The 65,179-nt window shown below is 34.5% G+C and overlaps 3 protein-coding genes across 3 annotated transcripts in view; all 3 read right to left on the bottom strand.

Annotated features, from left to right (window-relative positions):
- Nucleotides 1–6,390: 6,390 nt before the first annotated feature.
- On the bottom strand, nucleotides 6,391–16,856 carry ppp1r8a (protein phosphatase 1, regulatory subunit 8a). Its single transcript, XM_056479885.1, has 7 exons — nucleotides 16,804–16,856; nucleotides 16,429–16,489; nucleotides 14,761–14,914; nucleotides 14,464–14,681; nucleotides 12,591–12,735; nucleotides 10,230–10,294; nucleotides 6,391–7,436 (listed from the first exon to the last, which is right to left on the bottom strand). Exons 1-7 carry the CDS (start codon nucleotides 16,851–16,853, stop codon nucleotides 7,074–7,076), a joined length of 1,056 nt encoding a protein of 351 aa, XP_056335860.1. The 5' UTR covers nucleotides 16,854–16,856; the 3' UTR covers nucleotides 6,391–7,073.
- Nucleotides 16,857–26,264: 9,408 nt separating this feature from the next.
- Nucleotides 26,265–46,946, bottom strand: pdik1l (PDLIM1 interacting kinase 1 like). Its single transcript, XM_056480311.1, has 3 exons — nucleotides 46,782–46,946; nucleotides 37,720–38,019; nucleotides 26,265–28,678 (listed from the first exon to the last, which is right to left on the bottom strand). Exons 2-3 carry the CDS (start codon nucleotides 38,002–38,004, stop codon nucleotides 27,938–27,940), a joined length of 1,026 nt encoding a protein of 341 aa, XP_056336286.1. The 5' UTR covers nucleotides 38,005–38,019; nucleotides 46,782–46,946; the 3' UTR covers nucleotides 26,265–27,937.
- Nucleotides 46,947–58,205: 11,259 nt separating this feature from the next.
- lin28ab (lin-28 homolog Ab) overlaps nucleotides 58,206–65,179 on the bottom strand; it is a 40,029-nt gene continuing 33,055 nt past the window's right edge. The window contains exon 4 of the mRNA XM_056479116.1: nucleotides 58,206–58,470. Coding sequence (XP_056335091.1) covers nucleotides 58,251–58,470 — 220 coding nt within the window. The 3' untranslated portion in view covers nucleotides 58,206–58,250. The remainder of the gene's footprint in view (nucleotides 58,471–65,179) is intronic.

Raw genomic sequence — 65,179 nt, 5'->3', positions numbered from 1 at the left:
TTATGTTGTGACCAACTGCTGCGCATTTCTTAAGTTGTTTGTGTTGTGACCAATTGCTGCGCGTTTCTGAAATTGTTTGTGTTGTGACCGATTACTGCGCGTTTCTTAAGTTGTTTGTGTTGTGACCAATTGCTGCGCGTTTCTGAAATTGTTTGTGTTGTGACCGATTGCTGCACGTTTCTTCAGTTGTGTTATGACCAACTGCTGCGTGTTTCTTCAGTTGTTTGTGTTGTGACCAACTGCTGCTCGTTTCTTCAGTTGTGTTATGACCAACTGCTGCGTGTTTCTTCAGTTGTGTTATGACCAACTGCTGCGCGTTTCTTCAGTTGTTTGTGTTGTGACCAATTGCTGCGCGTTTCTTTAGTTGTTCGTCTTGTGACCAATTCCTGCGTATTTCTTAAGTTGTTTGTCTTGTGACCAATTGCTGTTTCTTCAGTTGTTTGTGCTGTGACCAATTGCTGCAAGTTTCTTCAGTTGTTTGTCTTGTGACCAATTGCTGCACGTTTCTTCAGTTGTTTGTGTTGTGACCAATTGCTGCACGTTTCTTCAGTTGTTTGTGTTGTGACCAATTGCTGCACGTTTCTTCAGTTGTTTGTGTTGTGACCAATTGCTGCACGTTTCTTCAGTTGTTTGTGTTGTGACCAATTGCTGCGTGTTTCTTAAGTTGTTCGTCTTGTGACCAATTGCTGCCCGTTTCTTCAGTTGTTTGTGTTGTGACCAATTGCTGCACGTTTCTTCAGTTGTTTGTGTTGTGACCAATTGCTGCACGTTTCTTCAGTTGTTTGTGCTGTGACCAATTGCTGCCCGTTTCTTCAGTTGTTTGTGCTGTGACCAATTGCTGCGCGTTACTTCAGTTGTTTGTGTTGTGAGAATTTGGAATACGTGTCCATCAAATTGATGAAGATCATTATTTTTATTTTTTATTTTTTATTTTATTTATTATATTGCAGCGCGTTAAGCTCTCTCGGGCCACTGTACATATATTATACGGTTAGGCATACAGAATCAGTTTATAATCGAAAGCTGTTAAATACATTGTGGCGCATGGGTTAATTTTACAAATTGAAAGGCTCAAAAAGGGCCATCATTACCCAATGCTGTTATATGAGAGCCAAGAATAAGAAAAGCTACTCCGACTGTGTTCGTGTTCTGAAAGAAGAAAGGCATACATAGCGAACAGCTTGATTGTGCAATTAAAAATTTCTGGGCAAACTATTCCTTTAAGTACTTTCAAACTTAAGCTAAAACCTATTTTGTAATCAATAGTTGTGTAGGCTTATTAAAATTATACGAATCCTGTCAGAAACATAATATGTCATTTATCAGTGCAGATGTACATTTAATCGTTTCAGCTGCTTTTGCCACCTGTTGTCGAAGGTAGCCTATAACAGAAAGTCTGAGGGCTGAAAGTGGACTCAACTTTGACACCAGTGTTAGTGCCAATCTGTTCCTGTTTTATTCTCATAAAATGGTGGTCACGGGTTAACAGCGAGAATGGAAAGGGGAAAAATAAAGAGAGAGAGGAAGAAGGAGGAAAAAAAACAGCCCGAATTATAGAGAGGGAAGAAACAGAGGGGAGTTCATAGGGTCGTATATCATTAAGCAATTGAGAAAGTTAATTAGGCAGCTCTGATAATTATTGCCATGGCAACCTGAGCGCACTCATGCACATTTGATTAATGAGGTGCCATTTATCCGCGCCAGTGAGACAGTACAGTCATAGAGGAGCGTGCGAGACCCCTAGTGGGACACAAAGACTCTCTGCTGAAACAATGACAGGCCAGTTGAAACCTGGAGTTCATGCAGAAACTGAGAGCCAAACAGTGTGCGAATTTAGCAATGATAGAATTACGATATAGGGTATATGAATAAATATCGCTTTTCTTTAGACCTAAGCATTTACTGAAATCTCTTTAAAGTGAACATTTTTTTTACATTAAAGGGAAATTGGATAAAAAAATAAAAAATAAAAAAAAAGATTATTATCATCTACCTGGTCAAACAATCTCGAAATGATCTTTCCCATATGCATTTCTTAATCTTGGCAAATGCCCATAGCATTGCATTAGTGTGTTGCAGATTAAAAAGCCTACTGACAGCTTTGTCACACACTACCATCTAGTGGACAAACTTCATTACTTTACCCTTTCTCTACCTTGATTTAAAAGGTTTTGAGGAAAACTGTTCATAAATGTCATCATAAGGATTGAATCATTCAAAATGACTCAGTAATTGCTTTAAAATTATATGTACAATTATGCCCTTCAGAGTCTGTTATTACATTTTCTAAGGTATCATTTTTTTTGTCCAGGTGGAAAAAATACCACGATTTACATAAAAGGAAGTTCCACAGCTATCTAAAACCAAAAATAATGGGAAAAAACAGGGAGCAATTTTTAGTGCTAAATAGATTTAAATTAGGCTATTTAAATATTTTACTCAATACATTAATCAGCTGCAGTGAGCAACTGTTTTTAACCAAATTTTAATGAAACAGCAAAGGATAGATAGACATATTTACACAGAAAACTTTCATTACACTTTTGATTGGATGACCCGTTCCCTCAGGTTCCCCTATCCTTGAACTTTGGCCAGTTATCATATATTGTTGATGCTTTAAGTTATTATTATTATTATTATCAATGTTCAATTCATAAAAGTTTTCATATACACACTGTAAAACCCATAAAGTTAAGGTAACTCAAACCATTTGAGGAAACCAATTGCAACAAACCATTTAATTAAAAAAACTAATCCTAATGAGTTCTGTGAACTTAATCCATTTGAGTAAACGAAGCATTTTGAGCACAGTAAAACCCAATAAATGAAGAGAACTCAAACCAATTGAGTACTGTAAAACCCAATATGTTAAGGCAACTCAAACCATTTGAGTTAAAAAAAAAAACTAATCTATACAAGTACTGTGAACTTACACCATTTGAGTTGAAATAATGAGGTATTTAATTAACTCATTACCTTCAACACTGAGTTCAAAACTCTTTTCAAATGAGTAGAATTAACTTTCAGTAAATTTTGAACTTCAATTATTTCATTTGATAAAAGTTGACTGTTTGGTTTTACAGTGCAGTATAAAGTTTATCATTCCATTGCTTTATTCAAAGAGGCTATTTTTTAAGAATTTAAATTTATAAATCTTTTTTTTTTTTTTGGACAAAACAAAACTTGTTTATAAAAGCTTGTAGGTATTTATGAAAAAACCCAAAACATTTTAACGAGAAACTTAAAATGAACAAATACTTAGCAGGGCTCAATGAGAACTGCCCAATGGCCCAGGGCCAGCGCGTGAGATGCTCACGCCAGTAGACAGGATTGTTACTGACCCAATCGAATCAATGTTGTGAGATTTTTTTCTGTAACCTGCTGAAAAAAACAGTCCAGAGATGGCAACATCAAATTGGCTAAATGAAAATGCCTGTTTCTAACGTATTGGATTTACTTTGGTACAACACGATGAAAAAAAATGATGAAAAAAGTAATGTTTTGCAGTTTGCCATAAGTTAGGCAAGTCAACCATCTTTTGTTAAATAATTTAGAACTGCAATAAAATACCTGCACATTTTCCATACTGCCATTTTTTGGTTACACACGATTTGAATTTTATACATTTTAAAAATATTTTAATTCTAGATTCACAGATGTTATTTATAACATTATTTAAAATATTTGGCTAAGAAATTGCTCTTAACATTTTCTTTTGGTGGGGCCAGTGACAATTTTGGCAGGGCAAGTAAAAATCTGAATCAGATCGGGCCAGTAGAAATAAATCCTTAGCATTGAACTCTGACTTAGGTTTAGGATGAAGCCAAACTATTATACTGTTAATGTAAAATAATAATAAAACATATTAAAAGAGTGAAATTCAATGAACTCATCTGATCTAGATCTTGCTCAAAAAATCTTCCTAACACATTATAAATATCAAATAGGAAACAAATTTTGATATCTGATTAAATACTTAAAGGAAAACTGCTTGCACAATAAAAATCTTTTACAGGTAAATCTCTACTCTAACAAAAACTCTATAGGCATTCATGTTGCAGAGCCTTGTAAAGCAAAAATAAAATGTTGTTTACAAAACATAATCCATCATCGATGCACACTGTGTTAAGGGCAAGGAATACTGTTTATTAGACAAATAATCCAACAATAACAGGAATTCCTTTCATCTTTTCACATTTAGTCTTCTTTCATGTGCTTTACACACAAATATAAAAAATATATATGTATAAAAACGTTAACAAAACATTTCACATTACAACTCAACCCCCTGCGTTCAGATGACACAAATCATTCTGCTCTTTTCATCAGTGTTTGATGTTCAGATTTAACTTCTCTCTATAAACATTGTATTCACAGCCACAGTATTTTGAAACACTTCATTTAAAAAAAGTCCTATATGTAATACAGTCTGTTTATGACAGAGTTAAACATGTTGCTCAAACAGATTTCCTACGCCATGATGTTTAGCATCGTAACATTGGGTTAGTACTTCAAATACTTTGGTTAGTACTTCAAATACATAATTTCAAAATGTCTTTAAAAAAAAAAAAAAAAAGAAAAAAAAGCCCAACATGAAAGTACAGCTGAAAATGCAGTTTCTCCTATGGTGTGCAAAGCTCTTAGGCTTTCAGAAAGTCTACTTATTGAACAAATGTTACTTTTAAAACGCAGTGGTTTCTGCACACTGTTATTGAAACAGCTTGAATGTAGTGCAAGATTCTTTAGTGTAAGAACACATACGCAAATCACCTATTCGTACCTACTGAATAGTCTTTGCATTGGCTGTTGTTCATTACAGAACGCCTGAAATAATCAATACATAAAACGAGTGCTAGAAATAATACACTACCTGTCAAAACGGAATAAATGCAATTTTTGATTACATGTTTTTGAATGAAGATGCTAATGCTCACCAAGGCCACGTTCATGTGATTAAAAATATCATCACCTTGGTATTATACGGTTTTATCTGCGTTCTGAATGATTTTGAGATATTGAGCTTCAAAGTTTTTGCATTCCATATAGCAAACAGTGTATGTTTAACATTTGTTTTTTAAATAAAAGGTATTTATATATATATATATATATATATATATATATATATATATATATATATATATATATATATATATATATATATATATATATATATATATATATATATAAAATCAAATTAAATATTTATTAAATTAAATAAACAGCTTTTAAAAAACATCCCATAATGTGAATAAGTTGTCATTTAATAAGAATATGTCAATAACTAAGTTGACAAAAATGTCAGATAGAACCTTATAATTCTAAGGTGACGATATGACATAAATAAATCTATAATAATAATAATAATATTACAATTTTGACAGCCTGCTATTAAATAAATTCTAATGTAATTTATTCCTGTAAAAGCTACATTTTTATAAGTCAAAACTCAGCATAAGAGATCCTTCAGAAATTATTAATATTGATAAGAATTATCATCAGTGATGAAAGATAAGTTATCAACACTTTGTTGCTGTTTAAAAAGTTTTTTTTTTCCTTTTGTTCTTCGGTGGCTTCTTCAATTTAACGTGCATCCATGTTATTAAATGCATATTTTCTGTACTAAAATAAATAAATAAATATATAAATACATAAATACATCCATACATAAATTGCACTTACCCCATGCATTTGAAAGTTAATTTATGATTTGCAATAAACTATGAAGCAGCAACTTTTTACATTATTAAGAAATATTTTTTGAGCAGCAAAACAGCATATAATTGAATGAATTTTCAAGGATCATGTGACAGAAGTTTGAAGTAACAAGGCTGAAAATTCAGCTTTAATTCACAGGAATAAACCACACACACAGTATCTATACTGTATTTTTGATTAGTCTTAGTGAGTTTAAGAAACTTATTACAAAAGCATTAAAAATCTTATTACAAACTTAACAGTAGTTCTTTTAAATGACCTTATTTTTATATTTCAATAAGCCTATGTTAAAAATCGGGTTATGATCTTTAGCATTAAGAAAAATAAAAAATAAAACCTATAAGGATTTTTTTTGCATTAGCGTTTCCTAAATTAAACATTTTCTCTCCAAATTCTCTAATGCAGAGCTTTTACACATTGTTTTTTGTAGCGCTTTTACTTTCCAATTTGACCAACTACACTGAAAAAAAATATTCAAAGATGATTCCTTGGATTTATTAATTTTTTTTTACGTTAAGTGGTTGTAAACAATTTATTTAGGCTGAATTTAAACAAACAAATTAAGTTGAACATTATTAAAATGAATTTGTTTGTTTAAATTCAACACAAATAAATAGTTTGCAACAATTTTGCATGCAACACTTTTTTCAGTGTACACAAAAAAAATGTGTTTGATGCTTGTTCAAACTACTTTGAGCTAAAACAACACAGTTCTTTAGTTTTTTTAGGCATAACTTAATTGTTTTATGTTCAATCAACATTAAAATATTAAAGTTAACTTAATTGATTTGCCTTTATATGAGATGAAGGGATTGTGTGGAACCCAGCATTTTTTGTGTATAAGCAGTTAAATAGATCCAGACAGGATGACTTTAGTTATATTATTATGTATTTGTATAATTAGCACTTCTTGTGTGTATTGCCTCTTGTTAAATCGTTGAATGCCTCCTCAATTGTAAGTCGATTTGGACAAAATTGTCTGACAAAATGTAATATATTTGTGGAGACGGATGCATTTAAAAAAAAATCAAAATGCAAAAAATAATAAATAATTAAAATTAAATTAAAACCATCAGCTTCATTTTATAACGCAACATATAATTAGTATTTTCCTATTTGATTTTGGTGTGAAACCAGATATTTCTATTTATTAACTCTCCCCAGCAGTTACAGCCAGTTTTTAGTGTCAAATTCCTCTGAGTATCACCAATGGCAAATCCTCAAGCAATAAAAAGCAGCGTTACATATTTGTAGTATGTCTCAGAAATGCTGGAATTACGACATCTGGAACCAACCACCTGAACGATGTGATCTTCATGTGCCAAACATAGTCTCTGTCCATCCTTCCGAGTTCCATGTTAAATCAGCAGTGAAGGAGTGGGCTTTTTGCCAGGCCAGGCCTCTTTGGCGTATTTCTTCTTGCGAGGCTCATTGAGGGGCTCTGCTGAATAGGGTCCGGGAGCAGGAGTGGGGTTTAGCATGGCTGGAGGCTGCACAGTGGTGGGTGAGACATCTACCTCTGGCGCGGGGTTGGGGAAGGGTAGAGGCATACCACCCGTGATGGCAGAACCACCACCCTGACCTCCACCACCTTGCCCTCCTGCTTCATGGCTGGTGGGTGGCAGGTCGCCATAAAGCCCTCCACTGAGGGGAAAGTTCTGTAACCGACGTGCTACGTTTTCGTCAAGTCCCAACGTACTGTGACCTTCCAGTTTCTTTTTCTGTAGTGTAGAAATTCACAGAATGTAAATAAATATTTTTAAAATCATATTTAAATGTCCCATGAAGAATGTTAGATGTTAGTATCAGTATTTTTTTTTTTTCATTTTTAGGACATCTACACATTAGTGCACACCAAAACAATGACAAAACTTCTGTTTAGAAAACATGAAATTATTATTAACATGTAAAGCTTGAAGTTTGTCACTTTGGCAGTGGATCAATGGTTTTATTCACGTCACCTCGTTCTTCAGTTCAGTCAAATCTTGACCCATCAAATCCTCTCTAGTATCTGACATGCCCCACACCCTTCAATATGCTTCACATTTGATGCACATGTGAAGCTCAACCACTGACTGGCAGAGTGGTGATAAAACAAAACGCCTCTGGCTTATTTTTCTGTGAAGGATCTACACTCTGCCCCACCCTCTCAAAAATGCACATTTCAAAAGCACTTCACGGGACCTTTAAAGGGATAGTACATCTAAAAAGAAAAGCAAAACTGTCATTTGTTCATCCTCCATATGTTTCAAAACTGTTTGAGCTTCTTTCTTCTTTTGAAAAGAAAGGAAAATATACTGAAAAGTGTTGAGGGGGGAAGATCAGTTCTCCAACATGCTTCAGAATATCTAATTTTGTGTTCAACAAGAAAGAAATTCATTAAAGTGATAATGGCTACCAGTACCCAACAGTCTTCAAAGTATCTTCTTTTGTGTTCAACAGAAAAAGAAACTCAAAGATTCTGAAGCCTTTAAGGTTGAAATGGCGAGTTTTTTTCTTTTTTTTTTTTTATTAATAGAAGTCTGTAACCATTTTGAGGTAGTACAAAGTTGAGCGCCGGTGTTCACAGCCTCAATCGAATGGAGTAAACCTGGAGTACTGAAGAACACTGAAGTATACTTTGGGCTTTAAATGACCATAAAACAATTTTAAAAATAACATAACTTTACATTTCAAATATAATATTTTAACATTTCAGCCTTTAAACCATTTAAAAAAAACATTAATCAAAAAGATAAAGTATTAGATTTATGTTCTTTTAAAATATATAATTATGTGACATATCGTGCTACTGTTGGACAGAATGTTCTTTTTATAATCTTAATAAATCATTGCTCTTGGTCACCCTTTATGTCTGTCTATGTGGATTTTGCAATAACTTTGACCTAGATTTTTAAAGATAACATAATAGTCATTAAATTATATTATATACTTAAACCACACAATATATAATTATATAATTATTTTAAGAATGCAGTTATTATATATATATATATATATATATATATATATATATATATATATATATATATATATATATATATATATATATATATATAGATATTTATTCATTTATTTATTTATTAGGAGTGTAACGGATCACAACCCATGGTTCGGAATGCACGTGACCCGCGCATAAATAACTTTTTTTAACTTGTATTTTGGCTCCCCTGTAAAATATAATGATAACAGGAAAAGTTGTGGTGGGAAAAAAATGCTTTCTTAGGGTTTTAATAAAAGGTGTTTTCTGTCACTCTTTGCTTAGCCTGCATTGATGCATTCAGTGTAAAGCTGCACAATTAAACATTAAACGATTGTGATCTCAACTCAAACCCGAGCAACATGAATGACAAATGATAAGGATTTGCATATGTTTATTAATCCTAAGCGCTGAATTCAAATCTGCATTTGATCGAGAAAGATTCAGTTTTCACACTTTTTCAGTTCTTTACAAACAATTAAATAACACAGAAGTACTGGGAGAACCATTCATAGTTCAGATATAAACACTGATGTTTATGGTAAAGATTAAAATCACTGTTTAAATGTGTGATGCTGGTGAAAACAATCACATTGTGCATCCAATAGGTGGTGACAAACAAACATCAAACTTATATCGCTGAATAGGTTTAAAAAAAAAAAAAAAAAGATCAATTGAAAATAAATATGATATGCTGCACAAGCTGTTAGATTTCTATATTTAGCATTTTCAGCAACAGTAGCAAAGATCATATTGCGTATTCAATATTTTCCTTTTTTTGAGCTGGTTCTTTCATGATTTTTATTTTTATTAAAATTACAGATTCTAATTATGTTTGTTAAAACCAATGTTAAAAAATGTTTTTTGCAGTAATATTTTTGTATAAATCGAAAGCAAATGACATTTGTCTCCCTTTTTTGCTGATCCAAAAAATGGTCCGATCTGTGACTCAAAAACCATAGTGTGATCTGAACAATGAGAATTGTGATCCGTATATATATATATATATATATATATATATATATATATATATATATATATATATATATAACTTTGTCAAACAACCTGAAATAAAATAATTTTACCAAATAACTTTTCCAGCCCTTGAAATGTTTTTGTAGCCTTCTCCTCTATCTTTATCACAAGGGACTGTTGAAATCAGGGTGTAATGTGAGTAAAGGTATTGATTTTCACTGGATATGATTATTTTCTATAGGCACTGTGTATATAAGAATGTTGTATAGTTTTAAAGTATGTCTGAAAAGCAAACCCATTTCAAAGTAACACAAAGGCCTAAAGACAGATTGCTGTAGACATTCAAGGTCAGAGCATCTTTACATTTAGGAGACAGACTAAAGGAAGCCTTTTAGAAGCCATTACTCCTGCATTATACACAATTTCCTGTTTGCGAGCCTTGTAACAAACAACTTAAATTGTATTGCGAGTACGGCTGTTCTCAAATCCATTAAAATCAATGATGACGTGCTAAAACAACAACGCAGACCAGCAGACGAGAGCAGGCCTATTATCCTACCTTAATAGGAACCACGGCCGTCTGCACCATGTTTCTGAAGCGTCCTACAGAAGGGTCCACGTCCTCTGTGAAAGAAAGATTAACAATGAGCTATTAACACAAGTCACAACACGAACAAGGACTGAGAGAAGACCGAGCCATTCACACACGAGGAGTGTTTAAAAGGGAATATTAGTGCTTAGAATACCTCACAGTAAGTACTGTAATAACATTTCCAACTATTAGAATGTTCTGCCCTGTATAAAAAATATCTGTTCATTAACAGTTTCTGTGTTTTGTGATTCACAAGTGCTTTCTGTACATTTTCAGTAGTGAATTGCATTATGGGATGTTAATCTCTCCTCTAGCGACTTTTAATGTCGAAAACTCTACAGTTTAACAAAGAGACTTTTATTGACATATTAGTAGTTGGAAATAATATAATGTATAAGAAATAATATATGGAGAAAAATAAGTCTGTAAAATAACAAAAAATGGGTGTCACAGTGGCGCAATGGGTAGCACAATCGCCTCACAGCAAGAACGTCGCTTTTTCGAGCCAGGGCTGGGTCAGTTGGCATTTCTGTGTGGAGTTTGCATGTTCTCCCCGTGTTCGCGTGGGTTTTCTCTGAGTGCTCTGGTGTCCCCCACAGTCCAAAGAGATAAGCTACAGGCCAATTGAATAAGCTAAATTGGCCATAGTATATGTGTGTGTGTAAATGCAAGAGTGTATGGGTGTTTCCCAGTATTGGGTTGGGGCTGGAAGGGCATCCGCTGTGTAAAACATATGCTGGATAAGGGACTAAGTCGAAAAGAAAATGAATGAATGAATAGTGTAATATACAACACCAAGCCAGACAATAGATCACTCTATACGGTAAAACTTTATTCTGATGATCCATTTGAGTATTAGTAGATAGTCTTCTTAATATCTGTTGATATTGCTCCTTCAACAGACATTTAACTCACTATAAGAAACTTTGCAAGTACTTGTCATCTTACACTAACCCTAACCAAACAGTCTACTTATAATCTAATGAGAATTAGTTGGCATGTAGATGCAATGTAAATTAATCCAACAAACGGACCATCAAAATAAAATGTGACCCTTTATACTATTAAAAATGTTAATAAAAGTCCCTTTTTCTAACCTTTAAAGGTTAAAAGCTGGAAGATCAAGTTGCCATAATTAAAATTCAAATGCATAATAAACATTAAATAAACATGAATCACAAAATACTGAAAACTGCAGTGTGAGTTTGCAATCGTTTGGTCTCTTCGATCTTTCTTTTTTGTGCTCACCAATATGTTTTTTCTTTTGATTTACTTTGTTTTTACTTTATTAAATGTCTCTTAAACCATATTTTGTGCATATTACCACAAATTAACAACTGTTTTCTTTCTAAACTAATATTCAAACTGCATTTTTGCCCCTATTAATGTTGAGTTGGGCTGGGCGATTAATCAAAATCAACATCCATAATCTATAATGGATCAAAATTTTCAAGGTAAATTTTTTCAATTACTTTCCCTACCTTGTGTGGAGTCTTGTGACCCCGCTCTGTTAAGGCTAATTTCTACTTATTATATTATGATTTATACTTATTATATTATTCTAATATTATACTTCTGCCAAGCACACGTGTACGGTCCAGCACAGCCTTCGCATACCCGTGCACCTCTCAAAAATATGTAACTACACAACTCAAAGATGCATAGCGTAGAGGTGGTCGGTTTGGTGTTGATGACAAGGGTGAGCGGTGCAGAGAGCCACGTTTTAGGCAATGTGCATTTTAATTTCAGTTGTTCGGAGTTCATGTTCAATAAATAATAAAAAATAATAGATGATGTGTGTTTACTTCAATTATTTCAAAATCAAGTGATCCACCCCTCATTCAAAAATCTCTCACTTGTAATATGCGAGCATATTTACTGTACAAAACTTGTCAGTGAACTATAAGGGCAAAAACATAAAATAAATAAATAAATAAAATACTTGTTCATTAAATGTAATCAAGTTAAAATGTTCAATTAATCGACATTTTGATTTTAGGCGAAACCGCCCAGCCCTATGTTGAAGCCAAATTTTCCGCAATCATTTCTACCATCTACAGAGTCACACGCTGCTTTAGAAATCATTCTAAAATGCTGATTTCCTAATAATTATCATCAATGCTTTCATGGAAACACCACAAAAACACAAACTAAATATTTTCCACATTCTTTGATGAATAGCACTTATTTGAAACAGAAATCTTCTGAAAAGTCTTTAAACAAATAAATAGCAAATGCCTTTACTGTTATTTCTGATCAAAAGAGATGTGTCCTTCAAACAGCACTTTACATATTACATTTAAACCCTGTGTGTTTGCGTTGATGTACCTGGGTTTATGATCTCCTCATCTTCGCTGAAGGACACCCGTGAGCTTTTCCTCTTCCTCTTGGGTCTCTGGATCTCTAGGTTTCCCTCTTCAATGGTAAGTGTAGAAATGCGCTTGTTATGAGCGGTGTTAAACTCTGTCAGGTTCTGAAGAGAATAGAAAACACTTAAAATTACATTTTGGATTAAATAAAGCACATTTTAGTGTGAAATGAATTGATATTTTTTATTGACAGACTGTTTGACTTTCTTTTGCATTCAGAGTGTACAAAGTACTAGGAACAGCTGTATACAAATTTGATGTGCTAAAATACATTTCTTTGAATTTATAATGAGTATAAATAAAAATATTTTTTTTTTTATTTACAGTAGGTTTCCATGCATTCGTTCTCACTTCTCCAGTCATTTGTGATTAGGATAGATGTTTTATATAGATTCAGCATATACAGCATATCTGGAATATGAAACATTCACTGACTTTTAAAAATTTAATTATGGAAACATGGAAAACACCTTTTAACAGTTACTGAAACCCTAAAATGTTCAGTGAATGGGGAAACGTGACTAGAACAAGTAACATTCCGACTACAGTTTCCCTGATTACACTGAAAAACAGCAATCATGTGACAGAGCCATGCATACAGACACAAACTAGAGCTACAACAAACCATTTTTTTGATAATTGATTAGACTAATGTTAATTACAATCATTAACCTGACTACTCATCATTCACTGGTTTGTAAGTAGGCTTTGATCGATTATTCAGCTTTCGCAATTAAACATACAGAATAGACCCTTTTCACATTTCCGGGTATCTCAGCAGCAGAAGACGTTATAGCCGGGTAAACTTAGAGGGCTGTAAATATGAGAGTACAACAAATAATTTTTTACAACCCTATTTGCTAAAATATTAAAAGAAAGACTTCACGATGGTGTTACCATGAAATCACTTTTAAAAAAGGAGAGACTGATGACGGCAGCCAGAGGAGAGAATAGCGACAAATTCACTTTTAGCCCCATGGACGCAGCATTACAAATGCCTCGCACAAGCGGTAATTCGTTTTTAGTAATTTTACGCAAAGATGTTATAATACATTCATAAATGCATATAAATGTTCATATGCTTTTTTTTAAAAGATCAAAATATTCAAAACCTTCAAGAATTTAAGATTATGATGTCCTTTAAATGGGTCATGACAGTCTTGTGAAAAGGGTTTATAACCTATAATGAATCTCTTAAACCAAGCTAACTACTTCAATTTTTTTAACAGGTCAAATGTCTATTTTAAGTTAACAAAACAAATAAAAACAGAAACACGACACTCAAAATTAGATAAAAGCAGATTCAAGACTCATGCATCATGCCTAAAATCTCTTTTTATAAGTAAATTGGACATAGAAGTAAATAATATATATATGTTTATATATGCGTTTGTCAGCTTCTGACAGGATCTGGTTTCAAAAGCACGTCAATAATTAAACCAATAGCATTCAGCTGCGTGTCTAGCTCCGCCTTTTGGTACCCTTTCTCGTGTTTGCTAATCTTTCGAAAGGGTGCTGAAAAAGTGGTATGGTACGGTTTGGTTCGGTACGCCTTTTGACAATGGAAACGGCCATAAAAGCGTACCAAACCAAACCGTACCATACCACTCAGTGGAAACGGGCCATTAATGTACCCGCAATTCTGGAATGATGCATATGTTTAAACTTTTCTTAAGTTATTTTATATTCCATATTTTATATTTTTATATTTTATATTCTATTATATTATGAGAGATTTTCAACGCATTTAGAAAAAAAATCTGAATTGACACAGAATAATTGAGTGACACAATTTATCACTGTCTATAATGTTGAATTCTTTTTTTAGACACCTCTAACTCCGTTTCTTCCTCTGGCAGTCCCAGCAAGCCCTTGAGCTCCTCATCCTCCACTCCTTTACTGTCTCCTGTGGTGGAGCTGCTCTGCGTCTGCGGTTTCTCTCTCAGTGTGTAAACTCGTGTTGATGCACCAAACGACATGGTCGAGTCGATCGGAACTTGCTGAGGTTTGTGGGGCTCAAGGCGAATTCTGCCCAGAAACGTGCCATGCGCTGAATAAAGAGAAATAAAGAAAGCAAACCATTTAAGTTGAAAGCTAAATTAATTTAATGTGGCGTCTTCTGCACTCACTGCTGTTGAGGTCGATAAGAAACACCCTCTTGAGGTGTCTGTGGTAAACCAGCGCTGCATGGACACGCGAACATGACTGGTGGTCTATTGTGAAGTCACAGTGGTCCGGGTTCCTCCCAAAGAGATAGAACTTCTTCTCATCTATAATCAACTTCTGCAAGTGAAAAGAAAAAATGCATAATGAATAAGAGATTAAGAAACCTAGAATATCTGTCACAAAATTACTCTCATTATTACATCTAATTCCAAAGTCAGTTCATCCAAAAAAAATATGGTTTGTCATATATGAGTTTATTAATTAAATGAATAAATTATTAGTCCCTTTTTGCTTATATCTGGGACATTCTACCAGAAACGTACATTTTCACTAATAAAAAATGTGACAGGGCCTGACTTAAGCTTGTCATCCTCAAAAATATCATATAAAAACAAGCATAAAATCATACAATTTAGTGCTAGAACGCATTCTTGATCACCGTCAGCTTTTTCTCCGTCAAATGATGTCACTACAGAGTCCTCCTTAAAAATGTATTGTGTGCATTTTATGCTAAATTTAATGCAAATGTGACAGGACTGACAAAAACATGGGGACAATTGTAAATTTATGTGTATTATAAAATTGTATTATTTACTTGCAGAATTTATTTATAATTTCATGTTTTTAAATCAATTGATGGGAATGATAACACGTTAAATTAGCTTTTTCTCAAGTATTTGTTTGTAAATAACAGTTTAGCATTACAGAACTATTAAAGCTGTAGGTTCAATTGGGCTGAGGACAAGGAAAATGACAGGGTTTGTATATTTGTAAAGTGTTTTTAATAAAGAAAATAAATCTGAGAACCAAATGAATGACATATTTCTTTACAGAACAACTCACAGAAATCAAACATAAGTCCATTTTAGAAATTTGTGGGATAAAATACTCTTTATTCACTGTATTTATGTTTTTATTTCTGGGACAGATAATGTAACAGTAGAATGTCCCATCTAGAAATTTTCAGACCTGAGAAATCATCGGGGTAAAGTTCATCGGGGTTTATATTCATGTATTAGGACTTTCTCCTTGATAATATAATTTCAGAAAAGTATTATTCGCAAATTCTAAATAGGGAAATAATATTAGCAATACAACATTGTATTGAGGTAAAGTTGGATTATATTCGCACATTCATTTAGTGACAACGTGCTTCCTATATTGTTTGCCATGGTACTTTAAAAATTCAGCTTGAAATTATGACTTTAAAACAACATTAGCACGATTTAATTGACGGTGAACAATGTTGTACTTTGATAGTCATCGGCAGCTAACTTGTTTTCACTATTTAGAATTTGCAAAGAATACTTTTCACAAATTATATTAAGGTTCGAAAGTGTGAATATATAAGCAACTATACCTCAATCAACATTGCTCACAGTCAATCAAATGTTGTTTTGAAGTCATAGTCTACTTGCATGTGATAAGCGAATATTCAAAGTACCATGGTAAAAAATATAAGGAGAGTCTGAATGAATGTGCAAAATTAAAACCATTAACTTCACAATTGAGAAATAGCTTTGATTTAGCACACTGCTGGATTATTGGAATTTTTAAAAACATTTTTATACATTAAGATAAAGGGGAAACAACTATATTCATACGGTTTATTTAACAGTCTTAACTGTTACCTCTATTAATTTGTCTCCTTTAACCACATCCAGGTGAAGTCCAGGTGGAGGTTTTCCTGCCCTGAGATTAAATTTTATTAAATTAAGTTAGTCAACACTAAATTCAAGAATCGGCAAAGCAACACGAGATAGCAGATCCATATACATGGCATAAATTAACCACATGAAAAATTGAATAAAAGTCCATTCATTAAGGCAATTATGCTCATTCGATATTCTAGTGTATTGACTTTCTGTCTGCGACTCTTATTTACAGGGGTAAGTTGCATTGTTTGTATTTATGCATCAATGATCTACTCGGTAGCTCCACACACATGCACGCAGGACTTTCACTTATATTGCAAAAAAAATGAAGTAATTGGTTTCTTATCTCACCATGTCGGGCAGTCAAAGCCTGTTGTGTTTGTGCTTGCAATGGCCGCCATTTTGCACAATCGCGGTGAACGCTGGGTAATTACAGGGTGTTAATGAGATTTGTGGGATTTGTAGTTCGTTTGTCACATCATAGGCTGGCTTGCTCAGGTTACACTACTATACACAGTAAATAAATAAAAACCTTTAGTATAATGTAAATATTATTTTCATTCCTACTGGACCCTTAAATAAAGTTAGCTTTTCTTTTCCACTTGTGAATAATTAGCCTATGCTAGCATGTGCTCTCATGCAGGCCTATGACAACAACAAACGTTGTATCCTAATTATAATTCATATGTAGCCTGTCATATTTTTATGTGTAAGAGAAAAAATAATACAGATAAAAATAATTTCAGTTGATACGCACCAATTTACCCCCAAGATTTTCTAATTTGTTTTTAGTATATCAAGGGATTTAGACCTCAACTAGGTCTCTTTAAATGGCAGGGCAAATGTTTTCAAACAACTCTATATAGCTGTAAAAAAGTCAAATTAGCAGTTTTCCGTATTTTGTTATTCATGTTTTTTATGCTTCGAAATTGCATTATGGGACCTTTTGATGTTGAAAAAAATGAAAAGGTGACTTTTATCAAGATTTTTAATTGATATTTTCTGGATTTAAATTACAAAAGTGCTTTTTTTCTGTTGCATATATAAGTGTTGTCTAAAATTTTCTTCGTCTTTTTTACTTCTTCATTTTATAAACTGAGCATTTTTCCCATTTCGTGTTTATGGCAATTAGTTTCTTTTCATTCCCTTCAAAGTGAAATAAATGAACCTAAATAAATTAGGCTGAGAAAGATGCTAATTTTCAGGCCTGTAGCCAGCTTGCTGAAAGAGATTCTTTTTTTTCTCAAAAAGTGGACTATTTTGCAGTTATTTGTCTCTTTTTCTGTTTAATTATGAGGTTTAAATACTGCATTTTTGTGACATTTTAATCTATGTTTTGATTAGCTTGTCAGATCGTCATCATTACGTTTTTTGATGAACCAAAACATTTCCTAAAGATTTAGAAAAAAGAAGTATTAAAACAATACTTATTTTGAAAATGCAATTTTATAACATTATATGTCATTTTGTTAACCTCTTAAACTGTACAGTATAAAGCCTATTTACATTTATTAGATAAATAACTAACTGAGCAGCAACTTTTCTCAGTCGATTTTGGCCCGGTGTGACTTCAGAATAGGACCGACAGCCAAATCAAGGGACTTAAAGCCTTTTTCCGTGGGTTATTTTAACAATTTGGTGTGGGATAGCAGTCAAAATAGGACAAATAATCTCATTTATGGGACAAATTCTGGACCTTTGTCAGTGAGGGGTTTCGAACCACCCAAACCCCATCTACCCCATTTAGTTACATTTTCTCTTTTTATTCAGATGTGATCTAAATATTTGTGGACTAATCATGTAACTAAAATGTTTTGCAGTAACTTTAAAATAATTTGTAGTGGACCAAACCAGATTGAAATATCAATTCCCAAAGTTATCACTTACTTTGAAATGTTCATAATATCAATGTAAATTAATTTTAAATCTGGCCAAAATGACATTTATTCAGTTCTTTAGATGTAAACATCTTCAATCCATTAATCAGTTGCAAAACAAACCTGTTTTGATAGTCGTTTTCTCTGTTCTGTCCGTGTAGTTCACAGTACTTCCACAAGTGAACATCTAGCTAAACACTGAAAAGCTGCTTAATAGCAGAGCATTATGTAGCATTCTAATCAAAAGCAACACAATTAATATTTAAACTGCGTATAATGCAATGAACAAAAAGTGATATGGCTAACTTAAACATTATCAATACAAAAATAACGTTTCCTCACCAGTCTCCACCAATGTATTATTTTTACATACATTGTTTGTTTTTTATTTTTTTTCTTGGCTACTGAGAGGAAAACGCAGAACACCCCATATTAACATATTTATCTAAATACAATCCATTTCTCAGCGTTGGATGTTCACCGAGTTACAATAAAAATCTGTCCAGGTAATAATAACATTGTTAACATGTTAATAATAAACATTTAATTAAACAACTTGGAAATGAAAGCCATCAGCATTTAGATATTTTTGCGACCCCTGTGGTGAGTATGTTATATTAAAGGCACAGCAATAGCATCAGATGCAGCACATTGATTTTATAGCATCAGGTTATACTTTGACACCTTTACAGCACTCACATACATTAAAAATAAAAACAGGCCAAAACCAAACTGGAAGGAGGGTGTTCGAGTGGCATTCTTCAAAATTAAATGATGAATAGACATCTTTTGGCATGTGTGCATTTTTGTGTACAAGGTTTATATATTTATAACCACCTCAGAGAATATTGGGGGTCGCGAGTCACTGGAATTGTTATTTTGAGGGGTCTGTGGCTGAAAAGTTTGGGAACCCTTGTCTTAAAGGGATAATTCTGCCAAAAATAAAAATATAGTCACTATTTACACATCCTCAAGGTTACAAGATGACTACCTGTATCACATTGACACCCAACATATAATATTGCCTTTTATCCTCTTTTTTTTCTGTGGTGTAACGTTGTCATATGTAAACATTTTTGCCAAATATGTTCCTTAAAAACAAAGAATGAATAATAATAATTGTGAACATTATTCACTGAATTATTATTAAAAAAAAAAAAAAAAGTCAAGTGCCAAAATCTAATGGCTGACCTTTCTAAACACTAGACAGATCATTAAAGTATCATCTTGGCCACCACAGAGACTCAATAAATGAATGCTTCAATAAAACATGATTCAAGTAAAAGTTTTATTAATAAAGCCAACCCCAACAATAAATTACACATTCACTTAGAAGATCATCCTCTCATCAAATTGTTTATCTCAAAATACTTTACAACAACACAAAGTGTCTGTAAATAAAAAATAAAAAAAAGTGAAATAAAAGCACTTTTGAAGTCACAGTGCATCACCACAAAGTTCCCAGTATAGTTGATGGTAAATCAGGTCAGGCTGTCAGAGGCTCGGGAGGGAATCTGTGAGCAGGGCGCTGTGGGAAACATTTCATATAGTGCTCTGAAACGAGATTTTCTTTGTTACAAATTTAAATACAGTTGTGCTCCCAGTTTTAACACGCATAAGACGTTCACCCTTTATTTATCTGATCATATCAGTAGACACACTGAAACTGCACAGAAAAACACAAAAAGGGCATGTGATCACACACACTATTAAAACAGCCCAGTCCACAACACAAACTCACCAGTCATTCAAACAGCACATGAAACCACCAAGAAGTCATTTCTGTGCATTTCAGGCGAAGACGTTCATGTACTGTACAGTATGTACAGAAAAGCAAAGATCCTTGCTGAGAGAAATTCATTATTGTGAATCTCTTTTGTTTATTAGTCAGGAAGAAAAAAGTAAATGGTGTGAAAACACACAAAGCAAAAACACAAAATTTTGGGTGCTTGTTTTTCAGCTTTCACACTGCAAGATAAAGTGCACAATGTCTGCTTAAAGGGATTCACCCAAATATACAATTCTGTTTTTATTTACCCATTCTTGCATTGTTCCAACCCAGTTTGTGTCTTTTTGCTTTGTTGAGCACAAAAGAAGATATTTTGAAGAATGCTGCACTGTAAAAAAAAAATCCTAATCGCCTTATTTTTTTTAGTTGAATTAAATTAACCTTATGAGTCCATTGAATTTATGTTAAACTGACTTAAAACAGTTTGCACAACTTTTAAATTTAAGTTAGAACTTGACGAATTCAGTTTAATCAGTTACAATTAAGTAAAATCACATGCTGTAATGAATAATTGATCATATAATTTTTACAGAGTGAAAACCTGTAACCACAGACATCTATAGTTGGAAAAATAAATTCTATGGAAGTCAATGGTTACAGCATTCTTTGAAATATCTTCTTTTTTTGTTCAACAGAAAAAAAACTAATGTTTTGAAACAATTGAAGGGTGAGTAATAAGTGACTATTTTCATTATGGGGTGAACTATCCCTTGAAATCAGGTTTCTGTTGTATTGTAAAAAAAAAAAAAAAAAACATTGTGGAGCATACTAGATAATGTTAACTGTCGTCTTTGCTCACCAAAAATAGTTGCAGTTTGATTTGTTAAAAACTAAGAATTACAACTAAGATTACTCTAATAAATGGTTTCCGAAGCACATTATTAGATAGATAGCAATACCTCACTTATGAACAAAAAGAAAATAGGGGGAGGGTTGTATTATTTAATTTATTTGAGGTAAATAACAAAAAGGTCAATCAAAGAAACCCATGCTTTTAGACCTATAATACTTGATAATTCAATTATATACAAACAAACAGTGCATCCGGAAAGTTTTCATAGCGCTTCACTTTTTCATGTCACAGCCTTATTCCAAAATGGATGAAATTAATGTATTTCCTCAAAATTCTACACACAACACCCCATAATGACAATGTGATATTGTTTTTAATTGTTGCAAATTTATTAAAATAACAAAGTATTCACAGCCTTTGCCGTGAAGCTCTAAATTAAGCTCAAGTAATTTCTGTTTCCATTGATCATTCTTGAGATGTTTCAGCAGCTTAATTGGGGTTCACCTGTCGTAAATTCAGTTGATTAGACATGATTTGACCTGCCATACACCTGTTTATATAAGGTCCCAGGGTTGATGGTGCATGTCAAAGCACAAACCAAGCATGAAGACAAAAGAATAGACCTCTGAGACAGGATTGTTGAGGCACAAGGCTGAGGAAGGTTACAGAAACATTTTTTTCTGCTCTGAAAGTTCCAATGAGGAGTGTCCTCCATCATCTGTATGTGGAAGATGTTTGGAAGCACCAGGACTCTTCCTAGAGCTGGCCGGCCATCTAAGCTGAGTGATTGGGGGGAAAAGGGCCTTAGTCAAGGAGGTGATCAATAACCTGATGGTCACCCTGTCTGAACTCCAGCGTTCTTCTGTGGAGAGAGGAGAACCTTACAGAAGGACAACCATCTGTGCAGCAATCTACCAATCAGGCCTGTATGGTAGAATGACCAGAAGGAAGCCACTTCCCATCTGGAATTTGCCAAAAGGCATCTGAAGGACTCTCAGACCATAAGAAACAAAATTCTCTGGTCTGATGAGACTAAAACTGAACTCTTTGGAGTGAAAACCAGGCACCGCTCATCACCAGGCTAATACCATCCCTACAGTGAAGCATGGTGGTGGCAGCATCATACTGTGGGGATGTTTTTCAGCAGCAGGAACTGGAAGACTAGTCAGGATAGAGGGAAAGATGAAGGCAGCAATGTACAGAGACATCCTGAATGAAAACCTGCTTCAGAGTACTCTTGACCTCAGACTGGGGCAACGGTTCATCTTCCAGCAGGACAATCACCCAAAGCACACCACCAAAATATCAATGAAGTAGCTTCACAACAATTCTGTGAATGTCCTTAAGTGGCCCAGCCAGAGTCCAGACCTAAATCCTGGAGAGATCTGGAAATGGCTGCACACAGTCACTTCCCATCCAACCTGATAGAGCTTTAGAGGTACTGCAAAAAGGAAGCCATGCTTGTGGCATCATATTCAAAAAGATTTGAAGCAGTAATTGCTGCCAAAGGTGCATCAACAAAGTATTGAGCAAAGGCTGTGAATACTTATGTAAATGTGATTTTTCAGGTTTTTTGTTTTTAATAAATTTGCAACAATTTAAAAAACGTTTTTTTTTCACATTGTCATTATGGGGTACAGTGTGTAGAATTTTGAGGAAATACATTAATTTAATACAAAAAAATGTGGAAAAAGTGAAGTGCTATGAATACTTTCAGAATGCATGGTATGTGATCAAAAAGTAATGACAACATGTGTAGGTTTCAGCTGCAAGTTACAGGTTTCAACTTAATTTTTTTAGTTAGACAAATGTCAACTTAACATTTTACATTAATTTAATGGTTGCATATTGAATTAAGTTAACGGTTTATTTAATTTAAAACAATGATGCAATCCACATTTTTAGTGTACTGCCACTTTATGAAAGAAAAAAAAAGATTAAATTGATATGAAATTTTGAAGACATGTTATCAGTAGTTTTAGATTTTTATCCATGTTTCATATCTGTACTTTACATAGCCTTGTATAAAATATGATACGATTATCCGTCCATAAAGGTGACATTTAAGAAATAATTAATCTGTGGGATTTGTGAAATCAATGAGATTATCCGTTTAGACACATTGGCCACTTGTATCTCCAGCGTGAATGTCACGTAAACAGCACCACACCTGTAATTTTGCTCTTTTCCCACAAATTATTCCAATGACATTCATCTGCATGTCGGCTTCACGGCTGAACAGTTCAGCGCTTGATTAAGTGGACAATTTCTAACTCCAAGAGGACACATTGGCCTGATCAAATTAATACTGGCAAACAGCAACACTCATCCAACCAAGTGCGTGTCAGGTAAATGGAGCTCTGTCCTTTGAGAGAACTCCAGGAAACACAACCCAATCAAGTGCTCATAAGGGCAATAGGATTTCAAAATAAGGCATAAATTACGGTAATCTATAAAGAAAGGGAAGATTAAACAATATTTGGATGATTAGGAAGTAGTGGCTCTGTGAAAATAATCCCTTTATACGATAATGTGGATTATAGCATAATACCACAGTTGGAAGAGAAGCTTCCACAAAAGGGGGATGATTTAAGCCATTGCACAGAATTAGATTTTTGCTGGTTCTGGCATTTACAGCACACCCCACTTGACAAGGTGAAAAAATAGAATAAAGTATGCCTACACACAACATTAAATATTAATCCCTCTGCTTGTCACTTAGGAACCAGACGTGTCCTGTGTTTAAAGGGACAGAGCTACTACTGCCACGAGGGCTCATGTCTGAATGCCTGTAAAATCGTACAAAACGTTGACCTGAATGGCAGTTTCTGTCCCAGAGAATGCTTTCTTCGCCTAATTCCTCAGAAACGTAACAGGCTTAGTGTTAGTCTGTCATGAGCGTGGCGGAAAGGATTACCGGTAAGATTCAGCACTCTGGGAATCCAGGAGAAAAATGACACAGTGAAGTGGAGATCAAATTCAGCTTGCTGGTATCGTGTGTCAAAGACGTGAGATCCCCGACTCACAGAGGCTTATGGTTGTGTGTGTGTTTGTATGTATGTTAGCATCAACGTTTGCATCCCTTCACACATTTCCCTGAAGCCGAGAGGTGTTGCATGCATTACAGCACTGGTGTTTACTGAGGTGTGTAACGCTCTCTAACGTGAGGTTTTGAGTTTTGTTTTTTTAATCACGGCTGGTTATCCAAAGTTTTCATTTCAGGATTGGTGGGTGTAAAGATCATAAAGATGTGTGCAAGCACCTTTTTATTAACCTGCACCTCAGAGGCTGTAGGTACACTGTAAAAAAAAAAATAAATAAAAATCTGTTATTTTATTTTTGGGGGTGCCAGAAGACAAATAAAAAAGGTAAAATAACAGTCGGTAAATTACAGAAATTTACCATAAAATAATGGACGTTAAATTAAAGAAATGTGCTAAAATTACATTTTAAGGTAAATTTCTGTAAATTACGGCTGTTATTTTATGGTAAATTTCTGCAATTTAACGTCTGTTATTTTATGGTAAATTTCTGTAATTTAACATCTATTATTTTATGGTAAATTTCTGCAATTTAACGTCTGTTATTTTATGGTAAATTTCTGTAATTTACGGCTGTTATTTTGTGGTGAATTTCTGCAACTTAACGTCTGTTATTTTATGGTAATTCCTGTAATTTAACGTGTTATATTATATTTCTGTAATTTATGGCTGTTATTTTATGGTAAATTTCTGTAATTTAATGGGTGTAATTTTATGGTAAATTTCTGTAATTTAAGATCTGTTATTTTATGGTAAATTTCTGTAATTTAATGGGTGTAATTTTATGGTAAATTTCTGTAATTTAAGATCTGTTATTTTATGGTAAATTTCTGTAATTTAATGGGTGTAATTTTATGGTAAATTTCTGTAATTTAAGATCTGTTATTTTATGGTAAATTTCTGTAATTTAATGGGTGTAATTTTATGGTAAATTTCTGTAATTTAAAATCTGTTATTTTATGGTAAATTTCTGTAATTTAATGGCTGTTATTTTACCTTTTTTTTTTTTTTTTACCCCAGCTGCCAAAAAAAAAAAGTTAAAATATAGGATTTTTTTTACATTGTGGGCCACAGTACTGTATAAACTTGGGGAAAAAAATAGGAAAACTTTATGCAGTTTTATTCTTCCTTCATCAATGGCATTTTAGAGTTGGCAAACTTTTAAAATATGGTAAAAAAAAGTTAGCTTGAGAAATCAGCACCGTTTTGTGATGTAATTAAACAATGTGACTACAATGGCAGGATTGGGTTTGTGTTAATCAGGACATTGCAAAATTGTCATTTTTGTGGTTGATTTTGATATTGTTTTAGTCCAGCCCCATCTCATGACTATTTTAAGTATTGTCAGAAGAGTGGCTACTTCGTACAAAGTCATACAATTTCATTCAATTGAAAATGGAGTTTTTAAAATGGAGTCATGCCCCCACACTCCACCCCTAAAGGCCGATTTACACTTCTGCGTTAAGCTGTAGCTGTCGTCGATACACACCTCACAAAATAATGTAACTACACGTCACAACGACGCGTAGCACAAGCTCTGTGATTGTTTAGCTTGGTAACTGTGACTAGTGTGGGCAGTGCTGAAAGCCACGAGCCCGATGGAGCAAGGGTTTACAAGTGTCAAGTGCCATGAAGGAGCTCCAGATGGAACCGTTTGTTTTGTGTTTACTTTATGATTAAAATTGTTACACGTCTGCCATTTCCCGCCTCTGAATGAGCGAGTTTAACTACTGTACATTAAGGTAGCGTTCAGAAAAACACAAAACACCCACAAAGAAACTCGACAGAGGAACATAAAAACCTACTGCCAGCTAGTGTTTCAAAAGTGTTATTGCAGAGCAACACAAACAGCATGCAGATGTATAAATGCACGAGTACGCATAAGGCAGGCACCGTGGGTCATGGCGATTACTTGACGCAGAAGTATAAATCAGCCTTAACCCTTGTTGAGGGATGAGTAAATTGTACAAACAAAATAATACAAATTATACAAATAAATGTTACGAAAACTTTCGAATTGGTGTGAGATTGTGTTGTGCAGTGTGTGAAACATTTCAAAACTGCAAAGGAAAAACTTTTCTGTTTTTAGTGCATTGCTGTTATTTACCGTAAATGTAAACTCACTTCCACCATGGCCTATTACAGACAGACTTTTATTTTATGAATCCAAAATAACTAAAGTGAATCCTCAAAATTCAGCTTAAGAAATAATGCAAAGGCAAATGTAGCCATTCTGGTGTCAGAAAAAAAAACAATTAATGAATGTTTAGAAGTCAAAGTTTGGAAGAAAAACGCAAACGTCAGACCAGATGAACAGAAAATAAATGATTCATTTAATGTTTTTTTTCTAAACCATTTACTTTACCATTGACCCTCTATATGGAAAGTGTCAAAGAGCAAAAAAATGCAATGTTACGTCGAATCATTTTACACCTGGTGCTCCAAAATGGACACACATCCTTCAGACACACAGAGCTGCCTTTTTTAGTGGTTTATTTAGTCAGTTTGTGTAAGATATCATGTCTGAATTGGCTTGAAATGGGTATTTAAAATGACAAATATTACAATCTACCGCATGCCTTTTGGCAGACTAAAAACTATTGCCTTGAACTTTCCTTTTATTTGTGTGTAGAAAAGACTGAAAAAACACTGTTTTCAAATTGAGTGATACAAATACAACTCCCTGAAGCCCTTGTGTGTGAAGTTCAGAAAAAACAAACACTGTTTGTGTTGTAAAAAATCTGTTAAACTGAGCTCGGAAAAAAAGGAACCTGTAAAAAAAGCTGTTGTTTGCTGCATGTTTTCCCATTTTGCATTGCAGGTTGAATTAGCACCAGGAGTGAGGTTAGCTTAGCTCTCAAGAAGAACTAAATAGTTCCCAAGAAGGGAGAAAAAAAAAAAAGGAAGCTGTTCTGTGTTAAATCAACGTAAGGGCTGGGCGTTATACTGAACTTATATGACATACAGGTTGTTGTTGTTGACACTTATATTGTTAGTGACAATGTGAACAAACATGACGAACATCACAATGATTTTAATGTTTTTTTTTTGAGCCATTAAAATTCCTAAACCTTCAAATTAAAGAGCAATCAAAGTATTGAAAGGAATAGTTCACAAAAAAAAAAAAGTCTGTTATCATTTACTCCACCCTTCACTTTGCCCAAACCTGTTTTGAGTTTTCTTCATCCGTTAAACACAAAAGAAGATGTTTTAAAGAATGATAAAAACCATTGAATGTTGTAGTATTTGTTTATCCAACTATGAAAATCAATGGTATCCTTTTTTCTGCATTCTTCAAAATAACTTTGTGTTCAACAGAAGAAAGTATAACCACTTGAGGGTGAGTAAATGGTAATAATATTGTGGTGGACTATCCCTTGAATACTTCACGTAGTCAAATTATTTTACAAACTTCTTTTTTTTTGTTGTTGTTGTTACTGCCCAGCCCTAATCTACATGCTCTCTGCTGGAATGTTCTAGGAATTCTGTGGACCACTCTTTATCTACGTCACTGTGGCTTATGGTCAATGGAAGGTGGATCTCTTATGTTTTTTTTTCCATTAATGAAACCCTTGTAAAGCCCCTCTGGACTCTTGTCAATGAAAATCCCAATGTGCTTGTGAACAGATGAGACAATAATAAGCATTAACATTAAAAAGGCTGTTTATCATCACTTGTACTAAACTGTAAGAATATCAAGAAGAGACCAAGGACCAGTGCAATTGCCCATTAAAAAACCCATTCCTGCTCACAAAAGGCCCTGTCCCAAATGGCACTATCAACCAGTGTGGTATTCCTCAAAATCTTTACACATTTTTTTTTTTTTTGTAGATTTCACAGACATTACCAAGCGAAGAAAAACAAGACTCCAAGTCCACATCAAGTGTGCCAATTGGGACAGGGCCAAACAATACGTTCTTGTATTCACTTCAAGCTCAAAGCCAGTTGTACTAGAAATTTACCCAATGTCCAAGAAACTGTCCCTTCACGTATCCCAATCAAGTTCCCTGCATGCGATCCGAACCAGCCTGAGCTCCAGCTCAAAAGCGTCAGGACGCTCCTGTGGATTGGCCGACAGCATCTCTCGAATCAGCTGCTTCATGCCAGCATTCATACTCTTTTTCCGGGCTGGGATGTTAAGCTCCATCTTGGGATTCTCCAGCAAAGCCTCCCCCAATGGGACAATATCCTCACCCTGCTGTACGTAGCTCCCCAAAAGCTCCTTCTGAGTCTCCACATCCACAAATGTTATCCGTTCTACCATGGCCCATATGATAACCCCCAAAGCAAAAATGTCAGCTTTAGCAGTGTAGTGGCCCTCCCACACCTCAGGAGCCATGTAGAAGTCCGTCCCACAAGCTGTGGACAAGAAACACTTGTTAACGCTTGCTGGTTCCTCAGGGTTTAGGCCCGAACCGGAGCAGACCTTGCTGAGGCCAAAGTCAGCCACCTTTAGGGTGGGTTCAGGGGACCCCGCTGGGGTGCGGCCCTGTGAGATAAGAATATTGTCAGGTTTGAGATCTCGGTGGATGATCTGGTTTCGATGCAGGAAGGCAAGAGCGCTGCCCAGTTGCAGCATGAAGCTGGTGTTGGTCTTGCGGCTGGGTTTGCGGGACAGGAGGTAGGCGTTCATGTCTCCACCGTCACAGAAGTCCATTACGAACCACATGTAGTAGGCGCAGCAGGGGTCAAACGTGATCTCACCTTTCAGGGAGGTCTCCACCAACTGAGTGGAATATAAATAAATACATGAGTTACAACCAACTGTGTAAAACTGGGATATTCAACAGCATACTTTAGCAACAATCCCAATCTGTTATCATTTTCAAAACAGTTTTCAATAATCTGGGGTGCATTTCCCAAACCACGACATAACTCGCGGCTGAACTATTATTGTACGATGCATCATTTGGGAAAAGAACAAATGTAGTGAGGAGTGTTTCCCAAAACCGTTGTTGCTTTGTCGCAGATCCATCATTTTTAACTACGTTAGTTTTAACATAAAACATCTATAAAGACGCTCTAAACAGGGTGGAGGAGGGGGATCAGTAAAATGAGGTGCCGGATCCGGATCTGGAACACAAATTAACCACTGGGTGGAGTAACTACTTCTTTAGAGGAAAAACCCTTATAATTTTGCAAATTAAAATATTTTACATACATGCGCATTTTTTACATAAAAAAAAAAAAATAATAATAAAAATAAACAATATTAGTTTTAGTAAAAACATGCACTCATTTTCCATATTAATTGAAATATATGTAAATAATACAGGGCCTATATACACGTTTCCCTTACAAATATTATTGAGAATATTCCATATAAAATCACTTAGCTAACATGTACTATAATCTCATATATAAATCATACTGTATAAATAGTTAATGGTTGTAAGCCTAATTTACAGAAGGCTATTAAGAAATGTAAAAAAATCCTACTTAATAATAGGTTAATAATAGTAGGACATTGTTTATTTATTTTATTTTTTGAAGTCTACTTTTACAACTTAGAACATTTCTGCAGTTTGAATGTTCCGACCTTAGTTAGCTAACAATGGTTTTCGGAAACGCACCCCTGATTAGCATCTGAAACAATAGCCTAACACACTGATCAATGTCACTTCAGCAGGAATGTGATAGAAGGTGTAAAAGTTTAAAGTTTTGTAAATGCAATGACACATTCAATTGATTCAGTCTGATCCTTAATAGCTGCTTCTGATATTGACATCCAGAAAGTAGGTTGGCCAAATACTACTCTACTAAAGCTTCAGTAACACTTGCCTGTGTAAAACTTGGCTCCATAATGCCAGGGTGCTGCATAATCTGCCAAAGGGTAGCTATGCAGCTGCCAAGCTGTTGTAAATGTGTTTTTTTGTACATTATGCAACATTAGGTTGCTGATGTGTTTGGAATGGTTGTTAGGGCAGTGCTCCAGCCAGCAAGTAACTATAAAGAAGTCAAAAGAACTGGATTTTCCCTACTTGTTTTACTGTCCACTGGGGGTAGAAGTTATAAGTTAGATCACTAATGGCACACTTCATCAGCTATTCTCATGATTTAAGGAAACATTCTGTCAGTAGCATGAAAGGTGTGGGATATTAAAAAATAAATAAATTTTATTCCAGCCATTAAATCCTCTCCCATTTTAATTTGTTTGGCGAAGATACACTGGGGAAAGTTTAGTGGGAGAAAACCAAGGATGTTCCGGGACAGAAGCCAAACTCTGTTGTTGAAATTTTAAGCTGACTTACAACAACCTATGGTCCACTGAGAGACTATAAAATCCCACATTCACATCCTTGAAAATACAGTCACTTCAGGAGACAACAGTTCTGTTTAGGCGTGCACAAATTATCGTTTTAGCATCGATATCGCAATGTGAACATTCACAGTAGTTACATCGCAGGATATGCAATGTAGAGTCTGAATTATTATTTATCATTTGTGTGTGATTGAGGCCTGTGAGGACTTTTAAAGCATTTGGCATAAGGAATTTTACCATTAGCAATCACAATTTTTTTAAAATTATTTTTATTTTATTACTTTATTTTTATTACTGTACCTGAATATTGTTAGACTCAGAAAACGATAAAAACACTATTTCAATTGTGTCTTTTTCCTTTATTGGATTTTTCTATATTTTTTATTTGTTTATTATCCAGAAATAAATGCCTAAAGAATCATTCTAATCAATCTACAATGATAAGATCTTTGCAAATAGAGATATAAGTCAACAGGTGAAACTGTATTCATATCAGAATATATGTATCGCAGACTAACAAAATATCGCAATGTTAGATTTTTCCAATATCATGCAGCCCTAGTTCTATTCCTAAATCTAACGAGCTGGTTTTGAGATTTATAGAAGCATGTTGCTATGCTAACTATTAGTTTCATCCAAAGCAGAACGTAGAACATTGCAAATTTATTATACATACAATAAATATGTTGTACTGCACATCTTTCTAAGGAGACATAATGAAAAAATAAACACTAATGGTTAATGGTCTCCTGGCAATTTGAGGTAATGACGCCATCCCATGTTAACATGTACAGTTGAAGTCAGAATTACTAAACCCCCTGAATTATTAGCCTCGTTTATTTATTTCCTCAGTTTCTGTTTAATGGAGAGAAGATTCTCAACACATTTCTAAACATAATAGTTAAATAACTCATCTCTAATAACTGATTTATTTTATCTTTGCCATGATGACAGTAAATAATATTTTACTAGACATTTTTCAAGACACTTCTATACAGCTTAAAGTGACATTTAAAAGGCGTAACTAGGTTAAATAGGATACCTAGGCAAGTTAGGGTAATTAGGCAAGTTATTGTATAATGATGGTTTGTTCTGTAGACTATCGAAAAAAAAAAAAAAAAAAACTTAAGGGCTAATAATTTTGACCCTAAAATGGCTTTTTAAAAAATTTAAAAATTCGAATTATTTAAAAATTAAAAAAAAAAAAAAAAAACTTCAAAGGGGTTTAATAATTCTGATTTCAACTGTATGATGCATGTGTATGCTTAACAACAAAAATCAAATAGGTCACTTTGAAAACTTGACCCACTTATGTGTGTATATACAGTTTAAGTCAGAATTTTATTATAATTATTATGACACTGTTATACACAGTTTCTTTTCAATGGGTAAAGTAAAGAAAAAAACACATCGATAATTTTTCTTATGCTATTCAGAAGCCATGTGCACCCACTGACAGGTCAAATCTGCTTTTCTCTCTTTCAAGTTAAAAGCCAACTTGAATGACAAAGCATTATAGATATGTATATAAAATAGCCTATGTAACATATTAGCATTATCAATATAATAAAATAATCAGCAAATGAGAAATAAATGACAGAAAAAAACAATATATTTCTAAAAAATAATCATAATTTAAAAATTAAAACCAGTAGATTAAGGAAAATTACTAATTGTGTACACATATTTTGCAGCCAGTTTATACCAGTCATTTCATCTTCTTCGAGTATACAGTAAAGTTTTTCTGAGTAGTCTAGATTAAAAAAATAAATTTAATGTTTCTCTTGCTCTACGCAGTCAGCTGCAAAGCAAAGTGAAAGTAGGCGTAAGTAAAAAGGTAATGCAAAAACGAATACAAGCTTTAGAAAGTGAAAGCAAAAAAACAAACAAAACAAAGAAAAAAGATTTAGGCTGCCTCCCAAATCGCATACTTTTATTTTATATAATACGCTAAAAACAGTATGTGAGCAGAGTACGATGTCCAAATTCATAGAAATCAAAAACAGTATGCAAGTACCCCAGGATGACCTACTATTTCCGGCGAGACTCTGAAGTGTGCATCCGATGCCCACTGTGCTATGCCATGATGCCCTGCGAGAGAATTCATGAATGGGAGTCAAGCGACAACTCATGCGGGTAGGTCACGTGATCGTGCCAAAATAGCAGATGTAGTACATCAGAGTTCCATTCATACTGCTCGCATTCATAATGACCGAGTGGTACGTTTAAATTCAAATGCAGTACTGAGTCGTAGGCGGTTTAGGGGCCAGCCAACCCAGGCTGGAATATTTTTTATGTCCCAAAAAGGTGCACCTCTGTCAGTCTGCAGAGCATGTGTGACTGTCTGTGGGAGTGATGACAGATCTCGCGCACACACAACAAAGCGGGTAAATGAGAGAAGATTTACTTAATCGATCGTGGATGTTTGGTTATATTTGGGCGAAAAAAAAATTAAGAATGTTAATAATAGTAAAAAAAAAAAAATAATAAATAAATAATAATAATAATAATAATGTGTCACTAAATATACTTGGGCAGATGTTTATATACCTGGGCAGCCCGCCCAAGTAAAGTCTTGTGGGAAGCACTGTATTTTTTTATTTGTTAATTTGTCTATGTACTTTTTTTTTTTTAAGGCGTCATAGTTAACACATTACATTGAATCAGGCTCGATGGACATGGATGAGAAGCACCAAAAAAATGCATTTAACAAAATGAGATGTGGTCAATCTGAATTAGATTAGCAGTTTTTTTAAAGCATTTGATCATTAAATTGAAGTTAATGTTATTCAATTCTCTCCACTTTCCATTCTCTTAAAAAAAAAAAGAACGGAAAGAAAGAAAGAAAGAAACAAGTTTTCAGTGAGAGGTAGCTTAAACAGTAGCTTAAAACAGAGTTTGTTAAACAAGCATCAAATTGGCAGAATGATAGCCTAGACCTGTGACACTGCACCTAGTATCGAGTTATGCAATTGTGCTACCAGCTGTAGCAGCTATGTTTTCCTCGCCATCATGCAGGGTATTGCAAAACAGAGCACCAACCTATGAATGCTACACCATCTGTCTGCACAGGGAACCAATCAGAGCGCATCTCTTAAAGTCGATCTGATCTGAAGCATGACAACAGCTCTGTCCATAGAGGAGTTGCATTACAGAACACTGCTGCTTGTCATGTGTTGGTACATTTAACCACATCCTTCCCCTGACAATCTTTGCAAGGCATTCCTGTTTTAAGATTAGCTCTGCTTTCTCAAAAAATAAAACTTGAGAACCAATAAAACAACTAATAAAACTAAATGCTATTTTCAGATTTATGGTTAAAGTGCCCTTATTATGGATTATAAATCCCCAACATCAGACCGATCTGCATGCAAGGTCAAAAAACACTTTCATTGTCTTATAATATGCATCTAGTAACCGTACAGAAACCATGACCCTAAATCCGTGATGCATAAAATACTATTTTATTTATATATTTTACCTTTAGGATCTATTTTTTCGTAAATATGGGGTGGCTTTTCTTTTTTATGCACTCAGATTTATTTCCCTCTTAAAAGTAATGATAAAAATGGCCTTGACTCCTTTATGAGGTCTAATGGAGGTTGAGACCCGGCTGTCGTCAAATGTTTTAAATTTCAATGAAGAAAAAAAACAGAGCTGGTCTGGTTTGGCGATCCTAACCCTCTGCATTTATTAGGTTTTGGTGAGCTATCTATTTATCAAAAACCTGTTGTTAGAAACCTTGGGTTTCATTTCGATAGTGATCTGAAATTTAACAAACAAGTAAATTCAGTTGTCATTTCTCTTTTAATGACCTTGAGAAGGTGATCCATGCTTTTATTTTGGGAAGACTTGACTGTTGCAAATGTTTATATGTGGGTATTAGTCAAAATGCCCTGAATAGAGTGCAATTAGTACAAAATGCAGCTGTGATCCTTCTGACGGGGACGTATGAGCACATATTTCCAGTTTTTTCCTCTCTGGGCTGGCTGCCTGTTAGGTCACGGACTGATTTTAAATTAATAACTTTTGTTTTTAAATCCTTAAATGATCTGGCACCACCATACCTATCAGACCTCCTACATGTATATAATCCTGGTAGGTCACTAAGGTCTTCTAATCAGTTTATTCTTTCGGTACCAAGGTCCCGGTGTAAGCGAAGTGGGAATTCGGCTTTTGCTGTTATCGGCCCAAAATTCTGAAACAGGCTTCCACCCCACATCAGACACGCTCCAACTAACTGTTTTTAAAAAGCTTTTAAAACTGCATCATTTTTCTTTAGCATTTGAGCCTTTTTAATGTTGAGGGGTTTGCCTTGTGTTTTAATTGTTATGTATGTGATTTAGGTTTTATATTAATTTGTATTAATTGTGTTTAGCACTTTGGGCAATGTTGTTGTAAAAAATTTGCTATATAAATAATTAACTAACTAACATACCGAACCCTGAGTAGATTGAACCGTTGCACCCCTACAGACAACTAAATACATATTTTGAACAAGGCGGCAACCATTTTAAATCCCAATTACAGGTTGTGGTTTGGAGGAAGAAGCTGGTCCAAATAAGTCCGATGTACATCTAGTCTTCAGGACTGATTGATCCATTAATAACAAATGGCCGGCAAATCCCATGTTGTAGGTTGCTGTAGCAGTCGTCAGTGTAATTACAAGAACACAGCACATGGTTGGGGCTTTACTGTGGGTTTACCGTTGTAAAAATTTACTTTAAACATTGATTCCCCACAGCCTCATATTTAGGTATTAAATAATCTCATAGCAATAGCATCTTCGCGTCATAATGCAAACCACTAAAGTGTTAATGGGAGGAGAGTTCGAGTTTTTCCGGATCTACATGCCCATCAAATGTTTTGTTCAGATGTCACGATGAAATGGCTAAAGATCCACGTGGATGATTATTCATATCAATGACTCTGGGTTGACTTTCTTTTTCAGAGTCAAGAACTTTATACATGGTGTACTTTTAGATGTAAAACTCAGCAGGGAAAAAAAACAACAACAAAAAAACTCAGCAGGACGTTTTCATCCACGTAGCCCTGTTACAGACTACATGAAAGGTCATTTTCAATCAATCCATAATAGTGGCACTTTAACATTCTTATTGAATGTTTACAAGGTTAACGGACAAGCGTTGTAGACAAAAAATATGACCTGTGGTACAACTTATAACCCCAATCCATGTCTTACTATCAAAGTCCTTTTTATGTCATCAGGAGGGTCTGTGGACAAGCAGTGCATTTTTAGTGTCTACATGGACAATGAACACACATGAATGTTGAAGCAGCAGACCAACTGCCGAATTTGTTCATCTGAGGCTAACTTACATATTTAACCAAAGCTGTAATTGTTAAGAATATTTAAGAACCTTTACAATTAAAAAAGGATTTTGTGTATAGCTAAAGCACATTTCCCATGCCATCAGCTGTTGACACAAGACGCTAAAGGCTTTGCACAGACAGCGGTCAGCAGATAAATGGTGCTCTCCAGGCTCATAATTACAGCAGCAAGAGCGATAATCAACCACATCTCAAAGGCCAGAAATAACCCATTACCGTGCTACTCAGGTTTATTTTCATCCAGCCAAAACATCCTGATTTCTTTACTCAACTGAAAATAGTACAGAATATTATAATCATTCACTAATATTAGAGCACTTTCTTGTACTCAAAGCGGTTTGTTTTCAGCATGATCATTCATATAGTTTATGCAGGACTGGCTGTGATAACATTTTTGGAAAAATGACAATGCCCGGTTTTCACATTACGCTGCAGTTTTGAAGTGAAATTTGCATTAAAAAAATACACTGGAAAAAAAGCTTTTTTTATACCGTTTCCTAATTTGATGCAAATTGGCACCACAACACATGATAAAAGGTATTTATTTTAATGTTAAAAAGAGTTTGTCCTAACCATCTACGATGTTGGTAACGTTGTGGCAAAACAACAGCATAAACTACAAATGACATTGATCCCATGTTACGTGACACTTATTTTCATACTTAAATCAAGAAGCATTTTATAGATAAGCAAAAAAATATTTTCTTGTTTTCATAAATGTCAAAATTTAGTGGCAGATTATTTTGCTTGGAAATGCTCAATGTGCAATTAAGATGTACAACTTTTGCATGTCAGACTTTTCAGTTAGAGCCAGTCATTTCTGGAACACACTTCCTATTGATTTAAGGGGCATTACAAATTACTCAACATTTAAATACAAGTTAAAGAAATGGCTAAAAGCAAATCAAGTTTGTAATGATGTGTAATTCTTTTCTCCAGCTTTTTATGAAATTCTTATACGTTTTGTCTTTTTGATGCATGTAACTTTACTGTTATTGTATGTGTAAAGTGGGTTTTTTTATTTTAGGTTGCCTTTTTAAAATCTGGCAGGGGCAACCGATGAAAATTGGCCCTTGCGGCTAACGCTAGCTTGTTTTTTTTTGTTTTTTTTTAAAAAAGGAAAATCTCAAAGTTTAGATAAGGGTAAAAGATAACTTGCTTACCCTATTGGTAGATTATTTTGCTTGTTTCGTGGAAAAATAAGAAAATATGTTTTGCCTTTCTAGAAATGCTTCTTGATTTAAGAATTTCTATACATTTGAACTAGAAACAAAACAAAAACTCTAGGTAAGAAAAGCTTTTTTGCCATGTAGTGTTAATATACATCATGCAATTAATTAATATTACTGGAAACGTTTTATTAGCTTGGTTCATGCACACAGCAGAAATTAAATGGCCAATAAGCAGAACATTAAAATCTGTATTTCTGTACAGTTTGTGACAACCTTCAATAAAAAGCCATTTATTTTTAGTTCGGGGCTCGAACCAGCGACCTTCTTGCTGTGAGGCAACAATGCCAACCACTGAGCAACCGTGTCGCCCTTTATACTAGTCCATATATTCTTAAAAATATTAGTGTCTGGCTGAAATTATTCAACTTCTATTTACTGAAATCTGCTTGAGGTGGTTCATGTTTAAATTTGAGGCACTTTTAGTAGATCAAACTAACTAAATTAAATCAGAAATGTTGCATTGGCTAAGTTCAAGTTGTCTTTTTAAGTTTCCTATGTTTTATTTTGGTTTTAATGATTTAATGATTTTTGTTATGACCAACCCATGACAAGCACGGTTTCTGCATTTTTTTCACATCCCTATTTTTAAGCCAACAACTACTGTCTGTCAGATACATTTTCCTTTTTTAACCACTTTTGGCTTTCTGGAAAAATACTGAAGGCACTTAACCAAGTACTAGCAAGCAGACAATAAATGATTTACAATAAATGATAAATGTCTAATCAGTTACCGCTCTCAACGAATTTAGGACATATCATACTTATTGACGTCCTACAGTATTATCAATGTGTCCAAACAGTTACAACTAGTAAGTAGTAATGGTTTCCAATTTCAATTCCTCTTTGATTGGTGTCTAATAAACAATGTAAACTTAAAAATGATGGACTGGTGTTCGCCTTGCTGTGGGGCACAAAACCTACCTCGAGATAGAGTGAGGAGCTGGAGCCATGGCTCATTCTCTGGGCAAGAGCATCTCTCTGGAGAACACACTCCTCCAGGTGGATGACGTTGGGATGCTGACTCTGGATGCTGCTCAGGGCCCAGAATTCCCTCAAGGCCAGCTCTACGTTCTCTGGGGAGTGACAGCGGATCTTCTTCACAGCCACGCGAGCACCCGTTTGCCGTACAACCGCCTCGTACACCACACCGTAACTGCCCCGGCCCACCTCCTGGATCAGCTCGTACTTGGCCTGACTGCTCACCATCCTCTTCTTCCTCACCTGACATGACACAAAACACAATAACTGGGGCCGTCACAATATTAGACTTTTTCCTACAGTATTTGTGGCCAGAGGACTTCCCAATATATATGCAGTGGCCAACATAAATTCTCCCCTTTTTAAATGGGTTTTCTTATCCATTTCTCTGTAAATATTAGTGGATTTAAACAAGAGTCATACCAATTAACATTGCACCATGTACAAACAACAAATGTTAAAAGGTATCTTTTCCATTTTAATTGGAGTTTTTATCCTAAGCATATGTGACCGGTGTTGCTAGATCAGACAAGGTTGTGGCCGGAAGTTAACAAGAATTATTTATATTATTTTTTTAAATTTCCCATTTATTATATTTTATTAACGTCTACTCCTACACCAACCATCATAGTAATGTAAAAACAGTAATTGTACAGAGTATTATTTGTTATTTTATTAAATTACCCAATAATTTGTATTTCATTAACGCCTACCCCCACCCAACCCTAAACCCATCACAGTACTGTAAAAATCTTAATTATTGACATACAGTGTCACAAAAAAAGATGCTAAATTGTTGTGCGTATCCGCAGCTCTATCCTATCTAGACTTTACCATACGCGAGGGCAATGCACAAAATTTCTATTTTACAAATGCTCTCTATTTCCGCAATGTCGCGGCAGAACAACAGCATAAACTGGTATGACAACGATCACCTCAGGTACAGATTATGGGCTTTATTCCATCTTAAATGCTACCAGTGCGAGTTTAAATGCCATTTTACATGACATTTATAGCCATTTACTGAAAGAACCAGAAGATAGTTCATCTCAGATCTTGAAAATAAAATAACTAGCAGACAGTTTGAAAATGAAAGTCAGAACTGTGCAAACAAACAACATCAGTCACCCAGTAGCCTATTAATAATGTTAAAGGTGTTTAATATATTTCAGATTAAAATCCTTTACCATATTGTCGAGAGTGAATGGCTGGTACTTAAATGATTCTGTGAAGTTGCGATGCATTTAGCGCAGACAGTCGAATTTCTTGTCGCTGGAATCTTGTCACGTAAATTTTATATCATTTACAACCTTCTGGAATTTCCCTTTTCATTCAATTCTACTTTACATTTTCTCCTGACATATTCATTGTGTAGTCATTTTTACAGCATGACAATAGATAATAATTGTGTTAGATTGGTTCCAATTTTTGTTTTCACACTGACTTATCAAATGTAAAACCAATAAAACAGATTTTCAGAAATATCTCATTGTATTGACCTTATTCTTCACGTGCGAGTGGGCGCAGCCATTGGAATTTTTTTGGCTCAAGACTTCCAGTCTCTTTCACTTCCATTGATTTATAGATGTTAAAAACAGCTTATTCTGCTGCTTTATGTTGCAAACTGATATTTTCTTATGATATTCTTCTTTTTTTGTGTATAGTCATAAACACACTTGTTTGTAGAGCAAGTAGTCTAATGGTTTTCTACCATTTCCATTCCTCGTCATCTCTCTTATAGGCAATTGAATCTGAAGTTCTAAAACAATTGCAAAAATAAGCGCACTTCCACATCCCAAAATAAGGTCAATAAAAAGTATCTGTTAAATCAAGAGATTAGAGGTATGAACCTACACTAGTCTCACGGTTCGGTTACGATTATCATGCCATAGATTTGGTACATCGACGATGCTTTGCATACACCATTTTATATTTTACTTCACAGCACAAGAATTCTTGTATTAAAATATATAATTTTTAAATACATTTAATATGTATTTGTAATACAATCTTGTCCTTTAATACAAACAGTCAGATATATGAACTGTACCTTTAATTTTACCTGCTCAAAGAAAACACTCTTTTTGTATGTATCAAACAAAACTCAAGTACACGCACAGAACAGCATGAGTGTTTATAGCAAATAAACAAGCGTAAATATTATCCCGCTTGCTTTTTAAAGCGAGTTGTTAAATGCCTATGATTGGTCACATGCTCAACAGAAAGGTGACCAACGAGTGACACTGATAAACAGCAGCGGCGATCACAGCTGATCGCAGTGGAGAAACCTCGCTCTGCATACACACTCGAGTCTGGATCCACAAGTATCGCTATAACAGCCGAGAGGAGAGGAAGCATCACGCCAGCAGGTCAAAGGTCCACAGTGAGAAAGAGAGAGAAATGGAGTTTACTTTCAATTTTTCCACAGCAGTGAAATAGGGGCTTCTGTTGTAACTTCACTGCCAGAGAAAGACTGTCCAGCAAACACACGCAGTGAACTGTGCAGTAGGCTTGGGCGTTAATACAGTAATATGGTATACCGTGGGATCTAAAAAATAGCAACGGTGTCAGTTTCAATACCTTATACGGTCATAAAAAACAATGCACTTATATAGGAGACAAGTATTAAATATTAAATATCATTTATTTAATGCCAAAAAATGCGTATGCGTGATTGTCATCACGGGACAGTGTGGAGGAGAGAGATGAGGCAAGATGGCGAGTCACACACCAAGTGACCTGGTCTCGAAAAAGAACACAACCTCAGCAGTATTTCGGGTTTCGACCGAACGAGAAGGGAGACGTGGTAAATACGAACTAGAGGTCTGCATTCCCGCTGCTGTACTGCAGGACCTGACCAGATTTCTTGCGATGCAGGAATAATTTTCCAAATAAAGTGCGGGAGTGGTCAGTTACTCTGGTTCAGTAATAGTTCCTAACCGGTTATTACGTACTGACATTTATCTCGTATGCACTGTGTCATGGTAGAATACTATGGCGGGAGATGAGTGTGAGTGATTAAAATGCAGAAACTCTGCACAGTAGGCTTGGGCGGTATCCAAATTTTGATACCGTCAAACCTCCTCCCTATTTTACCTTGGTATCCGGTATTACCATGCATAATAAAAAAATATGATGTAAGACTCAGACAGCGTCACCAAACTGTTGGCTTGTGCCTAAACCATTCAGAAACTGAATACCGTATATGCGAACTTAGGTCTGCGGTCACCTGTTTGTCTTGTTCGTATTAAACAAGACAAATAAAGTGCGGGAGTGGTCAGTTACTCTGGTGTAATTTGAACGGGAGCAGTCTAACAATATCGCTCCCGATTGAGCGAGCACGCACAGATCTTTAATACGAACAAGACAAACAGGTGACCGCAGACCTAAGTTCGCATATACGGTATTCAGTTTCTGAATGGTTTAGGCACAAGCCAACAGTTTGGTGACGCTGTCTGAGTCTTACATCATATTTTTTTTATTATGCATGGTAATACCGGATACCAAGGTAAAATAGGGAGGAGGTTTGACGGTATCAAAATTTGGATACCGCCCAAGCCTACTGTGCAGAGTTTCTGCATTTTAATCACTCACACTCATCTCCCGCCATAGTATTCTACCATGACACAGTGCATACGAGATAAATGTCAGTACGTAATAACCGGTTAGGAACTATTACTGAACCGATACCGAATTGTCCTTGACTGCATCGTTGTGCACTGAAGAAACAATTCAATTTAACACCCCTACAAGAGATGGATGTTTTCAGAAAATAAATTGTTAGGGAGTACAAATTTATGCTGGGGACTATAATAGTGTAACATCTATAGAATTCGTTAAATATATCAAATCAAAAATGCACAATCAATCAAGAATTGTGTGTAGAAAATTTGACAATTTACAATTAGATTAAAATAGTTTATCTCAGTACATTCTGTTTCTGTATTAGAGCATTTTTAATGTGAAAGATTAGTAAAAAAAAAATCTAAACCAAAAAAAAATAAAAAAAAATCTTCAAAGCTTAAAAAAAAATACATTTCTATCTTTGCTAGAAAACTTAATGAAAACTGAACCCAAGAAGACATGTACATTTTATATAGATAGTAGAACACATAGTTAAAACCTATCATATGAAATCCATTATTGGCAAATTTGTATCAACCATATTCTTTCCTCCAAAGTAGAAAAGTATTCGCCATTGCAAGCTTGCAACACTATTCCATCAGCACTGTGGTTCCAATTTGGTTTTATCATCTGCAGTCTTGATTTCCTATCACCCATTAGAGCAGCAAGCTGTTGTATCAGGTTTCTCCTGTTATATAACAATTAGTCTCAAACTCAGACAGACTGTCTAATACATATTGTACTCTAAATTGGCAAGATTCCACTCTCATTGGCTGACCGCTACACAACAGAGTGCTTTTGATTCTTCTACAGTCTGTCAGGAAATCAAATTGTTTAATAATATAATCAGCCTATGAAGATAAACTAATCACAGAATTCATCAACATTTGTGGGGTTCCTAGCACTAAATTTCGTAAGATATTCAGTTTTTTTAGGTAATTAGGGGCAAACAATTACAAATATGGTAAATGGGCTTTCCTTGATCCCAACCATAAGCATTTTCTAACTATTTCTTTATTGTTGATCGCTCAAACACCGTTATGTCAGCAAACAGTGGTTGGTTGCTTTACATTTGGGTCAGATATCAGCTTCACTCTATGTAGTGGGTGGTGTTTGGCAAGACATTATGTAATGAAACAGACTTGTCAATAGTCTGGCTGTTCCAGATAATACAACAGTAGGCTTTATCTCAAAGAGAAACAAGCAAAACACCATACCGTGTGTTAGAACCAACACTAGCATAACTGGAAATGACCTTGTGGCCTAGAACTTCCATTTCTGCAAAGCTGGAAAAAAGTAAACAAAAAAAACTGCACCTTTACTGCAGTTTCCATGCAAAATTAACACAAGAGGCAGTGTTTTAGAGGCATTGTGCTCCTTTCAAGCGCTCATCTACACACAGAGACTAATGAAACAGTGGGTTTCGGTACACTTCCAATTGTACACTGGTATAGTTCAGCTGAACTACTGGAGGAGTTCTCAACTGATAAAAATGGCCATCACATGTAGAGTATGCACAAACAAGTTTAGCTCAGCATTTACCATTGATTAGGACATTTAGTAAGTTCTGTCACAAATCAAATCAGAAAACTGGTTTTGGGTTTGTGTATTTAGGTTCCATTCTAAAGATAACAGTATGAACACAAGGGGAGCACAGGGCACAAAGTAACGTGAGGTTAAATGTAACACAGATTTTTAAAGTATTTGCTCAAGGTTAACCATGGCATGCTTCTGACGTTTTCATCAGTGTTGAATTGACATCTTCCTGCCAATTATTGAAAAATTTCAGCGAAATTTGGATGAGAAACACAGGAGAAACCATTTTTGCAGCATAAAAATATTTTTTATTATAATCTATAATAGTCTGAAATTATGAACCCAAAAATTTATATTGTTGTGATTACCGTTATCTAGGCTAAAAGAAGAAACCATTTTGATCGACGTAAAAAAAAAATTAATTAATTAATAAATAAATAAATAAATAAATAAATAAATAAAATAAAATAAAAACTGACTGCCAGCCAGTTGAGGAAAACATGACACAGCGGGGTTAGTTGTAAAAGGGTGTTAAAATTAAGCCACACACTGTTGGACACCAATTAAACAAACACAATCTGCCTTTAAACACGTGTTACACCATAACCACTGTCTTTTTTTCACTTTCTTTCTTCTATTATGAAGATATTTTGAAGAAACCTGTGACTATTGACTTCCGTAGTATTTGTATTTCCTACTATCAATGTTGGTGGTCACAGGTTTCCATCTATTAATCTATCCATTCATCAGTCGATCTAGACTTATTGACTTGTATAGATTGTCACCCTCTTTTTTGTTTCGTTTTTATGCAGATGGCATTTTGATATATTTAACTAAGCAATTTATATCTTTAAATATAGTAAAACTGAATGTAATTTGATTGTAAGTCGTAATACCATTCCTAATTGTGATCTTAGTTCATCTAAACTATCTTTTTAACTAGTGATTAAGAATCTGGGATTTTTATTTATTGAAAAAAGAAATTCTTAACAAATAAATTCAGTAGTCAAAGAAATGTTTTTGTTTGTTTTTTTGTTTTTTTTATTGAAATTGAGCAAAGCAAAAACCTTTCTTTCCTTAAGGATTTGTAAAAGGTGATCCATGCATATAACTTCCAGTGCATACTATACTGTATGCCCTGTACTACTACAACCATGATACATCAGCAAAGTTCCTTAATTATTACGCTAAAACGAAAGTAAATTTCATAGCCATATTGACTTAGAAAACAGCAACTTTACGTTTCTTTGTCAGTCTTAATAAATGATACATCTACAGAAGTGTAAAGTTTTAAATAGGACAATTATCTAAACTCTTTGATCATCTATTAGCAAGATGCTAAGAGTCTACTCTGATTCAATTATATATGCTAAGCTAAGCTAAAAGTGCTCCCACCAGACCTAGAGTTTGTCAGAATAAATTCAAAAATGTGAAAAACCAACTGCTTAATTGTATGCGAGTTGCAAACTGAAATCATGCTCAAAAAAGTGGAGTGTTCTTTTAGTCAAAATGCTTGCACATTGAGTTGTTTATTTAGCCTAAATTTGGATTCAACTAAATTAGTTAAATGTCTATTATCAGTTTATTTTAGTATGATCATTAAATAGATATTTAGAAAAAAATACTATTGCAATATTTATCAGTCATCAACATCGCATATTATCCCATATTGTGCAACCCTATTACACAGAGCACATAAAAGCTTAACAATACAGTGCTACTTCATCAATGTTGTACAAGTTTGAAAGAATGCATTTCACTAGACAAGTCATTTATATGACCGCTGCTTAGTTTGTTCACTCTGTCATTCTCTGCAACAAGAAGAACAGCGGAATCATCGTGGAACAAAGATCAGGTTAGAAGACTTCATTCCACAAAACACCAATTACCACAGTTTTACTGTAGTAACACCATGTAAAACCACTGGCAGAAATTTGGGATATTTTACATAAAACTTTAGCGCAATGGTCTCAAATGCAATTCCTGGAGGGCCGCAGCTCTGCCTTGTTTTGCTTCAACCCTTATCAAATACAGCTGATCCAACTAACCAAGGTGTTCGAGACTACTGGAAACTATTTAGCAGGTGTGAGTTGGAGGTGGTTGGAGCTAAACAATGCAGAGCTGCGGCCCTCCAGGAATTGCGTTTGAGAGCATTGCGCTAATGTTTTATTTGAATTTTTACAGTTTTACTGCATTTCTGTTAAATATTATGTGTGTGTACTTTTATTACTAATTGTACTTCGGTTTAAATTTATCTTACCAAATGTAACAAAGTTCTGCTAGTTTTTATTCAACAATGGGCTATACACACACACACACACAGCCTTTTAATTTCAATCAGCAAGCCCCAGGGTTTATGGTTAATTGTCATCCCATACAAAAATTGCAGTGTTTAAGATCTGATTTCTTTGAAAAAACATCGATCTTCACTGCCTGGCTGAGATATGATATAAAGCGTGTATCAGACCAAACAAGAAGAACTGCATTAATTTATATTTTTCTGCTGCATGTCTTTAAAATATGGAAATAAATTTTACCCTAGTGTTTTCAATGGAATTTCTGCGCTAGCCTGCTGCTAATAACGGTGCCAATGCATTAATGTTTATGCTTTAACAACCAAATGGATGCCTAAATCCATTTAACTGAATACATTTGAATTACATTACAACATAGATGCTGTAAGAAAAATATTATGAAATAGAAAAATCGCCACATAAAGCCTTTACCGGAAGTTCATCATTGGCTGAAAAACACTAGCTATAGTCCATTTACATCTGGATCTCAACTCACTCTCCTGCTACTCTAAACTACTGTCAATTTTGAATTTATAAGGGACAATACTTAATTTGATTATTATTATTATTATCATCATTAATACTACTCGTGCAGTATCCATTCAGGTGTTGGTCTCAACACTACACATAATTCAAATGTTCAAGTTAAAATTGTTTAGACATATGACCATCTCATTGTCAAATAAAATTAAAACTGATCAATTTGATTACTATTCTCTGTAACGTGTAATTTTCTTTCCTGTGCTAACAAAGTAGGGAGGGACATATTATTATTACTTTTTTTTTTTACCATTATTTAAAGTTAACAGTAATAGTGAAGAGTTGAATTTAGGGGGAGGGGCATTACATTCCAAAAGCCATTTGATTGGACAAAAACGTACACTCATAAGTAATGCCACAAACTCAAATTTTGAATTTAGCATTTCTACATAGTTGTTCTCAGAAACATAAAAGTACCACATATTTAGGCAATACTCACAAATGTACAAAAACAGGGTGACAGATTCTGTAAAAAGAGGTTTCACGAACAGGGGGTCCTGAAACATTTTAAAACGCCGTTAGCGTAAATGGTAAACAAACGCGACTGCGCTGCCAACACGTGTGTGCGGAAGCTGCTTGACATGAGGAAACAGCGATCAAAGGGCAAAGAAAACATTGCACACTCACTGTTTCAACTGCTAGACTAAGAACAACGAAGCACATGAGCAGAAATCGCAGGAATACAATCGCGTGTTGTGTTTGTAATGCAGTCATGTGCTTTTGCGGTGTTAAAGGCCTGTTGGTTTTGTCCGTTTCGGCCACAGCGCCGCTGTTTTCCGCTCTCCAGCTGCATATCACTGTCCAGCTTTAACAGTACACGTTGCAATAGCCCACAACACGAAAGATGATATGCACGGTGCTTATATGTTATTGTGACATTAACAATAAAGGTAGATTTCGTAACCAAAAACCCTCCCAGGAACAACACATGCACCTGCGCAGCAGCTCGACACACATGCTCAGACAAAGAGTCCCACTGCAACCACACACACAAACACGAGAAACATTTACCTGTGCACGAATCTTATTCCCAATGTAACCGATTTTCCTCAGCTCTGCTTTTTCTGGCAGCCATTATAAGCGCGAGGCCGCCGCACACACTCCTCGACTCTCTCGCTTTCTCTTTTCTCGCAGCTGTGTGTGTATGTATGTTCGTGAGCGCGTGCCCGTGCGCGCACTCGCATTTTTGTATGTCGCGTCCGCGTCGAAGATTCCTCAAGCGCGCACCCTTTGCCGGTCTTATAAAATTGGGAAGTGCAGCTAAAAGTAGAAACACCGCCCTCTCTCTTTCTCAAACAACACATCAACCGTATTCTGTCATTCACATCACACTCGGAGCAAAATTTACCATGGTAACGGTAGTTTCTGCCAAGATACTGCTTAGGCCGTCAACATTTATTATAAATATAAAATGTTGTCTCGGTCATGTCATCTCAGAAAGATGACAGTATATCCTCAAGGTTATATTAATAAATTAATTTATATTATAAATTATAAAGTCATGTATGGCGTTAATTATAGCCATATATTATGTGCTAATTGTTATTCAGAATTCAGCGTGAAGCTACCTTGTAAAGAACAGCATGTGGAGGAAACATCAGAAATTTGTAGCTATATAAACAAACAAAAAGTCAAATAAAAAAATAACTAAACTGGGAAAACAAATCTGAAAAGAATTTTAAAAAAATCACAGAAACATGCAAAATGTGACAAATTACTTTCTATTAGTATAGCCTATATTTCATTCAGATAAATATTTAAGTTCACTATCGTTATGAAGTAATTGCAAATATGATGTAATACAAAGTATAACTATCAATGTACATATTTTTATCATAAGAAAAGCAATTTTGCTGGTTTTCTTTAACTTTTATTTAATTGTCAAAAGCACAAAGTAAAACAATTTCAGTGTTTTCAGTGAGTAAATGAACTGTGTTCTGGAAATATTGACAAATTTTCATTTGATGCCTGCAACACACTCCCAAAAAAATTGGGACAGATGAATGTTCAACATAATTTCATGTTATGTGTATTTATATTATTGTGTATGTCTTTATTGTGTTACACAAAGCGCTTCACAATCAAGGAGGAAGGGTCTCTTCACACCACCACCAGTGTTCAGCATCCACTTGAGTGATGCGACAACAGCCACAGGACAATGGCACTTATTCACTCACCACATATTAGCTATGGACAGTGGCATAGTGGACTTGTATGCAGGGTGTGCACCACAGCGTGAACCCACCCCACCTTTAACATCACCACCCTTGTCTTCACTTTGTGTGATCATAAGCAACCCCCTCCCCCCAATCTTCACTTGATCATAAGCACACCACACTTAGATGGAGTGGAGAGACAGTGATAGAGCCAATTCAGTGGATGGGGATTATTGGGAGGCCATGGTTGGATTTGGCCAGGACACCCGGGTTACAGCCCTACTCTTTACGAGAAGTGCCATGGGATTTTTAATGACCACAGAGAGAGTCAGGATTTCGATTCAACATCTCATTCGAAAGACAGCACTCACTGACAGTAAAGTGTTCTCTTCACTTTACTGGGGTATTAGGACTTACAGACTGCAGGTCAAACACCCCCCTGCTGGCCTCACTACACCACTTCCAAAAGCAACCTAGTTGTTCCGATGTGGTCTTCCATCCAGGTACTGACCAGGATCAGCTTCAGTGAGTAACAGGTCTTAGCCTGCAGGGTGATTTGGCTGTGGCTTATATCAACTGTCCTTTTAACACATTGTTTTATCATCTGGAAATTCTTTATATAAATTAAGTTTCGCAAGCAAAAAAAGCTTGTAAAGCTTTTGCAGAATGAGACTCTCAAATTGTCTGTTACATTCCAGATGTTAAGAGTCGAGGAGTGTAAGCAACAGTAAAAAGTCTAAAGTTGGTGGGGTGAGTGTGGATCAGTCCCCTGCCTTCCTGACACCAATTTAATTTAATGAATACATTTAAAAATTAAAAAAAAGCTTTAGGAGACGGAAATACCAAAAGAACAAGTACACTAGCTAGTTGGGGAGTAAAACTGTCTAAAGAGACAAAGTAAAATAAATTAACAACAGAAATGTACACCAACCTTCTAACTAAACTTAGAGGAAAAACTAAATTTCAGAAATAAAAATGGCACCCACCTCCCTACAGCTTCCAAACACAAAGGTAAGTTTAAAACGCAGAATTTAAGTGGTTTCAAACACTTTAGAATTTTTTTTTTTTTTTTTTTTTTACTTCTTTAAGTTATCAGCAACAGCACACTTGACCACCACAACTAGGCAGAAGCAAGACACTCTGGAAGCAAGCTTCTATGTGGCTTGCAACTGGTCAGCTTTTAAACTTGCAAGGCAATGAGCAGCAGGTGCAATTAATCAACCTCCTCTCCTCCACACCTAGCTGAGAAACAGATAACAGAAAGAGAGAGGGAGAAAAGAAATCAAACACAACAATACATTCAAAACACCATGAAATGGAACAAGCCATATACCTACCATAAAATACATCATCCTGATGGTCGTTTATGGCTCTGTGTTCTGCCAGAATATGCCTCCATATATCAATGGTACTTGTGCACAAATGGTACGGTTTACTCTACTGGTACTCTGCCTCAAACCATGACAGAAGTTTACTTTTACATTTGTTGCTCATGAAGGTCTGGTTGGTCTTTTTCAGATTGGAGACAAGGATCTCAATGTCTGTTTTCCCAGAAACAAGCTGAAATGTGGCCTTTTCTGAGCCCAACTGTCTTCTTGATGATCTGAGATCAGCTCTGACCCTGAGAACCAGCAGCATCACTGCTGCACACAACTAATGTACGGCTTTCACCATCAACATCAAGTCAAGAGGCACTTCTTAATGTAGCAGCAGACTGTGTTCACTTGCAGTGGTTTTGCTGAAGTTCATCTGATTTTATTTAACAGTCCAACATTTTCATGCAGTGCCATGTGAGGCTCAAATGTAGAGCACATTTAGCTGAGGGTTTCTGTCTTTTTTATAAAGATTGAGATTTTTCACAATATTATTCAATTCAATTCATCTTTATTTCTATAGCGCTTTTACAATGTAGATTGTGTCAAAGCAGCTTCACATAGAAGATTATAGTGAATTGAAACAGTGTCAGTCCAGTTTATAGAGTTTAAGTTCAGTTTAGTTTAGGTCAGTGTAGTTTAATATTCACTGCTGAAAGTCCACACACTGAAGAGCAAATCCAGCAAATCCCCACCAATATCCACCAATTACTGAAATGTCCCCATCAATAATTGAATCGCCTTCGAAATAAAATAATGCTTAGTCATCTCATAGTAACCTAGATGTGCTCAAAGGGTTCAATCCATAGACATATTGGTATATTATAGATAATATGGATAAAACAGTTAAATTGCCTCACACACCTCTCTAAATTTCTATACTTTCATACCTCCTCAAAGCCAGATTACAGTAAAATCATGTAAATTGACTTTTGCAGCATAGGACGTGCTTCATTAATTGTTATTTGCATTATTCATTTTCTTTTCAGCTTAGTCCCTTTATTAATCTGGGGTTGCCACAGCGGAATGAACCGCCAACTTATCCAGCACATGTTTGTTATTTTACGCAGCGGATGCCCTTCCAGCCGCAACCCATCACTGGGAAACACCCATATACTCTCATTCACACACATACACTACGGACAATTTACCTTACGCAATTCACCTGTACTGCATGTCTTTGGACTTGTGGGGGAAACCGGAGAACCCGGAGGAACCCCATGCATGCAAACTCCACACAGAAATGTCAACTGACCCAGCCGAGGCTCGAACCTGTGACCTTCTTCGCTACCCACTGGGCCACCACGTCGCTTTTATTTGTATTATTAAGTGTTTAAATGTTTTTAAAAGCACAAAACAAATTTTGTGCTGTTCAATACATGCGCTCTAGGGATGTATGTCCCCATCAATATCAAGAGCAAATCTACGCCCTTGAAATCCATTGATGAGCAGCTCTACAGGCCCCGAACCATGAAAGCCAGTGGCAACGGCGGTGAGGAAAAAACTTCACCAATTGGCGAAAGTGAAAGATAAAAAACCTTGAGGTAAACCAGGCTCAGTTTGGCATGACCATTTCTCCTATGGCCAAACGTCTTGTGCAGAGCTGCAGTCTAGGCGCTGGAGGCTGGAGAAGCTGGACGTCAGCGAAGACTTGTCTGTCCCTGGAGTTTTACAGGAATCAGACTCATGCTCTCTACTCCTCCTTGACCACCACAGCAGCTGCTCAGGATACGGCCTGGGCTGGGACCGTGAAAACCTTGGGATCATCTCTTCACTAGTCTTGAATCACATCAGTGGCACTGCATAGTCTCTGGGGACCTCGGGATGAGTATCCCCAGGTGGAAATAGAGAATAAAGAGAATAATTAGCGTATTCATGCATCATACCGCTATGTGATATATTGAGTGTATGCTTAACTAAATGTTAAATATGATATGCATTAATGAATGCGATTTTTCAATTTAGTTGGCATTTCTCACATGACTTTTGGCACAAAATAATGAGCCATGGTAAACCTACTTTACTTGCAAAGACTTTCATTAGAATAATTTCGTTTTTAATTTGCCTCTGTTCCAACTTTTGTGGAATGTGTTGCAGGCATGAAAATCAAAATGTGTTTATATTTTCAGAATACATTTCATTTGCTCACTTAAATACACTCTTTTCTTTGTACTTTTGTCAATAAATAAATATTAAAGAAAATTAGCAAATTGCTTATTATTGATTTTAGTGCATTAAAAAAAATTTGGTTGTAACTCCATTACAAATTTTATGAATCACTTGAATCATTTAGTCAACTAATTTAACATTGCACAGTTATTCAGAAATGAAGCAAACACCACAATGCATGCGATAAGTGTTCTTCTGTGGCCTTGTTAGAAACATTGATACTATTGCTATTGCTATTTTCTATAAACATCCAAAGTATTATTATTATTATTTTGCTTCTATGAAAGTTAATGGTGGCTGCACGGTGGCGCAGTAGGTAGCACATTCGCCTCACAGCAAGAAGGTCGCTGGTTCGAGCTTCGTCTTGGTCAGTTGGCGTTTCTGTGTGGAGTTTGCATGTTCTCCCTGTGTTTGCGTGGGTTTCCTCCGGGTACTCCAGTTTCCCCCACTAGTCCAAAAACATGTGAATTGGGTAAGCTAAAATTATGTATGTGTGTAAATGAGTGTGTTAGGATGTTTCACAGTGATGGGTTGCAGCTGGAAGGGCATCCGCTGCGTAATACATATGTTGGATAAGTTGGTGGTTCATTCCGCTGTGGTGACCCCAGATTTAAAACAGTCTATGAATGCTACCACTGTATGCATCTTTATTTAAACTATTTAGTGCAACTATTAAATACTGTTACAGTTTTTAGTGCAGTGATGATCTCTCTGTTATTTAAGCTTTTTACTAGATGGGTGATCGAAACATTTTATCGCAGTAACACATGGTATTTTAACAGAAATTTTGTGGATCATTGTTGAATACAAATGATAGAAATGTTAACTTAACTTCGGGATGAAATCAAAATTTACTCTTCTTATATATTGTAGAGCTAGTTATAAATGACGTATCTGCACTTCATTATTTCATAAATAACCTTCATATTTATCATATTTACAAGCTTTTTGCACTATATACTGTTTTGCATCATACTGTACTTTTTGCACTATATACTGTTTTGCAACTGCACATCTCTGGATTGCACTCCTTGCCATGTGCCCTTACGTGTAATTGTTTACATTTTTTACTTATATTTTTAGATTAAATGTGCAATTGTATTTATTGTAAAAAAAATAAATAATTGTACTTTTTGCATTAATATTATATATATTGCAAATTATATATATATATATATATATATATATATATATATATATATATATATATATATATATATATATATATATATATATAGTTGAATTCAGAATTATTAAACCCCCTGAATTATTAGCCCCCCTGTTTATTTTTTTCCCCAGTTTCTGTTTAATGGATTTTTTTTCAACACATTTCTAAGCATAATAGTTTTAATAACTCATTTCTAATGACTAATTTATTTGATCTTTGCCATGATGACAGTAAATAATATTTTACTACATTTTTTTCAGGACACTTCTATACAGCGTAAAGTAACATTTAAAGGCTTAACTAGGTTAAATAGGTTAACTAGGCAGGTTAGGGTAATTAGGCATGTTATTGTATAATGCTGGTTTGTTCTGTAGACTATCGAAAAAAAAATATAGCTTAAATGGGCTAATAATTTTGACTTCAACTGTATATGTGTGTGTGTGTGTGTGTGGTGTGATTGCACCTAGGGTCTGAGAGTAATGCAATTTTGATTGTCTGTATATCCTGTACAAGTGGTTGAATTGACAATAAATCTGACTTTGACTTCTCTCCCCTCTTTTTTTAAAGCGAAGTGAACTTGTTGTCGTGATATGTGTAGATTTTGTATATTTAACATAAAATGAATTGGTTGGTGAAATAAAAATAAATGCATTATAGTGTGGTCTTAGAAATTTCATTTGCCCTACGTTTCCAAAATTAAATTCCAATCGTTAAATCTATTTTGCTTGAAACATCATCTTTATCTCTGTGTGAAAGTATAGATTTTCCCTTGTCAGTGTGCAGTATTTCATCATATTAAATCACTTGTTTACTAAAGTAAAGGTTTATATTTTCTCATGTTAAACATACATGCGTAGATGTAAAAAGTTTTACTAGTAGCCAAGACAGTATTCATAAAAGTTAAAACAGCAAGAGTTCTGAATCCATTTTATTGAAGAAAAGCAAGGAGGAAATCAGTATCTACCAAGCTTTTGGCAAGACATCATACCCTTTAGCACATGTAAAAGAAAAAAAGAAAAAACTAATATTTTGGCATTTGCTATTAAATAATGTTTTAAAGACAAGTTTATTTTGTCTGCAATTTGTTTTATTTTGTCTGAGCTTGAATCATGGGGAAGATGAGAGATCAATCAGTACCGCACAATCTTATTGTGTGCGTCTAGTTATTTTGTGTTGTGTAAATTGTTTTATAAATCAAAATTGGCCCCTAAAGCAATCTTTGTACCCTAGCAGTCTATGGATTTCCTGAAATATGAACATAGGAAATGGTATTTTATATTTCGATTTTATAATGAAAATTTTATTCAACCTGATTGAGTTTCAGTGTCTGTGACAAAAAAAAGGTTTATATCGAGCATAAACAATATAAATGTAAAAAAAAAAGGCAGTGGCATCATAGTCATAAAAACATATTTATTCACTTAGAAAGCAGTTGTAAATGTTACCACTAAAACACACTTTGGGCACAACATTCTTTGCATGCTTCATCACGATAAACTGAAATGAATTAGCTCTCTCTGAAACGGTTTCAGCATGGTGATTGCAAAGGAAACTCTATAAACTGAGCTCCATGCTTTTTGTTTGCCATATTCAATGTGGCTACATTCTTTGGTCACCAGAACGCAAAACATGCTCGTCTTCATCAAACACACAATGGAACATAGAGGGTCTTGGCCACCTGCAATGAGAACTCAAGACAACCAAAGAAAATACTAACGAAACATGAGTAGGTCTTTATATTTGTGCAGCATCTGATATCCTGAGCATCAGTGAACAAGAACACATGTGAAAAATAAATCATTATAATAATAATAATAAAACAAATCAAGGTCACCAACATGGATTATCCACTTCATTCATTAGAATCCAAAGAATTAATTAACAAATATTCCTGAGTTCACAATCTCAGTATACAGTACAGGCCAAAAGAAAAAACTAAAAATTTGCACTTCTTTTGTGAGTTAGCCTGTATGTGAAACAAAAAAATCCATATACGAGTTGAAATCATCACACCACCAAAATTAAATACATTACACCTAGAAAAATAAACTAAAGAACACACACTCACATACACACACACACTTAAATGGACAATGTCCTTATTGGAATGTCCATTTAATACATTTCAGCACACCCTGAGGTAGATTTGTATAGATTCAAAACAAGTTATGCATCTTGTTCTCACTTTAAATAAAGATATTAAAAAAATACAATAACATATTGAAATGACAATGGGATACAAAATAATAGCATGACACCAAATACCATCTTTACAATGATGAAGAAACCTTCACATCCCTAAAAAAAGAAAACTTCAAGTTTTCAACAGGCTGCTTGAGGCGAAACCCATCCACCCATCCCTATTAAACTACTCTAACACCTACTTTCATGCAATAATATACTAAAACCTAAAAGCCTCTGGTTAGTAAAACACAGTTTGGGAGCAGCGATGTGCTGTAAAACTCCATTTTAAGTTAAAATCGGAAAAATGAACATGGTTTACATTGTTGTTTTGGGGGACTGAAAATGCAAACCTTTAAAAAAAAAAAAAAAAATCGATTTAAAAGCGAATGTTTTTGAAAATGATATCACTATAATCTCGGTTTAAAGGGTTAGCTTGGATTCTGTTATTAATTACTCCCCCGAGACCTTCGTTCATCTTAGGAACATCAATTTGGATATTTTAAATCAGTGTTTCTCAACCACGTTCCTGGAGGACCACCAACACTGCATGTTGGAACTTCTCGGTCACACCCATTACAGGTCTTTCAGTCTCTGCTAATGAGCTGATGATCTGAGTCAGGTGTGTTAAGGGGATATGGCAAATGTGCAGAGCTGGTGGTCCTTCAGGAACTTGGTTGAGAAACACTGTTTTAAATGAAATCCAGGAGCACTCTCCTCCTTTGCAGACAGTAACGGTTACAAGATGTTCAAAGTTTTAAATAGGAACGAAATAAAAGTGTCAAAACATTCCATGCGACTTCAGTGGTTCAAGGTCATGGTGCATGTTTACCAAGGACAATTTGACTTATGGAATATCAAGTCACATGGAATGTTTTCCATTTCTTTTCTGCACTTTGAACGTCTTGGGCCCATTGCTGTCCATCGAGGATGAGAAAGGTATCAGACTTCAACTAAAATATCTAAATTTTTTGTTCTAAAGATGAAAGAATGTCTCAGATTATTAGAATGACACTAGAGCGAACTAACCCTTTAAACTACAAACATGCATGCATCACATGCATGAGCTTCACATATGGGAACATGATAAAAATCACAACGTTTGGGAATATTTTCATGTGAAACATTTCCAAACATGTCCATAGTTTGTTCACACATGTTTTTACATGAAAATATACCAACACACACATTTTTGTAAATTTTGCTTTCATTATTTTTAATGACCAATCACATCACGCTTTGTTTCACCATTTGTCATTCATTTACTTGAATTAAAACCAAACTGCAGGTTTTGCAGCACTGGAGGAGAGTATAAAAGAAATATAAAAGTAACTAATTAGTGAAATCAGTCTACACTGGATAAAACATATGAAAAATTACTTGCAAAATAAAACTGTAATTAGTTTACATTTTAGTGACTTAACCTATTAATTGAGCCAATTCATACACAGTCAAATCTGCTCAAATCATACTCAAATTAAAAATCATACTTTGTCTTTGTATAATGGAGATACGCTTTTAAAATGATAGGCAAATGATTTTGTGATTGTGATTCTGACTGAGTTTCTAAAAGTTCGACAACATACAAAACGGCAAATAAAATACACAACTACAATTTCTATTTGGCAAGGCTAAATACTTTCCTCAAAGTGAAGCTTGATGGCTTATTTGCTATATTACCCTTAGATCACTTAAATTTAAAATTGTTATTACTCAACCTCACGTTGATTTTAAACATGTAATTGCATATGTGAAACTCATATAATTTCCACTTATAGTACGCTTTGAATGAAATGACTACAATCGCAACACAATTTTTCTGCCTAGTTTATACAGCGAATTCTGGTCAACTCAAAACTACAGTTTAAGCATTATTAAACTAAAATAATTAAAGGATTTGTCCGTTTGCATTCAAGAGCAAACCCCACTGCAGCATCACATTGAGTTTGAGGTCAGTTTGTGTGGCTACAAATAAATATCAGCAATTTAAAACAAGTTTACAATAGTTATTTACAATAAAGCGAGATCAAATAAAGCAGGATCTCAAGCCTGGCACATCATTTGACTCTCCTTTAACGTTTAAAAAGATTATCATTATAAAAACGTGCTATTGTCGTGGCTCAAGCACAATTTGGGAATAGGTTCTCGATTTCCCAAGGTTTTAAATAAGAGCAAGCCATTTATTACAATTACGAATCATTAAATAATCTAAGAAAGCCACAGTGTCTTTCTTATGAACTAACTAAAGACAGTGCAGAGTATTTCCACTGATGATATAAAGAGGCTGAGGTATCATATGCACAAACGCGACCTTAACATTCACTTGGCCTGTGGTTCAGAACAATCTCAGAGTCTCAGATACTAGAAGTATGAACATTTTTTTTTAAAATGTACTGGTGGATGACAATGATAATTTTGTCATCAGAAAGCAAAATATCACTAGTGTGTAAATTCAAAGGTACATGTATGTCACCAGTGTAATATCCAAACGTATTGCAATTTGTAAACATGATGCGTTTTGATTGTTTCAGTACAAATCGAAGACACTTTTCTAAGGCAGAAAATAAAAGTCTTTTTTCACATTGGCTTCACACTTTAGGGCAGATCTCACAAAACATGTCAGTATTACACACAATATTATTTCTCCCCAAATAAAGGGAATAGCATTTTAATTATTAATGAAGTGTAAGCATTATTAATCAGGGTAAAACAAATTTGCTGTCAATTTTCACCCAAAAAAAAAAAAAAAAGAAAAGAAACTAAATTAGCTTGGATTATTAGTTTTAATTTTCTTGTTGTTTGAGTAAAACACATTTTGGAAGTTTCATACTAACTTAAAATAAAATGTGCTGTTTTTTTTAATAAACCTCTATAGGTTTAATTAAGTTTTCTGCCAAATGTTGTCAAAAAAAGAAACAAAGGGCTGTGCAACAACACATTCAGGGTTTACAAAATATGCTTATCAAGTGAATAACCGTCATAATTCTATACTTGCAAATTAGTACCATATAATCCCCTAAAAACACAATTAAGAAAAAAATCTTTACAAAACATTGAGTTGCTAAATAAAACAAAAATCTGCAAACAAAGAAAAAGATCTCTAAACAATAATGAAAACAAGCTTCATTTCACGTAAAATATCATTTAAATCTTGACACGTTTGTGTGAGATTTGCCCTCTAAACAAACCCAAAGCTGAGCTACCTACATTTTACCAAGACAATGATGATGGTTATAAATAAAGATGGATAGTATAGTGATCTTTTTTGTACAACTTTCAATATTAATTTAATTTCCTCACTAAAGTACAAAAGTGAGCTGTTGACATTCATTTCTGCTGTTTGAAAAAGAAAAACCTGAGTTAGTTTCAAAAGCAGCTTTTCCACTGAAACTTTTTGATTGGTGCTTGTGTTTCCCTGACAATCTTTCCTCAGCTAATCCGAGCTCTCGGGCGGTAAGGGAGTGTGGCTCATGTCCTCCTCTTCTCCTGTTGAGGTTGTCGATTTGCCCTGAGATCCTGGTGACAACTGCTGTGCTTTGATTGGGCAGTTGGCCACCATGTGGGAGATGCTTTGGCAAAAATGGCACTTTTTCGGCTGTGGTGGCAGCTGGCATTCTTTGGCATGATGATTGGGCCCTCCACAGTTGAAGCATCTGTAAAGGGAACAAAAAGACAAGAGTTATTTGCAGGTCGCACCACCAGAGGGCGACAAAAGGTTTCAAATTAAGAGGCTCTGAAGTGGATTTTTTTTATTTAAAGATTGGAGCGAATGTGAGTGACAGTTATAGGTATAAATAGGTTGCCAATATTTAAGTCATACTTCTTTAACGTTTTAATATGTGAAAACAACAACAATACACAGAGTTATATACAGTGACCAATTATATCATCATCATCATCAGGGAAATAGTATTAACAATGTATTCTATTTTAAGTGACCCCTAACCTCGAGAACGTCAACAAGAAATTAATTTAGGTTTTGTCTGACTTTTCCCCTCATTGATTATTTTGTGAATAAGATAGATGGATAGGTATTTTAAACAACTTCAGCTGTCACTTAACCAAACCTATAATAAATTATTAAAACGTATACATAAAGTATCTAAAATACTATCACTAATTCTAAACTAAAACGAATCAATCACTTTTAATACAATATTATGATAAATACCCAGTCTCACTTATGATAACCATTATTTACAGTATCTCATATTTATATGCAATACTTGATTCTGACTGGTCAATCACAACCGGGTATAACCATAACCAAGGTATTATTCCCAGATAACAACTGCTGAGTTAAAGTAAAAAAAATACAAGTAAAGTAAAAATACAAGTAAAAAATCTCATTAAATTAAAAGTTGACCAGCTTTGCTGTATTCCAAGTGCTCTAATGGTAGATGAACCTGGACAGGAGTTTAGCATAACTTAAATCCAAAGAATTCCTTTATGAATGAAAAAATGAAGAAAGGAAATTACAAAAGAACACCTTCAAAATATTTAAAATAATAAAAAAATAATAATAATTCAAATTGCACGTATACAAGTATACAAAAATGAACACATGGTTGGGTCAAAAGTAACAACATATTCTGTATTTACTGGCTTACTATTGTTTATATGAAATATGACTATGACCTTGTTATTATGTTAGCTCAACATTGCGTCCTTTATCTTTGCAAAAAATTTAAATATAAATCAATTTTAATTTTCCATTTGACTTCCATCAAATATTTCATAAGTAACCCAACAGTACAAAATTGAATCATTTAGAATGTTTCATTGGCATTATGCATTCATTTTATAAAACATCTAATATGGGGGCACTGCAAACTCATATGGAAGTGAAAAATAATGTATGGCTATTAGCAGTAGGATAAAAGTAAGTGTTACTTTTGTCCTAAAAGGAACTCCTGCCATTTAAACAGAAACACTCAGACAATGTGAACTTAGAGGAATATTATTTACTCACTCCTAAGTGGTTTCAAAACTTGTTTTACTTCTATTGAACACTGAAGAATATAATTTGAAGAAAGCTGAAAACCCCACAGATCCATAGTAGGAAAAAGAAAATTTAGGAAAGTCAATTACTACAGGTTTCCAGCTTTCTAAAAACATGTTCGTGTTTAACAGTAAAAAACTCAAAAGGTTTAAAAAGTTAATTAAAAATGTTTAATTTTGGGTTGAACTATCCCTAAAAGGATGTGCAATAGCACTACACAAGAAAACACAACTACATTGCAGTTTACTGCAGAAAGAAAATCAATGTGGACCCAACTGCAGAACACAGTGATAAAATAAGGTGATATTTGGAAGCTTCATCAAGGGTTGTAGTCCTAATGTGCTGTTATAGACCATTTAAATGTGTTGATGTCATTGGCCCATGAACATTTCCTGCTTGTTATCAAACTATTTCATAACTGTAAAAAGAGACAATTCAAGCATAACAATGTTAAAATAGCTATTATAACATTATCAATGGGACTCTTTTTGGATTCTCGGGAGCTATAGAAATTAAATTTAAAACAGGAAATACATTAGGACCATTGTTTTTGTTTACATCCCTCAAAATGGTCAATAGCTTGAACAGTAAATGTTGTCAGGGCACTGAGGTAATTACTTTTACTTTCAGGCTGCATTTTACCCTTCATAGCGCAGTTTAATGCAACACCTCAGTCACCAAAAAAATGTATATTTCCATTTGGGGTGAGCTATTCATTTAAATGAAAACTTCCTGTGCATAATCAGCCCTGTGCTGTATTGTGTCCCTGCAGCAGCAGAAGTTATTGATCGGCCAGTGGAAGGAGGTGGGCAAACTCTTGGGCTCTTTGTTTCAATATGCAGCTTGACCTTTGCACTTTGATCCCTGCTCTCTCATTCCACCCCCACCCGCTCACATACATCACACGCCATGGCAGATTTCACCTCTGACCTTTCTCAGGCACCTACATCTGTTATTAATTAAATGGACAGGATCTGATTCTCCATCAGGATGCTTTGACACACACACACAGAGAGGTGGAATAACAAACACAAACATTAGGAGAAAGTATGTTTTGGTAATAACGGTAATAGTCAAGACAAGTCATTTTTATGGCTGTAGTGCTTTATACAATGCGAACTGTGTGAGCAGCTTTGAAAAGAAAATGCCAGTAAGCGATAATCAGGTATGATTCAGTTTTTTTTTTTTAATTAAAAATATTTTCATTACACACACACTTTCCCTTTTACAGAATACTCCTTTTGTTTTAATTAGTTCAATTTATAGTTCAGTTTAGTGTGATTCAAGGTAGGGCAGCTCTACTGACCCCAACTAAGCACTGTAAAAATGCTGACTACCACAATACCTGTATGTTGTGCCAACACAAATCTATTATATTAACAATCATTTTTACATATTTAAGTAGACTGAACATAAATCAATTAGGTTGTCTGAAAAAGCACTCAATAATAGTGTCATTTAAACTCATTTTAAATTAGTAGTTTGAACGTAGCAAAAAGGCATCATTGGTAAGTTTACTGTACATGGACAACAGTGATCGAATTACTTTGTTGTGAATCAGACAGTATTACAATTAAGGCGTTTACATGCATTGGTTTCATGTTTCCATTTTACATTATAGCACAGATTTATAATGGCATGTCATGTCTCTACTTAATGCTGCCTGATATTTCACAATTACTCTTAGCGACTTTCAGTGCGTTGTCTTTATGGTATTGTATACAATTCTGGTTTCACTTTTTATTTAAAAAAAATAATAATAAAAGCTTCAAGTGCAGTTAATTATTTGTAATTCTATACATTCCATCAATTGATGACAAATACAAATTTCTGCCATTTTGTTGGCACTGTGTATCAAATGTGGCAAAAAAGTCCTACACAATGGTAATAGCACAATTAAGACTGGGCACACATCACAAGATAATCTGGTTGATTTTTTGCCAATACTTCCCCTTCCAACATTACACTTTTTTTTTTATTAGGCTCCTTTTACAAGGTCCCTAAAGCGAACCAGATTTAGCATTTTTTTAAAACCATTCAGTCGACCTCAAGGCTTTGCAGGACCACATTTAGCTTAGTTTAGCATAAGTCATTGAATCAGAATAGACTATTAGCATCTCCAGCAGGCACAATGTTATTATGCAGCACCTGAATATAGTCCCCATGTAGTTAACAGTGCTGTGTAATATCATTGTTGCTGTACTATGACTTCAGCAGGCACAAAGTTCATTCATTCTGGCCTAATAATCAGAGTAATATATTTCAAGCCAAATCAACCTAGAAATTAGCACATTTTCATTACACATCAACCTTAGTACACAATGCAATCACAGAAGAGCTTTAAAACATTAAAAAGATAAAAAGTTATCTTTTTTTGTTGGTCACACTTTATTTTGATGTTCTGTTTGTTGAATTTAAGTTACATTGCATCTACATGCCAACTAATTCTCACTAGATTATAAGTAGACTGTTAGGTTGGGGTTAGCGTAAATTGACATGTTCTTGCAAAGTTTCTTATAGTGAGTTAAATGTCTGTTGAAGGAGCAGTATCAACAGATATTAAGCAGATAGTCTACTAATACTCAAATGGACCATCAAAAAAGCGTTACCTTTTTGCTTGCTTTAGTAAGATGCTATTAGTCTAATCCAAATGAATTAATTACACTAAGCTGAGCTAAAAGTGCTCCCGCCAGACCCCAGAGATGAAAGGGTGAATGGGTTTATAAAATTCTGTTTAAAAAAAAAAAAAAAAACATTTATTGTAGGAGACTTTTCCAAATAAAATATGGAGTGTCCCTTTAAGAGTGACTTAATCTGCTCTGAAGAACATTGAAGGGGCTACAAAAGTTAATCGTGTTGAATATTTACGGTAATAAAATGCTGATGTGTGGGGGTGGGGCCTAAAGACAATCACCCCTGAAGTCATCATGTGAAACGGAACAATATCCAGTCAGAAACCCCCAACAGGAGAGCTGCAGAAGATGGAAGCATATAAGAATGCTTATTGATGCAACATAAAAGTAAAACGAGTTTGGACAGCAGAGATGGAAGATCAGATTGTCAATTTGCATAAACTGAATGAATGTGAATTTGGTGAGAATTTGTGAGATTTCCTGTGTTCACATTTGGGACTCCGGTTGCAAATCTGTTGTTGTGTTCTGCTGTCTGTTACATCAACGCACCATACCACACAGAATAGGAGCATCCATCCATCCATCCATCTATCTATCTATAAATATACATATATAGAAATATATATGACAAATCTAGCATTTTTGGTCCTCATATTTGTGGTCTCTAACATTTTGAAATTAAAAAAAAACAAAAAAAAAAAAAAAAAAAGATTTAAAAAACATTTAGTGCACCAGCACACCCAGCCTTCACGAATAGTTCAACCAAAATTAAAAAGTTAAAATCTCCTCACCATTTTCCCCCATTAAATCTAGATGTTTATTAATTATTTTCTACCGTTAAACAAGATACTCAAATGTGTTCACAAAAAAAAAAAAGCAGCCATTGACATCCACAGTAAGAGAAAAAAAATACTATAGAAGTGATTTGTCCAACATTCTCCAGTATATCTTCCATTGTCTTACCAAATAAAAGGAACTCAAGATGGTTTGGAACAAATTGTGGGTGAATAAATGCCAAAAATATAAATAAATAAATAATAAGAATATATTTTTTTAAATAAAATAAAAATGTAAAATTAAATATTATGAATAAAATAGATATAAATAAATAAAACAAATATTATATAAAAAGTATAATATATAAAAAGTATAATATATATATATATATATATAAAATAAATTAAATTAACAAATATTATAAATAAAATAATAAATAATACTTTCCCTTTAAGGTGTACATGTCTATATGACTAAAATATGAATACTGTGCATTTAATAATTCAATTAACATTAAAGGTAATCAAACATTGGTTTATTTGGTATATTCTTAATCACAGTATGGTCTTAACTGTTATTATGGGAATATTGTTGTCCATGTAAACACACTAAGTGGCAAGCAACCAGAACTCCAATTGTAACATGCTAAATTAGGCAGTAACCGGAGGACTGGTAAAAGGCATGGGCCTATTAGATTATGATGGTAACCTTGGATAAAAATATCATGGTTTCACAGTATTTTGACTACTAAAATAATTTTTTTAAATGACTGGGTAAGAAACAAAAACTTTTTTCCCTTTTGAAAACAATATATTTTACTTCAAGATTTTCTTTTTATACTTTGTAACAGTAAACATGTCAGGCTAAATAATTCAAATGAATTGTTGACTTCTGCTGTCTTCATTCGTTTCAAAAACAGATTTCTTTACAATTTAAAACAGCATCTTTGGATATCTTTTCTGCAGGAGATACTGTTGTGCTAAAAAAATAAAAATGTAAATAAGATATCTTACATTTACCATAGGAACGGTATAGCAGAAAATTTTGCCAGTTCTAAATCTTAACTTCCAAACTGCAGTATACCTTGAAAACGGCTATCATCCCATGCCTAACTGGTAAGACTGCAAAAATGCATCAGCACATTGCCACAAATCTGAGCTAGACTATGAAACAATAATTAAGGCATATTTGTGTAACACACAATGGTTTGGATCCACACTCAGGCAGTTGCAGTGATTAGATACAGAAAAGGATTGTGGGAGGACGGGGCTTATCAATAACCTGCAGCTCTCCTGTTGGGGGTTGCTGACTGTGTGTGCCTAAATTCTGAGCTATGAGATTTTAAACAACCTATTGATCTGGCAGGTCAAGTCACCAACACACAGGGTGGGGGAAGGAAATGCTCGTTGCTTGGTCAGAACCTGAGATATTGTGTTGAAGCAATTTAAAAGCAACATCTGAAATGAACAATAACTGAAACACTGCAGTAGTAAAGGTGAGATTAGCTTAATACAATAAGTTCACCTATTTCAAAGAATGGCAAACTAAACGTCTATACAGGTAAATCTCATAAGACCACACAAGAATGTACAATTAAAATGGTCACTTTACAATAAATGTTATTTCTAATGTTATTAATGTTAGTTAATGCATTTACTAAAATGAACTATTGATGTACAGTATTTATATACCTGTACAGTATTTATTAATCAGTTCAACAATTATAATGCATAATTAAAATCTCAATTCATGCAAGTAAACATTGAGCTTTAAAATAACAACGAACAACTTTGTTTTCATTAAATGTTAACCAAGACAAATAAATACTGTGATTAATGTATTGTTCATTATTTGCTCATGTTAATAAATACATGAACTAATAGAACCTTATTGTAAAGTGTAACCAATAAAACAGTCAATAATTCATATAAAAGATGCACTGATACAACT

The sequence above is a fragment of the Danio aesculapii genome, chromosome 19, assembly GCF_903798145.1.
Source record: "Danio aesculapii chromosome 19, fDanAes4.1, whole genome shotgun sequence".
NCBI lineage: Eukaryota > Metazoa > Chordata > Actinopteri > Cypriniformes > Danionidae > Danio > Danio aesculapii.
The sequence above is the reverse complement of the archived record's forward strand: the minus strand, read 5'-3'. Positions and strand labels throughout refer to the sequence as shown.

Excerpts from the sequence above, each read along its gene's own strand:
- pdik1l (XM_056480311.1), bottom strand. The coding sequence starts at position 38,004 with ATGGTGAGCAGTCAGGCCAAGTACGAGCTGATCCAGGAGGTGGGCCGG. Across the intron at positions 28,679-37,719 it reads GCTCCTCACTCTATCTCGAG|TTGGTGGAGACCTCCCTGAA; the intron begins GTAGGTTTTGTG and ends TATTCCACTCAG.
- ppp1r8a (XM_056479885.1), bottom strand. The coding sequence starts at position 16,853 with ATGGCGGCCATTGCAAGCACAAACACAACAGGCTTTGACTGCCCGACA. Across the intron at positions 16,490-16,803 it reads GGCTTTGACTGCCCGACATG|GGCAGGAAAACCTCCACCTG; the intron begins GTGAGATAAGAA and ends ATTTAATCTCAG. Across the intron at positions 10,295-12,590 it reads TGAGGAGATCATAAACCCAG|AGGACGTGGACCCTTCTGTA; the intron begins GTACATCAACGC and ends TTTCTTTCACAG.